This window comes from Cnephaeus nilssonii (assembly GCF_951640355.1).
Source record: "Cnephaeus nilssonii genome assembly, chromosome: 9".
Taxonomy (NCBI): Eukaryota; Metazoa; Chordata; class Mammalia; order Chiroptera; family Vespertilionidae; genus Cnephaeus; species Cnephaeus nilssonii.
Genome location: NC_137080.1, coordinates 4,264,278 through 4,335,049, shown reverse-complemented (window position 1 = coordinate 4,335,049; position 70,772 = coordinate 4,264,278). Strand labels below are relative to the sequence as shown.

Sequence of the window (70,772 nt, the reverse complement as noted above, 5' to 3'; positions counted from 1 at the left end):
TGAAACATTATTGGTTGCCTCCTGCATGCCCCCTACCGGGGATCGAGCCAGCAACCTGGGCATGTGCCCTGACTGGGAATCGAACCGCCAACCTTTCAGTGCACAGGATGATACCCAACCGAGCCACGCCGGCCAGGGCCTAACAGGCTTTCCATGTAGCTGGTGAAGCTGCCCCATCTGTCATGTATGCATGCATTTCTGTATGTATATACCTAGCTCTCTGTCTCCCTTTAGCCAAGAGCCCCACGACAACACCACAATATGTCAGCCACTGACCTGTCCTTTGAAGTGAGCCTTGGAACCAAAAACTATGTTTGTCCACAATAATTGCTGATTTTAGCCACAGAAGAGGTTATCTTGCATTTCCCGCATTTTTAGGATTCCTGCTAAAGATTCTACTATCATGAACCATCCTGCCCAGATCCACCCAATGTGATGTAATTCCTTAGCTTTACCGTCAAGGAAATAACTAAGATTCCATAATGCAAGGCACAGCTAATGGCAGGGAACATCTCCGTATTCCAATCCTATGGATTTGGAGTTGCGGTCTTTGGATGCAGCCATTCTTGAAGAATCAGTATCCAGGGCTTCCCTAGCTCAGACGCACCTCTGAAATGACTGTCGGGTGTTCATTCCACGGTGTGCATTTCTTTTGGCACAAACACCCAGCCTTTGTCTTGCCAAGGGTGTTTATGATAGAACTGGTGACGGATTCGTGCACATTGAAAGGAAATTAATTAGAAGGTGGTCAGTGGGGTGGGACTGGGCGAGACGGGCCGGACATGTCCTGGAGCCAACCTCCTGAGATCCCTCCCTGGCCGGCTGCACCTGGGATGGCGCCGTGGCTCAAAAGGCGTCTGTGGAGTGAGCGGGGTCCCTCTGGCAGGTGGAGTCTCTCGACCTGGCCTGTGGGGCTCGGGCCAAAACCGGCTCTCTGACATCCCCGAGGGGTCCCGGAGTGCGAGAGGGCACTCTGCAAAGTTGCTGTCCTACAGGGTGTGGAACACAAACGCACGTGTGCAGTAAACCAGATTCGGGGCAGACAGTGCCCCAGAAACAACATAACCCACGGCCGAACGTGGAATCGTGCTGCTCCCTCCTATCTGGTTTTGGGGTGCGTCACCCGAGAACCGCCACTGCCAAGTCACTGCAGCTCAGCAGCTCCTGCGTTGAGCATCTGCCCCCTGGTGGTCTGTGCGTGCCATAGCAACCTTTCGGAAGGGCAGAGGGACACTTAGCATATCAGCCTTTTATATATATAGATGCATCCCCTTAGTGACTGTGGCATTCTGAATGGCAGACTCACTGGCTAGGGCCTTGAACCAGCCATTATAAACTCCCAAGCAGTTGCCAGCAGAGAGCCTCATCTATTTACTACTTCACTTTTGGATTAGGAAAAAATAGCTCCACTTAAATGGTAACCATTTAGGTAAACTTAATATTTTGCAAGTTTCTGGAAACTCATTTTACTTAAAATATGTCTGGATGTATAGTGACTTGCAAAGTTTTCATTTTTTCTCTTTTCTCCCGGGGAGGAGCTGGGGAAGGTTTTATGGAGGAACTGGCATTCGAATTGAACCTTTGAGAGTGGAGCAAGTGCAAAGGGAAAAAGTGAGTCCCTCCCTGGCAGAGCCCAGCAGGAGTCACAGGGCACGTGGGGTGTTTGGGGGGATGGCAGTTCCCTGTGTCCAAAGCAAGGCAGACAGGACTGCAGAGGTGGTTCAAGGCCAGAGTAGCAGGACCTCTGTTTTGGTCAGAACTCTTGAGTTGCAAGAAACAAAAGATACAATCCCAAGAGGCTTAAATGGACAGGAAATCTACTGACTTAAAAAACTGAAAAATTCAGCTTATCGGCTTCAGGTAAAGCTGGATCTAGGGGCTCAATTATGCCACTCGGTCTCCCATCTCTCTGCTTCTCCCTGTTTTGGCCTCACTCTGGAACACACCCTTCTCAAATGGAGGCAGCTCCAGGCTGATACCTTCCTAATTCCGAGGCCAGTGGAAGGAAAGATTCATTTCTCGCAGTTTTCATTTTTGTAATAATATTCACTGTATAGCTGCTACACTGTGCAAGACATACACATGGCACATTTTATAACTTTATACTGGAAAAGAGGACTTAAAAGTCTCCCTTTGATTGACTAGCAGTGATGAACACAAACTGTTGATTATGCAAGATTAATAAAATTAGAGACTTTTAAAGGGAAAAATATATCCTAAATTATATTTTAAAAGAAACATGTTTAATTTTTGCTGTTACTTCCATTCTTGGTATTTTGTGTTTGTTTTCCTTATTTGTGAATGTGTGTCTTGCTAGACTAAATTATTTTCATTAAGAATTATGGCCAGCCCAGCCGGTGTGGCTCAATGGCTGAGCGTTTACCTATGAACCAGGAGGTCACAATTTGATTTCCTGACAGGGCACATGCCCGGATTTTGGGCTTGATCCCCAGTGAGGGTTGTACAGGAGGCAGCTGATCAATGATTCTCATCATTGATGTTTCTATCTCTCTCTCCCTTCCTCTCTCTGAAGTCAATAAAAACATATATTTTTTAAAAATTATGGCCAGAGTTAGAGCTTGGGACCAGTGAGAAAAAACAGGTTATTATTACCTTAAAAGTACAGTTTATTTCTCTAATGCCTGCTTGTGAACTGGGCTATTTTGCTGAAATGTCTTCAGAAAGTTCTATTAAAGAATAGCCTATGTACTATACCTAATATATTTTCAGTAACTATTTGTTAAATGCATGACAGACACAACTAAAGCTGAAGCTGGTATTTGGAAATGATGTTGCTGAAGTGTCAATGAGGACATTTAAAGTTATAAATGGTAATAAACGATCTTAATGTAAATTACTATCTTACTGAAATTCAGTACAGTATGTGGCTCTATAAAAGGAACAATAAAGGTACAGTCATCACAGCTACATGCTTTCCTTAAACATTCAGGAGAAGGGGCAAAAAAAGAGAACTAACATTTTTAAATATTTATATACACCACAAACTAATCCAGGAACTTCATGAATCTCACGTAATCCTTACAGCAAAGTAGGTTACATATAAAGAAAATGAGGTTCAGCAGAGTTTGGAAACTCACACAGCATTCAATGCAGACTGCACCCAGGCCTGCCTGGCTCCGGCCATCCCCGCTGCAGTGTCTACTGTACATGGATTTGGAACCGTCATCAAATAGTTCTGGTAGCTCTGTGCGGGAAAGGGTAAAAAATGTTGGAAAGTCATTCTTATGACCAGTTTGCTTCCTGGTTCCTAACCAACCTAGGGGATGATGTGAGGCCACTTTGTATACAGTCCCGTCTCCATATCAACGAGCACAGCAGCATCAAAAACCTTTCCAAAGGCTTTGTCCTGCAGGCTTAATATGGCCTGTTGTTCAGGGCAAGCGGAGACTGTGAAGACCCTGGCACCATTATTTTCCCTTAGTAGCAATCCTTATTTTTAAAGCCAGCTGCTGGAGATATATAACACTTATTGACTGATCTCACCTCCTTTTGTTCCAGTCTAAGGCTGAATTTCCAATTACGTAAGACAGGAGAAAAGAAACTCTACAAAGCTTAGTAGTTAAGGGCACAAATGTCAGAGTCAGACAACCTTGGATTATAAATCCTGGCACTGCCTCGTACAAACATAAAGTTATTCCATCTCTCTGAGCCTTAATTTCCTTTTCTGTAAAATGGGTATAATAATAGTATCACAGAGATTTTGTAAGGATTAAATGAAACACCTCTTAAGCATTTACAATGCTTGGCACATTAAAAATACTTAATAAATGGCAATCCATACTGATGTTGTTCATGTTCAATAGTGACTAAGTAATGTTCTTTCTCCATGCAACTGCCAATGATCTTCCAGGCTGTGAGCTCAGAAAACCTAGGCGGCCTTCAGGGAGGGTTCTGCTACCAAAGGTGCTATCTGTGATGCTAAGGAGGAAACACAACTCATTAACAGACTTCCTTTCAAGCTAAGCTCCCATTCCACAGGGAGTGATGGCTTTAAGGGTCCTTGTTGCTTATCTGTTTAAGTACGACCAAGATTCTCGGTATTTCGAAATCACACTTGGTATTTAATCAGTAACTTTCACCAAAGAAGCTCAAAACCAGTTTGCCACCAGAAGACACTGAAGAACCCTGAGACTCAGAAGTCATGCCGCCCGCCTGTGATGGACAGCCAGAATCCAGGGAAGGCCCGGCCTGGCACCGAGCTCCGCGTGGGACTGCGGTGGAAATGGGATCCTTCTGTGATGTCTACGGAGCGTTTTGTTCCTCCGGCTTCAGAGAAGGTGGAGAGCCGCACTGCAGGCAGAGAGGGAGGCCTGGCAACTGTCTGCACCAGAAATAAGGCGGCTACAGAGTTCCCGTAGGGGCGAGGTCAGGGGGGCAGAAAGACAGGTCTGCAGCCGGAAGTGACCGCGCCCCCGGACAGGAAATGCAGCTTTGGGCTGGCATCTGGCGAGGCCGCGTTTCCGCCCCGTGGCTCGTGAGAGGTGTCACACCACCAGCAACCGCCTCCCAGAATTACGAGTGTTTGGTTCTTAGCAACATGGTTCTCAGCAACCCTTCCCAACCCACACAGGCCCTTCCGGTAAAACACAACCCAACGACAGACCGAAGAACGGGCACGGAGGGCCCACGGCACCCCTAGGGCCGGCGGCGGCCTCGGGTCCACGGCCTCCAAAGGGCCGCAGTCCCACTCACCCGCGCGGCCGCCGGAAGCGTTCCTCCCCCCGGATGTCGCCCCGCCCCGCGGCGCGCGAGCGTGTCGTCACTTGCGGTCGGCCAATCAGGGCGGGCGACCAAAATAACCCCCTATAAATCCCTGCGCGCCCTCGCTGCCGGCGCCGCGCGGCGCACTGGGTGGGGCTGCGCGCGCAGGTGGGCGGGCAGGTGGGCGGGCGGGGCCGGCGCCACGTGTGGGGCGGGGCGGGGCCGGGCGTGGTCGGAAGGGGCGGGGCCCGCACCTGTTTCCGCCGGACGTGGGTGGGGAAGGCTGTCAGCGGCTTCTCCCCCAGCCTCGCAGGACCCGGGGTTTCTGTGTGAACAACGCTGAGGCGGCCGGGCTCTCGTCCGGCGGAGCCGTCGCCGCGCTCCTCACGTTCCCTCCTCGGGAGCAGCGCCGCCCGCAGCCCGCGGCCCGCGTGATCGGAGGGCACGTCCGAAGGCCGGCCGTGACCGAGCTTCCGGCGGGGACTCCTCGCCCCGCTGGGGCACGTGTTAGTGCGGCCGGCGCGCGGCCCCGGGGGAAAGTCCGAAATGAACGGGCGAACCCCCACCCTCTCCGGCCGGCTCACAGCTGTGGGAGGGACACAGGGCCCACGCCCCCTGAGGTCGTGGTGAGGAGATGGGCACCTTCCCCGCAGGGAGAATCGGTGCAGGGCGGAAGGCGAGTCTCGGTCACCTTTCTAGGAGGTGACTTTTGAGCTAATCGGTGGAAAAACAAAGGCTGTGGCGTCGATCACACGTGGGTTCCCGCCTCTGCTCGGGCCACACTCCGCTCTGTGACACTGAACACCGGCCGGCCTCGGAGTGTCCCAGAGAACAGCACGTGCCCAGTCATTTTTTGAGGCGCCCCCGCCCCCCATCATGTTCATTTCTCTTTTATTTCCCTCCCTCTCTTCTTTCCTTATTTCCTCTCTTCTCGCCTTCATTTCCTCTCTTCATTCCTTCATCTTCCTGGCTTTTTTCCTAATTGAGGTATAACTTACACATAATTAAACTGCACCGATTTTAAGAGGGTAGCTGGGTGGCCCTCGGCCAGTTTGGCTCAGTGGCTAGAGCGTCGCCTGTGGACTGAAGGGTCCCAGATTCAATTCTGGTCAAGGGCACTGTCCCAAGTAGATCCTGGGAGAGGATCTGGTGTTTATCTAAGGCGTCCCTTGAGATAAACTTGAACTGTGCAGGTGTTGGGACATTCGAGTAGTTGCCAGGGAAGCGGCTACTCTACGCAAGCAGGACCAAGGGCAGGCCTAGGACGGAAAAGACCAGAAGCTTTAATTTCAGTTTTAATCGTACGCAAAATGATTCAATTAACTGCCGGAGGAATTATACCACATGAAACAGGCAGTTGCAAATCACATGCTGGGGTTGTGGGCTCCATACCCAGTAGGGGGCGTGCAGGAGGCAGCTGATCAATGATTCTCTCATCATTGATGTTTCCATCTCTTCCTCTCCCTTCCTCTCTGAAATCAATAAAAAATATATATATTTTTAAAAGAGGGTAGCTGGGTGAACTTTTATGTATATATGCACATGTAATCAGCTCCCAGATCAAGATATAAGACATTTCTATAGCCCTAGGCTTCCACCTGCTCCTTCCCACTTAAAACTTGTCCCCCAGAGGTAACCACTGTTCTGACTCCTACTATAGATCAGTTTTGCCTGTTCGCTATCAAGCAGTTGCTATTTTCTGTGGTTTCTTTCACCCAACATGTCTGTAAGCTTCACCCATGGCATTGCATGTATCAGTAGTTTGTTTATTGACGGGCAGTATTCTATCGTATGAATATACTACAATTAATTTGTCCATTCTACCATTGATGGGCATTTTGGTTGTTTTTTAGTCTTTAGCTATGAATATTAATATAGTCTTTTGGTGAATAAATGTACTCAATTCTGTTGGACCTATACCTACGAGCAGAATTGCTGTGTCAAAGAATAGATGTATGTTTTATTTTAATAGATACTGTATATCAACTCCCCCAAAAGGTTGAATCAATTTATGAAAGTTAGTTTCTTCACATCCTTGCCAATAGTTGGCATTAACAGTCTTTAATGCTTGGTAAGTGTAGCAGTATTTCCATGTGCTTTTCATTTGTTTTCCCCTAATGAATAATAATGTTGACTCCTTTAATAACTAATTAGCCATTTGGTTAACTTTTTGTGAAATGATTATTCAAGTAATCTGGTTTTTAATGGACTCATCTATCTATTCCCTATGATTTCTAGGAATGCTTTATATTTTCTGGATATGAATCTTTGTTGGGCATCATGAATATATCCTCCTAGTCTGTGCCTTGCCTATTCAGTTTCTTATGTCTTTATTTCATTTTGTTTTAAAAATAAACATACAAGAACATTGAGTTTTTTAAAATTACAGTCTATGAGATTTGACACCTGTATAAATAATGTAACCACCACCACAATCAGGATCCAGAACAGTTCTGTCCCTTCCCCAAATTGCCTTGTGCTGACCTTTGTAGTCATAGCCTTCCCCCATCTGTAACCTCTGGAGAATCACTAATCTGTTCTTTGTTGCTATAGTTTTGCCTTTACCAGAATGTTTATAAATGGAATCATATAGTGTGTAGTCTTTTGAGTGTGAGAGTCATCCATGTTGTTGCATGTATCAATAGCCATTCCTTTTTACCACTCAGTGGTTGTCTGTCATGTGGATGTACCACTGTTGATTCACTTGTCGAAGGAAATTTGGGTTGTTGACACTTTTTGACAACCATAACTTGCACTGCTATGAACATTTGTGTACAGGTTTTTGTGTAAACATATGTTTTCATTTCTCCAGATTAAGTACCCAGGAGAGGGTTACTAGATGGTTTGTGTAATTATGTTTAACTTTATACAAATATGCCAAACTGTGTTCCCATCAGCAATGTGTGTGAGTTCCAGGTGCTCTGTACCCTCACCAGCCCTGTTATTAGCACTGTTTTTATTTTGGGGTTCTAATAGGTGATGGCGGTATTTCATCATAGTTGTACTGTGCATTCCCCAAAGGCTAAATTGTTGAGCATTCATCCTATGGGCTTATCTGTCATACATTTATTCTCATTGGTAAGATCTGTTCAAGCATTTTGCTCCCCGTTTTTAAAAATCAGGTTGTTTTCTTACTGTTGGATTTTGAGAAGTCATGTATTCTGGATGTAAGTCCTTTGTTAAAAAGACTATCTTCCATTAAATCGACTTTGCATCTTTGTGAAAAATCAGTTTGCCATATTGTGTGGTTATTACCCATCTTGATGTCTACTTTTTCATTAACGTATCATAGTTATTTTAAATTCCCTATCTGATCATTCCAAACTCTGTATCATACCTGTCAGGTTCTGATGCTTGCTTTGTCTCTTCAGACTGTATTTTTTTTCTTGCCTTTAAACATGCATCGTATTTTTTGTTGAACGCCAGACATGATGGGCCAGGCAGTAGGAACTGGGGTGATTAGCTTTTAGTGTGAAGTTTTATGGTAATATGACCAGGAGTTGGTCTGTGATTATTCTTCGCTATAGCTAGAGGCTTCTTCTAGCTTTCTTTCTTTCTTAAATATATCTTTATTAATTTCTGAAAGGAAGGGAGAGGGAAAAAGAGAAACATCAATGATAAGAGAGAATCATTGATTGGCTGCCTCCTGCACATCCCCCACTGGGGATAAAGCCCACAACCCAGGCATGTGCCCTTGGCTGGAATCGAACCTGGGACCCTTCAGTCCAAAGGCGGATGCTCTATCCAATGAGACAAACCAGCTAGGGTATAGTTTTCATGTTTTTTGATGCTTCCCTATTGTCTTTGGGTTTTCCTAAGGACTCCATAAATAGAGTCTGTTTTGCAGCTGGCTCTCTCAGTTGGAATCCCTGATGTTATGTACTGGAGCCCTGTTGATGTGGTGATGAGGTGTAGAGAAAGGGAGGTGTCCTCTGATCACATAATTAAATCACTTTTTTTTAGTAGGCCTGAGTCCTTGTGCTGCGACCTTCAGAAGCAGTTCTGAGCCTTTTCTTCCTTTTTTTAATCCCCTTACAGGAGACGAGAAGGTTCCTGGGGCTGGAGTGGACTAAATGCTGTTCCTCCTAATCAGATAAGACTCTGGTAGTTGCCCTCCCGGAGTGAGCCTTTGTTATGGCAACCGCACTGGATGTTTTTAGAAATGGTTAATTTTCCCCTTCCCTGCCTGAAACCACCGTGGGGCTCCTGGAGATAAAACCCGTAGAAGTGGGCGGGGCCCCCAGAGGCACTGAAACCATAAGGTCTGATGATTAATTTTTAAGTGTGAAGATTTTCCAGTTACCTTTTTCTTATTGATTTCTGGTTTCCATTGTGGTCATAGAACATGTTTTGAATAATTTCAATTTTAAAAAAATTTATCAACGTTTGTTTTATGATCCTGGATACGTTCTATTTTGGTGAATGTTCCTCAGGAAGAAGGTAGTAGAAAATCAATCAAGTTGGTTGGTTGGTGGTATTTTTTAGTTCTGTCTCCTTGCTGATTTTCTGTTTGTTCTGTTGATTACTGAGAAAGGCGTGCTGAACTTTCTGCCTGTAATTGTGGATTTATCCATGTCTCCTTTATGTTTAATTAAATTTTGCTACAGGTATCTTGAAGCTCTGTGTGCCAGGGCCTTAGTAACTTGTTATCAAGAAAAGTAACTCCCAACAAAATCATGTTTCTTGCTCAATCCTAACGGTGACCAATGTCCTGGCATAAGGTGTCTGTCATCAAAATTGAGGCGCACACTATAAGGACTGATGCCGAGTATCAGATTGTGGCATGTGGACAAAGTCCATTCTGCAAAAAATGGCCCCTCATTGCCATACTTTGGTTTGTGCTTGTAACACGGCAGCAGTCCGCTCTTAAATCAGATATTAAATGGGTGAACAATGGCTGTAATTTGAATGAACAGTTGGGGTGTAGGAAACCCAAGATGGCCGGTTGGTTCTTTAAGGCTCTCTGGCAAATCCCACGTTTTAGTTTTTGTATGCCTTCACCCACCAGAGTGCATGTAAGCTGGACTGCATTCAGCTGGCACTTGGTGTGAGTTATCAATACGTTCTTGTAGTAGTATGTTTGCGTTCCAGATAGATTAAAGCCTTCCCCTACCATCAGGCCGATCCCCTCCCATGGCAAAGAAACTGTTAGCAAATGTGTTTTCCCTCCATATGAGATCACAAGATTGTCACTGGGAGACCAATGTCTATTGTTCATTCCTTGTTGTCTCATCCTGTTAATGGTAGGGAACATTCGGGTCCCCACCTGTTGCTGGTAGAAGCGGGCTTCTTGGGGTGCCACGAGGAAAAGGATTTCCTGAGGCTCCCGTGGGAGAATGAGGCATTATGGAAAGCTTTCTAGCTGTGGAATTAAACCCTGCGTTTCCAAGGTCCCGTCTCCCTCCGTTCTGCCAAGGCAAAAGTCCCATTTTTCTGTCAGCAGAACTAGGGTTCGCGTTACTGCCCAGAGGCTCCATCCCATACTGAAACACAGACCAGTCCAGCATCTGGCTAGCTGAGCTGCGTTCCCAGCTGCAGTCCATTGTGTGTGGGGCCTGTGTGGCGCCTGTGTGGCATGGGCCACGTGGCTTCTAGGGCCCGCATGGCTACAGAGGGAGCACAGGTAAGTGCAAGGAAGCAGGAGTGAAGCAAAAGGAAAAAGAGAGAGAGAGACAGAGGGGGGGGGGGGGGGGATTTTTGGAGGCTTGCGTTGGCTCCACCCCTCTAGCCAATGATCTTTGTCCCCAGGCTAGACTGACAAGTAAGCACCTCTTTGTTGGCCCCTTTCCCCCAGTGACTCGCAGGGAAAGGGCCGGTGGCTCCCTGGGGAGTGTAAAGTCGCAGCTTCCTGGTGAAGCTGCCCAGACGATCTTGCTTATGATCTTGCTGTCCTCCCTTTGGCTCCTTTCCTAGTATTAGTGTTAACTAGCTCGTTAACCACAGTAACAGTTCCGGGTCCATAACCCTTCAATTGGCCATTCTCTTCGTTCCGGGGACTCTGCTTCCTTGCACTCGCCCATGTTCCCCCCACAGCCATGTGGCCCTAGAAGCCACGCACAATGGACTGCTCCTGCTGTTGCAGAAGACCACAGAAAACCAGACGCTTCAAAGAACAGGAGGGACACTGTTTAACACGCCGGCGGACGCAGGGAACAGCCGTCCAAATCTGAGTGAAGGAACACGCATGGGGCTTTCCTTTATATCTACCTCCCTGTGGTCTTTGGCCCGCAAGTATGGATTATGCTTCCGGTCCTTTTCACGGGCCTTGCAAGAAGGCCCCAGGTGTTGGGGGTCTCCAGGCCATATCTGATGGTCTGGCTGGGTGCCAGCATTAATAACCCTCCCTCCGGGGCAGTGCACTGTTCTCAGTAACAGGTTCTGCAAGACCAGTATCTGGGAAGGAGGTAGTGACTTAATTATAGGTTATCAGGAATGTACACTGAGCTTGCTGGCATGGATTCAGATCACTATCCCCCAAATGTCAGGGTTACATTGGAATTAGCCCTTTTTAGCCTTCTCACCGAGAACACAAGCTCAGCAGCCTGATGTTGGACTGGGCTGTGCGAATGTAGAGCGGAATCTCTGGGCAATGGCTGGACACCTGGCTCCGCTGAAGACACAGCTGGACCTTCTCCTTGGCGGGACGGAGGGAGATGGAACCTTGGAAACTTAGGGGTTTAATTCCACGCAAATAAATACCACTCATTCTCCCATGCATGTCTCAGAACATTCCTTTCCTCGTGACACTGCAAGACGCCCACTTCCCCCAGCAACCGGCAACTGGTGGGGACACGGTCCGCTCCCCGCTGATGAGAGAACTGTGACCCATAAATGTCACAGACCAATAAATGTCACAGACCAATAAATGTCACAGACTGAGGAAAACTGTCCTGCCACACCGAGGATCCACGGAGCTGCAGAGCCCGATGGAGGGGGGCACTGACGCCCTGATTTCTCATCACATCTCTCAGTTAAACTGGGAACATATGATCAAAAGGCAGGAATTATGGGAAAAAACACACAAACATCACCACAGGCCCCAAATGGCGGTCATTCCTGCGAAAAGCCCATGATAACAAGCCTAGATGGAATACCTGGTCGGTTTGCAGTTTCAACCTCTCCCAGAAACACAATCGACCCCTCTGGAACTTTCTGGTCTAGCACCAGTAAGGTAATCCGTCACACAGGCCCTCTCCACCCCCTGGAAACAAGAGGCAATCTGCATTATAAAAGCCTGTCCCCCAGCTTCCCCCAAAGAAAGGACGTCTGGCCCAGGAGTAATCCTTTCTTTTCTTTTGCTAATCGCTCCCTTGCCCCGCCCTGCTTCCTATAAACCCTCCCGGTTCGTACACCCCCTCGGAGGGCCCTTTAGTTGCTGGGAAGGTTGCTACCCTTTCCTCGAGCCTCTTAATAAAGCTGATGAGATCTTCAAATGTTCTCGGTTGAATTTTGTTTTCTAACAACATTCATATAAAGCTTCGAAATGTAGAAAACAATACCTAAATAGTGTTTCGAAATATACACACAGTTAGTAAAAGAAGTCTATGGAAATGAGGGCACAATTCCAGATAGGAGTGGCTTAGAGTTAGGGTTACACTGGGAACTATTTTTGTATTGTTTTAGTTCTTAAACTGGGAGGTGTTGATTGTATTACTTCTTATGCCTTTGTAGTGTTTTTTTGTTTGTTTGTTTTGTTTTTAAGCCCTAGCCGGTTTGGCTCATGGATAGAGTTTCAGCCTTCGGATTGAAAGGTCCCAGGTTTGATTCTGGTTAGGGGCACAAGCCTGGGTTTCAGGCTCGATCCCCAGTAGGGGGCATGCAGGAGGCCTGATCAATGATTCTCTCTCATCATTGATGTTTCTATCTCTCCCTTCCTGAAATCAATAAAAATATATTAAAAATAAATAAAAGAAAAAAAGAGAAGCTACTTGAGTCCCTTTCAGCCTTTGTGGGCTGGCCAGCTTCAGCAGGGGGGTGGGGGTGGGGGGGACACACTGTTGCCGAGATGGAGTTCACACCCTAACCTTTCCCTCTCCCCTGCACTCCCCCTCTCTGCACTTTCCCTCCATCTCAGCGGTTTAGAGATTCCTGTGGGACTCCTCTGTGCTTCTGTGAGTCCCTTCACCAAGCAAACACAGAAATCTCTCGAATGGAAAGAAAATTCCACAGAAAAGTTAAGTGTAAGAGTCATCCAAAACTCTGAGGCTGGGACAAGACTGGTTAAAAATAGTTCTGCGTTGAAACTCAATCTTGTAAATCCCATCGTAGGAAACTTTTACTGCTTTGATGTGAATCTCAAATGTTGGAACGCAGGAGTTTTCATGTGGTGATTCTTTCCAGTCGCCTGTGACACTGATCCGTGGGCAGGGGAGCAATCTCGGGAGACAAATGACCCTCCCTGGGAGCCGGGCCCCTCGCTAAGTCCCCCCTGGAAGGGACGCCTTCCTAAATCACAAACACTTTCTCCGCCGAGGTTTCAGTTCCAGGCCAAACCAGTTCCACAGCATGCTTTTGTACCTTTCCAGAGACTGATCCGAATCGGCTGGCCAGGGCTTTAAAACCATTTAATTCTTTCATTTCTTAAAAGCCTCTTTCTTTTGAAAGCCTGTGGGTGAATCATAAAATTACCATCTAAAAAGACTTAGCAGCCATTGAACCCAGGGACCCCGGGGGAGTTTGACCCACCCGCATGGCAGCTGACCTTCCAGAGCGACCTTGGACTTGGCAGGGGCCTTTGCAGGTGGGAAAGGGGTGGCTGCTGAGACGAGGGGGTCCCCAGGCGGGGGTGGTGGGAGGGGAAGGACAGTCCCCTCTCCACCACCCCCTTCCCAGTTCTCACCGACGCTTTTCTGAGCAGCCCCTCCCTCCTCCTTGGTGTTTAATCCCTTCTCTGGCTCAGCTCGAAGCAGACAAAAGTTTTAAAAAAAGGATGAGGAAAGCCCATCGGAGTTACTGTCACGTCTCTGGATTTCTGATGACTTCAGTTAGGTAAAATATTTTTGAAGCTGCATTTTCCATTCTATTCATACCTGTTCAACAAAACGTCTGACTGTAGACGTTTGCTTTTGAATGAAAAAGAGAAGGTTGGCTTCAGGATCGCGTTCAAAGTGTTGGAGTCAGGAAGGGGCCTCGTTTGCATGCAGGAGCTCCGCTGTGGGGTTCCCCGCTTCTTGTGGCCCCAGATTTTTCTTCACCCCGTTGTCTCCTCTCTCTCTCCAGCTCTGTGGGTTCCTTGAGGAGACGAGGCCGGTGAGGGTTGAAGAAAGACAGCCGCTTCAGTAATTCATCATTATCGTGGCTCTGATGACTGAGCTTCGTGCATTGGAACCCCTCGGGAAAACCTGAGCCTGTCTCCACCCTCAGCCAGGCAGGTGGGTGCCCGCTCCTCCGCGCAGCTGAGCGACGGATGGCAGGACGCTGTCCGTCCGTGGAGAGCTGCCACCCGCTGAGCAGATCACACAGGAAAGGGACTTGGACCGCGGATCAGGCAGGTGTTTGTGCAGCCGCAGGTGCTGCCCAGGGCACTGGGGCAAGGTGGGGCCTGGTGCGGCCGCAGGAAGCCGGTGCACGTGGTGGCGGCTGGCCTTGGCACGAGGCTCCCAGGCCTTCCACTCTCTCCTGACTTTGGCCGACCAGCGCCACTGCATGCGGCAGGGGCTGTGAACGGTGATCTTCACTGCCCGGCACAGCTCCTTGGAAAAGGTGTTTGCTGCCCGTCACCCCTCACCACCTGTTCGGCTCCCTGCAGCGACTTCTGCCCGGCGCTCGCCCTCCTGGCTGATCTGAGGCCGCTCCAGCCAGGGCTCCCAGCGGCTCCGCTGCTGTGCTCCGTTCACGCCCTTCTTTATATATATATATATTTGATTTTTTACAGAGAGGAAAGGAGAGGAATAGAGAATTAGAAACACCCATGAGAGAGAAACATCAATCAGCTGCCTCCTGCACGCCCCCCACTGGGGATGTGCCCACAACCAAGGTACATGCCCTTGACTGGAATCGAACCTGGGACCCTTCAGTCCGCAGGCCGACGCTCTATCCACTGAGCCAAACCGGTTAGGGCTCACTCCCTTCTTTAAACTCTGCTCTGCGTCTGGACTTTTCCTTGCATCTCTCTGGCTTCCAGTTTCCCCGTCTCTGTCCTTCACTTGTGGGTTGGCATTCCCTGGCTTCGAAGTCACGTGACATGGGCTCAGATCCCAGCGCCCCCGCCAAGGAGTCAGAGCTGGCTTCCCCCGCGGGTGCCTTCCTGTGAAATGGGCTAATCTCGCACCTACCTCCTTTGGGAGAAGATTAGATACTTGTAAGTGCCTCACACAGAGGCTTTCACGAAGTTTCTCATAAATGCTCGCTAACGTCATTGTGAGTTTTTTCTCCCTTTATCTGCTCCTCCATCCACAACAGGTGCCTTAGCCTCCCACTCGGGCCTCAGCACCAGGAATGTTCCAGAGATGGCACACTGTTCAGAAAGGAAGGGAGAGGGAGAGAGAGAAACATCGACCAGCCGCCTCCGGCACGCTCCCTACGGGGAACCCAGCCCGCAACCCAGGCATGGGCCCGACTGGGAATCAAGCCGTGACCTGGATCAGAGGTTGATGCTCAGCCGCTGAGCCACGCCTGCCGCGCGGAGCACCTGCTTCTTAAATAGAAGACAGAAAGTGAGGGTTTCGTGAGAAAACTGTAGATGTTTTAAAGTGTTGGCAAGTAGTGAAAGCAAACAGACCGCGTGGGGTCCAAACAACTTAGAACTCAGCTTTCAGGCTTCCGTTTGTAACACCCGAGCTAGTCTTGTACCCTGCTCCTGGGGAGGGCGGTTCTGAGGCTGAAGTGGCCCCACGGCGTCCACCACGTGGGAAGGAGGCTGCGCTGAGACAGGACTGGGGGGGCTTCCGCTGCTGAGTGGGGGCACCTGGGCAGAGCTGTCCCGGGGCCCCTGCAGGGTGTGGACGGCCCTGAGGGGTGCACCCTCACGGAACAGCCACCAGGTGGGGGACCTTGGCTGGATCTTCACCCTGAGGCTCAGCCAGGAGCAGCCGCCCCCACTTCTCAGGACCACGTGGGCCGACCCACAGGCCCTTCCTCAGCCCCTGCACCTGCCCGGCGGGCCCACGAGGGAAACCCCACCGCAGGGCTCAGGCCCGACCTCCCGCAGGGCCATCTGGACTACAAGCAAGAGGGACAGACTCCCGGATGGAGCCTGACCGTGTGGGGAGGGGGGGGACTGAGCAAAAAAGAAAGAAAAGCTAGCTCCTGGGCACAGGCAGCACGGGGAGTCCTGCCCCGAACTACCTGTGGCTGGAAGTTCTAGGATCTGAGTTCCAGTCACCCTCTCCACGCGAGCACAGCCTGGGGACCCGGCCGAGGCTCATTCCCCGCACACACTGGCGCCGACGCACCCCGGTCTCATGGCTCCGCCATGGATTTTAACGCTTCCTCTCCCCTTGCCCCCGTGCCTCCTCTGGGCTCCGGGCTGAGCATGGAATGCTGAAACGGAGAAGGTCGGGTGCTGAGGCTGTGCTGCTCTGAGGCCGTGGTCGGCAAACTGCGGCTCGCGAGCCACATGCGGCTCTTTGGCCCCTTGAGTGTGGCTCTTCCACAAAATACCACGGCCTGGGCGAGTCTATGTTGAAGAAGTGGCGTTAGAAGAAGTTTAAGTTTAAAAAATTTGGCTGTCAAAGGAAATTTCCATCATTGTGCTGTGGATATTTGGCTCTGTTGGCTAATGAGTTTGCCGACCACTGGGCTAAGGCTTTCCTCCTTAAGCGCCTCTGCGCTCCTGGAGATGAACTTGCTGGAAGCGGCGTCGCTGGAACATGCTACACGCGGTTCTCCAAACCGGCTGTCTGCACGGCGCACGCAGGGCCCGGCACATGGCCCTGCGCGGACGGACGCTCACCTTTCCCCGGAGGCACCTCTCATTCCCAGGGCTCAGCGATGGTTCTGGAAGGCTCCTCCCAGCTGTGTGACCTTGGGCCGGGACAGGGTCACTGAGGGCATTCGTGGGCGGGCTTCTCCGCTGTGGGCGTCCCCACGGGGAGGGGCCCTTTCCAGCATCCCCATACGGAGGGGTCCCTCCGGGCGTCCCCATTTGCCTCTGGGAGCAGCTGGCCTGCGCCTCTCCACGGAGTGTGGCCCAAGTGAGTCACTCCCTTCTCCATGTTCATCTTTCCCAGAGGCCCGATGCACTCAACTTGTGTAAAGGGCGCAGCCCTCGCAGCCCGGCTTGGTCTGGAAGGTCGTCCGGAAGGTCGTCCGGAAGGTCGTGGGGCTGTCGGTCTAATTAGCATATTAGGCTTTTATTATCATAGAAGGTAGGGCGTCACCTCCTCACAGCCCAGGCGGCAGGCTGGCTGCTGCACGCAGAGGGACGGGCTAATGTCCCAGCCCCTGGGGACCACAGGGCTGCCGGGCTCCAGGCTGGGACAGGGCAGCGAGTGTCTCCCCAAGGTGCCCGGGGGCTGGCTGACCTGTGAGTGAGGGAGGGAGGGTGACACATGCGGAGGCCTCTGAGGAGACGCAGGGCCTCTGAGGAAAGAGGTTCTGTTTGAAACTTCTCTATGGGGAGCGATGCCTTTGGTTGAGCTTCCTCCCTTTGGCCGTTGTGTGTGTGTGTGTGTGTGTAACAAATTTTTTTCTTTAAAAGTGTTATATATTCATTGCAAAAAATAAATAAAAACTCATAGGGGCGACAAACCACTAAAATAATTGATAAAGTACTACACACATAGAATTAATGTTTATATATTTATACCTGAGGTCTCTCTATTTCTACAGGGGTGGGCAAAAGCAGGTTTACAGTTTTGAGTCTGTGAAGCAGAGTCTGTTCTAGTATTATTATTATTTTATTCATTATTGTATTATTTATTTGCATTACAACTGTAAACCTGCTTTTGCCAACCCTGTATGTGTGTGTGTGTGTGTATATATATATATATATATATATATATATATATATATAAATTCTTTTATTCATTTTTTAAATAATGGTATCATACAATACACACACATGTCCACGACTCTCACTTTTCCTTTTCAATAAATATTAATTTATATAATCATTACACGGTCTGTCAAAATGCATTTAAATAAGGAAGTTGCCCAGTGTGGCTCAGTGGTTGAGTGTTGACCTATGAACCATGAGGTCACAGTTCCATTCCAGGTCAGGGCACATGCCTGGGTTGTGGGCTTGATCCCCACTGGGGGGTGTGCCGGAGGCAGCCGATCAATGATTCTCTCTCATCATTGATGTTTCTATCTTTCTATCTCCCTTCCTCTCTGAAATCAATAAAAATCTATTAAAAAAAATAAAGAGGTTGCTTAGAGAGTTTCCAGCTTTATGTTTAGGGGAACATCTTTTCATATGGCCTCATCAGTGTTGTCAGGTGTATACACAAGAATCTCTTCCACCTAGTTTTTCCTGTAGAAGCTGCTGAGTGTCCTGGGAGAGGTGGGCACCAAAACACATACTCGAAGATCTGGTGAGCACCGATGGCCACCGGGGCTAAAACCAGCCCCCACCCCCATGGGATTAGTGCCTGTCCCCCACCCTCCACCCCAAGTGGCTGCACCTGTTGGGCTTTTGCGTCTGTCTCTCCCTTTCCCTTTGACGGCAGCCCTGGGTTCGAGGCGTGTCCGTGAGTAGGAATGCCGGCCTGGGTGGGACAGGCGCCATGCAGGGACTGCACAGGGCAAAGGAGGGCAGGTGGTTCTGGAGGGCGCAGGCCTGCCTCCTGGGATCATTACCTGAGACGCGGCCACAGAATAAAAACGGAATTTAACCAAATACACAAAACCTGGGTTCCTCCTACAGGGTCCCAACCCAGGCCTATGGGAGCCGCCTGGGCCTGAGGGCCCGGAAGGAGCCGGAGAAATAGCTTACCTCCCGGAGAGACCCCGCTCGCCCCTTCAGGGAGGGTTCCTTGGGGAACCTCGGCCACATCTCCGCCTTCGGCATTGGGACACAGTGTGACGGTGACTCCACCTCCCGGCGCTGGGCTCCGCGGAGCAGCAACGGCAGGCAGGCGTTTGTGCAAGTGGTGAGCGCGGCCCGGCCACCTGGGCCTGCGGGGAGAGGCCTTTCGGAGGCTGGGGGTGTCGGGGGGCCTGCTGGGCCCTGCTGTGAGAAGTCAACCCTCTTCTGTCACCGAATCATCGCACACGATTTCAGCAAATCCAAGGGACTCAGAAAAACGCCGATACCGACACAGCACACGGCATACAGACCTTAGGAGCCAGGCTCTTTCCTACAGCTTTTTGCTGATTCACTTACTTCCTCCTCACAAAAGCCCCGAGAGGAAGGTGCTGTCATTAAGGCCACGCGCTGTGGGGGGCGGAGGCACCCAGAGGCCCGTGAGCCCGAGGCCCCCAGGGGTAGAGCTGGCCGGGGCCCGGGCAGCTGCTCTCGGCGCTCCACTGTGTGTCTTTGCAGAGCTGTTTGCAGTCATTGGTTCACGTGTCACACTAGAGCCTCGTATTTTCAAAATGTGCAACCGCCCTGCCCAGAGAAAGCACCGGCTGGGTCAGAAAGTAATGCTCTCAGCTCAGACTCAGAGTGAACGTTCTCATCCTGAATTCATTTATTTATTCAGAAATACACACTGGTGTCAATTATGTGCCAGACACTGTTCTAGGCACTTGACCTACATTGGCTTTTATAATAGACTAGAGGCCTGGTGCACGGATTCGTGCACTGGTAGGGTCCCTTGGCGTGGCCTGCGGGGATTGGGCCGAAACTGGCAGTCCCATGCCGCCTGCCGCTCCCGCTCATCCCAGCCCCGCTGCGCCTGCCGCCTCCGCTCAGTAGGCTCGCTGCTGCTCCGCTGCGGTCTCCAGGCTGCGGTGGCCAGCCATGAGCTCTGCATCTGGCGCCCGTCGGTCAGCTGAGCGGCGCTCCCACCGTGGGAGCGCACTGACCACCAGGGGCAGCTCCTGTGTTGAGCATCTGCCCCCTGGTGGTCAGTGTGCGTCCTAGCGACCGGTCGACTGGTGGTTCGGTCATTGGGTCGCTTAGGATTTTACTAGTATATATACAAAGATTCTCAATACAAAGATGCCTACCCTGCTGGAGCTTACCTCCTGCAGGCCAGTTCCCCTGGGAGCTGAAAGAGGGGAGATCACTTAAAGTAACAGACACAAGGCCACCGTATAAGAAACCAGAGCTTCAGAGGGCCCTACCCAGGGCAGACCTCCGCCAGGAGAAGTTGCACTTCAGTCCCTCTGCCAAACTCTCTTTGATTAAAAAATACATATTTTTTATTGACTTCAGAGAAGACGGGAGAAGGAGAGAGCTAGAAACATCAATGATGAGAATCATTGATTAGCTGCCTCCTACATGCCTCACACTGGGGATCAAGCCCGCAACCCAGGCATATGGCCTGACTGGGGATCGAACCGTGACCTCCTGCCCCGTAGGTCGACGCTCAATCACTGAGCCATGCCGGCCAGGCCTGAGTTTTCGTTAGATCCGAGCAGTCTTCTTTTCCTGCCGCCCACTGTGTTGTTCGTCTCAGCTGGGAAAGCTAAAGCAAGGAAGCCTCTCTCCTAATTTTGCTTTTCCCCTTGGAAGCACGTGGGCGTGTGCCGGGGGTGCCGGGGGTGCCGAGGGTGCCGGGGGTGTGGAGGGTGCGGAGCTGCTGGGACTGCCGGGGGAGGATCAGGGCCAGAAATAGCTTTCGAGCTGTTAGGATGACTCGTTTATTGTGGTGGAGTCTACCAGGTAGACCATTAAACAGCTGCAGCCAATGACCCAGGTGGATGATGAATGGATCCCGGGCTCATTGCGTGGGGCCCACTGGTTATTGCCTGAGAGGTCATGCAGAATCAGGTAAGGGTATTTCCATGTGAACTTTGCCAGTCATTTCGTGATAAGAAGCAAGATCTTGCATTTTTGTCTCTCAATCTCTCTCTCTCTCTCTCTCTCTCTCTCACACACACACACACACACACACACACACACACCCCTTTCAGGATATAAAGATGTTTTAGAAGAAGTAACAGCTCAGCTTCACAGAGGACCTGAGGAATTCACACCTGAGCTTGGGGATCAGTAACAAACACAAAAAATGGCTCCTCTCTTCCCAGGAAATGTTCTTCTACGCGGAACCTCCGGGCTGCTTGGTGCTGTTCGTGCTGCAGTGGAGTCTGTAGAAAGTTGATGCCCCACTTGACATCAGCCCTAAGTATGGGCCGCGCTCCCATGCTGCAGGTGGGCATTCCCCCGCCCCTTAGGAAAAATAAGCTACCCTCCCATCTTCACTGGCTCACACAACAGGAGCAAGGAGCTCAGGTCTCAGACAACAACTGGCCCAGGAGGCCACCGTCCACCCGCTGGAGATCAGGTAAACAAGCTGAGGGGTAGCCGTGTGATAGAACCGTACTCGCCTGTAAGAGAATGAACTATTTACGGTACATGCAAAGCAGGCCGTACCCAAAATAATTACACCGAGCGAAAGAAGCCAGATGAGAAAAGACTCTGCAGTCGGCTCTCTGTATCTGTGGGTTTCACATCCGTGGATCCAACCAACTGGGGACCGAAAATATTTAGGGGAAAAAAAACACACAGAAAGTTCCAAAAAACAAAACTTGAATTTGCCGGTGCCCAGCACTACGGTGAATCCATTTGAATGGAGTGATGTGTAGGCATACCTGGCTGTAGCTTAAAACAAATGTCGGGTGTATACAAAACCGATGCCATTTTATATGAGGGACTTGAGCATCCTCAGATTTTAGTATCCACAGGGAATCCCGAACCAATCCCCCGCAGATACTCAGGGACAACGCACACACATCTGCAGGGACAGAAGGCAGATCTTGGTTGCCTGGGGGGTGTCATCATCTTGATTGTGGTGATGATTACACAGGCAGGTACAAGTCCAAAACCCATCCCATTGTATCCCTTAATTATGTGCTGTTTACTATTTGTTGATTATACCTCAATAAAGATACAAGAGCAAAAATATCGAAACAGGGGTAAACTGCAATGATTTTTAATGAGATAGGAAAGGACTATGAAAATCTTTTATAGCACAAAATGTTCCCTAGTTCTCAGAGAAAAGCCTTTAAAGAGTTACTGAACTTAAAGATGAGTTACTTAATTTTCTTATGTAAAAAGACAGCATTCCAAATTTGCTAATGTGTTTTGCCATTGTGAAGATACTCTCATTTTTCCAATACTTCCCCCACCCCCTCCTCACATCAGAGATTGACTTCTTGGTGGGTTTAAAAAAACACACAAATATATATTATACACACACACATAATATGCATCTGATCCTTTATGGTCAAAGGAGATATTTTAACATTGAGTAGGTCAGTAATCCTATATAATAAAACCCTAATATGAAAATCAACCAAACGTTGGGATGACTGGTCGCTATGACACGCACTGACCACCAGGGGGCCGACACTCAATGCAGGAGATGCCCCCTGGTGGTCAGTGCATTCCCACAGGGGGAGCACTGCTCAGCCAGAAGCTGGGCTCATGGCTGGCGAGCGCAGCGGCGGTGGTGGGAGCCTCTCCTGCTTTCGTGGCAGCGCTAAGGACCCCTTGGGGGATGTCCGATTGCCAGCTTAGGCCCACTCTCCCTAGGCTGGCAGTTGGACATCCCCCGAGGGGTCCCGGAATGCCAGAGGGCACAGGCTGGGCTGAGGGAACCCCCCCACCTGGTGCACAAATGTTGTGCATCAGGCCTCTAGTTGCTTTATAAAAGAAACTTTAGGTAGAGCATTTTGAAACAGATGTTTGGAACTATTTCTATCATGTGATTTTGTTACTGAAAATGATGTGTATCAATTTAAAAGTTTCGTATTTTCCCACTTCAAAAATTGGATACAGAATTTTCTAACCTGCTTAAAATGTTCTAAAATAAAATTTTGGACTCTTAAACCACTTATTAATATTATAAAAATGAAACAGTCTGATTAGTTTGCAAGAACAATTAGCAGGTGATTGTCACAGGGCATTTAAATTTCCTAGCTAATTTTCAATAAAAGACTTTGTATAATTGGTGAATGAGATTAATAAATGAATATTGTAATTTAATAAACACAGTTAAGGATCTTCCTTCTCTTTGGCTCTTCTCATCTTTTCAGAGGTACCTTTTTGGCTAAAAGAACCCATCAAAACCAATAATGAAGTAAAAGAAACTTAACCCCTGGCCTTCAACTTGCTGTATCATCAAGTATTAAACCAATTATTATTATTTTTAAATATGCATTTAAATCAGATTGCTCTCTAAAATATTATTACATAATAATATATATTATAATATTAATTCTAATATATAATTCTTAATGAAAACAGAACATCTTTGGTACATTAACAAAAATAAAATTTCATTTTAGGAAGCCCACTAATAGGGACACAAGATTAACAAAGGGGAAACCTCTACTCCAGGGATGCTTCTGAAGATGCTCGCTGCCAGACACTTTCCCCGCCCGCTGGGTGCTGCCCTCCTCACAGCTAGTGACCTGGGTGGTGGGGATGGGCTGGCTTATTGCTTGAAGAGAGTCTTGTTGTGCAGGTGGTTACGGGCTTCCTGATGGACTAACTCAGCGAGCTGTCTTGCGCTTCGGGAGCAGGCAGGTCTGGAGAGCCTAGAGCACTCAGCACTCATGCTGACGCCGTGTGGGAGCACGTGATGATGGTATAGTTTAACCAAATGGCCTGTGTGGGAGCACGTGATTATGGTATAGTTTAACCAAATGGCCTGTGTGGGAGCACGTGATTATGGTATAGTTTAACCAAATGGCCTGTGTGGGAGCACGTGATTATGGTATAGTTTAACCAAATGGCCTGTGTGGGAGCACGTGATTATGGTATAGTTTAACCAAATGGCCTGTGTGGGAGCACGTGATTATGGTATAGTTTAACCAAATGGCCTCTAGAAGCAGTGTCACCCTCGTGACGACTGTAAATGATTAAACAAGTCTGTGAGGGCTGGGAGGCATGGGTTCCAGAAGCAGCTGACCAAGCTGCTCAATTAAAACATAACTTTTAAAAATAAGTTTTTATTGATTTTATTTTTTTTAGAGAGAGAAGAAGGGAAAGGGAGAGAGAAAAACATCAATGAGAGAGAAACATCAACATCGATCGGCTGCCTCCTGGTGCCCCCTGACCAGGAATCAATGGGTGCATGGGTCAATGTTCAACCACTGAGCCACACCAGCCAGGCAAAACATCACTTTTGTTAACTTGACGTTTTAATATTGCATTAATTTTTATTATATGATAATAAAATTTAACTACTTTAACATTGCAATATTTGCTTTGGCCCATATTATCTAAAATAAATCCATTCCTACATTAAAATCTACATTTCTTCCAAATTTCTGAACAAACAGGGATTGTTGTTTTCATATTCATTTATGAACTTGTTCTTCCATTCACCGGTGTAAACGAGATATGATTTGGTTACAGTCATTGTGATGATAGATGAGACACGTTGGGGACATTCTTCCCCAATGGGCATGGACTGTCACCACGCTTCCGACTGGACACTGTGTGCACTTGGCTGGGGAAGGCGGACCGTTAGCCACGACCCTCTCCCCGAGGACCGTGCACATGGCCCATTGTCCCTCCAGCCTCTGTTCTGTGGGGCCTGAGAGACTGGCAGGAATTCCTAGGGTCTGGGAAGCAGCTACTAATTCTCTGGGTCCAATGCCAACACTGAGAAGCATATTCTGGGTCAAATGACGATAAAGAAACCTCCATCTAGGAGAGAACCCGGAGAGGAAGCAAGGCTGAGCTTTTCAACTTGCCAACTGTGTGAGTGCAGCTGCACATCCCACCGCCGAGGGCAGCTTTACAGCCCTGGTCCCGGCCCGGCCCGGCCCAGCCCGCTGACTCAGCAGGTGTGAAAGGAAGTGTTTAAAAGCCCCATGAGGTGTGTCTCACAGTGACCACAGGGCTGAGGACCGCGCAGGGAGGTGGGCAGGCTGGTACGTGGTCATTCCCAGGAGGCAGGGCAGTCACGGTATCTGTTGTTCACCGTCGTGTCCTCGTCACAAGCACAGCAGACACACAGTAGGCGCTCACAAATGTTTGTTGAGTAAATCAGTGACAAACGACAAAGACAAGCTGTGTTTTCTCCCGAAGGCACAGGCGTGCTCTCTGGCCTCTTCCTTCCAATGTGCCCAGACCTCTCTCCCTGACCACGCCACCAACGGTCATGTCTGACCGGCCATGTCTTCAGCCTTTTCTCTTAAATGCTATCTTTTTATGTTGGTTTCTCTTTATTCTGGGAGGAGTAGAGAGTGCTTTATGATTTTTCTGACTCAAATGAAAATGCCAGTGTTAAAAAAAAAAGCGTTTATGAGTAATCTATAAATTGAATAGGTAAATCAGCCACAAAATAGAAATCTTCACAGTTTCATTTATCCCTTCTTTCCTCATCCAAACAATGCACAGGTGATTCAAAACGTTGTGGTCAAATCTTCTTGATGCAAAAGGCCAAGCATGGTCTTAGATAAATAAAGGAGGTCCCCCGTGAAGATACATCTATGCAATATATAAAAACCGCATTTAATGTCAGGCAGTATCTCATTGAAAAAATCTGGAATTCCATGGACCCACTTTCAGGATCAGGCAGGGTGACCCGTGAGGGAGTCCCTGGAAGTCTGCAGGCTGACACCCCTGACAGGAATGCACGCCTTTCTTCAAGAGCTCACAGGAACATTACTCAGATAATGACTAATACTTTATACATGAACGACACTGAAGCCATTAAAACACTGTAATCTCTAGAGCTAGTAAATTATTTTATAATTTTATTATAGGTGTGCCATTATAAACATTTCCCCCTGTATGCCTAGCTGGTTTGGCTCAGTGGATAGAGCGTTGGCCTGTGGACTGAAGGGTCCCGGGTTCGATTATGGTCAAGGCACATGCCCGGGTTGCGGGCTCAATCCCCAGTAGGGCTGTGCAGGAGACAGCCAGTCAATGATTTTCTCTCATCATTGATGTTTCTCTCTCTCTCTCTCTTCCTTCCTCTCTGAAATCAATAAAAATATATTTTAAAAAATTTGTCAAAATTGTAGTGTCTCCGATGTTCCACCAGAACATTCCACCACTGCAGGGAGGTTGCTCACAGGCACTGGGCCATGTACGGTCACAGGGATCACCGGCCACTGGCCGCTCTCCGGAGCGTCGGCAGCATCGCTCCCCGCATCCTCTGATGGCACCCCGGCAGCGGAGTGTGGCCTGCGGCTCCAGGCCTCGGGTCATTGCTGGCGCTAGTCTGACCTTAGTTTTAGCCCGTCACCTGGGTCACCAGCCAGTGTCTATCCTGTGAGCTCCTTGAGGACCCAGATGTGCTTTGCACTTGAATTGCCAGCATCCCCATGGCAGGGATCAGCCGTGGCCACTGTGTGAATACGCTCGCGGGACCGGCCAGGGAATGCCCCAGCAGACTGGCTTGAACTCGAACAGAGCTATCGTGTGAAGCTCACCTGCTTTCATTGCTCCCGGTATTCTCTGACCCTCGGCACGCGGGCACACGGACACGTTATGAGCAATGGCTGCCCAACGACCAGCACCCGCTCACTTCCCAGAGCAACCTCGTTTTCATGCCTTGCCCAGGACTTGCGTTTTTCCTCACTTTCTGGTATTGTCATTGGTTTTTCTAAGACGCACATTTCGGATGTTACTAAAAACATTCCTTTCGAAAGCACTTTTATCAGTGAAGGTAACCAGTACCTTGCCTTTGTTCATGACCTTTTTGGGTAAAGCTAAGTTCCTCAGTGCTTTACAGGTACATTTATAAACTGCTACTTGGTTAATTTCTTTGTTCTCAGCAACGCAGTCACGCGGCATGATGGTGAGTGAGCCCCGTTCGTGAAGTGCAGACACGTAAGCCGAGTATTTGAGGAGAAACAGGAGTTTGTTAAGTAGGCAAATGGTGTGTCCGTGGCGGGGGTGGTTACAGGCAAGCAGGACAACAGGTGCCAAAGCAGGGAAGTCAAAAGAGGAAGTAAAGACCAGGACACTGTCAGTGATTGATTTGGTGAGATCAAAGGGTGTGTGAGTCCTGGGCAACGAGCCGGGACAGACAGGAAGGGACCCGGGCACGGAGGGCCCTCTGTCCTGAGAAGGCGCTTGGACTTCCTGCTTCATGCACAATGGTAGGACGGCGTTTCCGGGGGCTCTCCGGGGTGAGTGGCACGGCCAGATCTAAGCTCGGATGGGCTGCTGTGGCAGAAGCGAGGCAGACAGCTGCAGCGATCAAGAGCAAAAGGATGAGGGGACCCTGTTGAGCTGATGACTGCACGTGGGAATCTGCCAGAGAGACCCCGAAGCCACAGGATGGGGAGCCACAGACAGAGGAGCCTGGGTCCCTGACTTAGTATCTGGGAGGAAGCTGCTCGGGAGTCACCCTCAGGAGCATCTGAACTGCGTTTTGCATAGAGTAATACAGAGTTCTCCTGTGTTTAAACCACTGAGACCTTCTGCTTTGTTTTTAAGTATTTCCCCGTGTTTAGCCTATACTGTGGTACAGGGGTAAAGAGATCGATGGTGGTACTATGTGTCCAATATATCGGGGACAGAAAGGAATCGATGCAGCAGGTGATGATGCATTTGGTTCAACCACACGCTGAACTTAAGAGGCCAGTGGGATAGCAAAACCAACTTATCGAGAAACAGTTCTCTTGAGTTTCTGCACGTCTTGAGAGCAAGCACTGACTGCCCTTCCTCTCAGACGGTCTTGCAGGGATGTCTGTGTAGCCAGCCACCTTCGAAGGAAATCCAAACAACGTTCGAAGAAAAAAGACAGCGCCTCCCTCTGGAGAAAGGACAGGCTTCTGCGCGCTGAGATTCGAGTTCGCTAAGCTCGGGGTCCCTCTTCCATGGGGCATCCCACCGCACAGGCATGTTTCACCTGACTTTCGTTTGACCTTGTGGGAACTAGGGTTCAGGGAACCAGCATAAAACTGCTAATACTCTGGTGCTGTTATTGCTGTGAGTAATCCACTGCCTTTTATCTCTGACTTAGAAGGCTTGTCTTTTACCAGGATCCTTGAAGCTCTGGCAGGGTAACTTGCTAACTTGGAGGCAGAGAAAATCTCATATTCTTTACAGTCTGGCCAGAGCTGTCCAGAGATGGTCAGAGATACAGATTTGGGGCCCAGGATGGAGGTCTCATCAGAGTACAGGTGGGTTGAAGTCATAGGGTAGGTGAAGTAGTCATGCTAGGTGAGAGATGAGAAAGTAGAGAACCTTGAAGAACACAGAGAGAGGGAGGGAGGGAGGAGGGCGGAAAGGAGAGAGAGAGAGAGACAGAGAGAGACAGAGAGAGACAGAGAGAGAGAGAGAGAAGAGCATATGGAGCCGACCAAGACAGAGAGATCTGAGAAATAAGAATCTGAGCTTCAAACAGGAGTGGTTAGGAATGTTAATTACTTGGAAGTCAACAAGATAAGCATGCTGAATTTGAAACTTGAAAAATCCCTGGAGACGTCAGTATGACTAGCTTCCAGGGAATGAAGACAAAGTTCAGAGTGCCATGGACTAAAAACCCCGTAGGAGGTGAGAATGGGAGGACAGTGCAATCCATGTTTCAAGAAGTGGGTGGAAAGGAGAGAGGATTATAACTAGGGAGGGGTCTAGGGTTCTGGAAAGTGGTTCTAGAATCACGCACACACAGCTATATCTCATCCTTGTCTACAAGCTTTCCCAATCGGACAACGATTTACTTTTCTAAACCAATTTCACGCCAGTTTCCATCATGAAGTACTAGTATACGTCTAATAGATTTACCAACTCCATGCTTCTTCTCCAAAACATTTTGCTTATTCCTACTTAATGCCCAGACGAACCCCCACCACCAGGCAAGGCCCTATGAAAACCGCCCTTGCTTCATTCAGGGTTTCCCTGCGGTCCACAGGCATCTCTCCTCCCGCTCACAATGTAGGCTCCTGTTGTCCCTCTCTCTCCTGGCACTTTTTAAGGTTTCCCAGCTGTGCTTTAGCTCTTACAGCCCAAACACACTGGCTTTGCCAGAGGCAGTGTAGTATGAGTGGCTGAGAGCCTGGGCTTGAGGAGCAGACAGGACTGGAACCAGGCACCGGCTCTGCTATGAATGACCAGAGCAGACACAGGCAAGTCCCCTAAGTCCGCAGTCTCAACTTCCTCGATGCAGACGGAGAGTCTCACCTTACAGGACTAGTGGGATGTTTACATCGGTGCATACAAAAGGCTTGATATGGTGCCTGGCTCGAGTAGGTATGCAACTTTGTCCTCAAACATTTGCTGGGTAAATAAAACATTTAACTTTTGATTATCAAGAACAAGTTTTATAATTTTTTTGCTTTAAACAGCTTTATGACTTGGAAGAATTTAAAAGGAGAAAAAGCAGAGAGAAGAAAGCCATCTTTTGCATGTCTCCAGACATTTATCCTTTCTCATTCTCTTTATTAGTTTTTGGGGATCCGACTTTCTAGCTGGTGTCATTTCCCTTCAGCCCAAAGAACTTTCTTTAGCATTTCTTGTAATGTGGGTTTCTTGATGGTAAATTCTTGTTTTTTCTTTTCTCAAAATGTCTTTGTTTCACCTTCATTCTTGATGGACAGAATTCCAGGTCCATTGTTTCTTTCATACTTCCAAGATGTTGGTCTGTTCTCTTTTGGCAGGAATAGTTTCTGATCTCAACTCATCTGTAGGTCAAATCATTGTTTCCCGCCGAAACCGGTTTGGCTCAGTGGATAGAGCGTCGGTCTGTGGACTGCAAGGTCCCAGGTTCGATTCCGGTCAAGGGCATGTACATTGGTTGCGGGCACATCCCCCAGTGGGGGGTGTGCAGGAGGCAGCTGGTCGATGTCTCTCTCTCATCGATGTTTCTAGCTCTCTATCCCTCTCCCTTCCTCTCTGTGAAAAATCTATAAAATATATTAAAACAAACAAACAAAAAAAGAAATCATTGTTTCCCAGTGTGTAATCTGTCCTTTTTCTCTTACTGCCTTCAAGATTTGCTATAGATATTGGGCTTTCCACAGATTGACTATGGCATGTCCTGCTGAGAGATTTTTTCTGTTTACTCTGCTTCCTGTCCATTGATGATCTTACAGTTTTCACTTTTTCCTGTACTTCACACTGGATAATTGTTACTGATTGCTCTTCAAGTATACTTACTTATTACTCTCATTTCCATTCCCCTGATACGTCTATCCAATAATTTAAAATTTTCAGATATATTTTTCAGTTCTGGATTTTTTTTTCTTCGATCATTTCTATTTCTCTCCTGAGATTTCTTAATTTTTACTTATTGAAAGCACATTTTATTTAACTTCATTGAGTGTTGTAATAGCTGTTTAATATCCTCCTCCGCTAAGCGCAGTATCTGGAACACCGGGGCAATGGACTTAGTGGATTTTCTTTTCTTTTGAGAATGTGTTCCATTTCCTTGGTTTGTTATGCGCTGGGTAGTTTATTATTATATCCTGGATATTATGAATGTTAAATTGTGGACATTATGGATTCTGTTATTTTTCTCTCATGATTACTATTCCTTTTGTTAAAGCAGGTAATTACCTTGTCTGTGCTTGAATTGCAAACTCTGTTTCTGGGTGACAGTCCACGCTCAGTTCAGATATCCTCTCTCTCTTTGCTCTCCTTATGGGACTCCCATTATGTTTCTGTTAGTCTGTTTGTGATACCCCACTTGTCTCTGAGGCTCTGTTCATTTATCTTCATTTTTCTTTCTGTTCCTCTGAGTGGATAATTTCCATTGACAACTTCAATATCATAAATTCTTTCTTCTACCAGTTCAAATCTTGTTACTGAGGCCCTGAAGTAAAATTTTCATTTGTTATTATACTTTTATTTCTCTTTAGTTCTTTTTTATGATTTCTATCCCTTGATATTCACAATTTGGTGAGACATCATTCTCATACTTTAATTCTTTAGACTTTTTTTTTTTAGTTCTTTGGACAGCTGATTTATAATAGCTGATTAATGTCTTTAGTAAGGTCAGAATCTGGGTTTCCTCAGGAACAGTTTCTATTGACAGCTTTTTTTCTTTTGCATGGCCCATTCTTCCCGATTTTCACACGTGTTCCAGTGTTTTGGTTTAAATTTTAATACTTTAATGAGTTAAAATGTAGTAACTTTGACATAAGATTCTTGCTCCACTCCTCCAATCTGGGTGGTTGTTGCTGTTTTTCTGTGTAATGGCCTTCCTGACCAAATTCTGTGAATTCTGTATTCTTTGTTGTGTGCTGCCAGATTAAGTCTCCGCTCAGTTAGCTTAGTCACCAGCTAACGATTAGACAGATTTCCTTAAGTGCCCAGAACCGGTAAGCCTCTCCCCTTGGCTGATGGGCTCTAGATGTGTTGGGACATGCCTTCAGGATTTCAGCAGTTTACAACTCTGACTTAGCTTTCAATTCTTGCTCACGCAGAACCTCAAGGTGAGCCAGAGGTGAGTCTTCTCGGGGCTTTCTGGGCATGCACACAGCCCGACAAGGCACCCTACACATGTACACATCCCCAGGAACGCAGTGAAGCCCTTCAAAGCGCTTAATGAACATCTCAGTTCCCAGATTTCCCAAGGTTTGTGGCCAGCCCCTTGTCTGCCTCAGGCAGCTGTGCTATTAAACAAGTGCTGCTCTTTTCTTTTTCTTTAAATTTTATAAATGCTCTAGTGTTAAAACTTTCCTCACTGAGCAAGCTCTGAGTCAGTCAAATAAAGATAAGCCCTGTGAATGCACTTTTCCAGGGAGCTGCCAGACAGGTCAAATAGTGACAAATTTCTAGGAATGTGGCTTTTGGGGCAATCTAAGCCTGTTCTGCTTCCTCCAGGCTGCTGGTTTTCTCGGTTCTGAGTCTGTTGGTCTTCAAAGCTAACATAGAGCTGGGAAGAACGAGGGCAAGTTAAAATGCCACAAAACTTACTGTTCCTACCGATTTTTAGCCATTTTTCTTGAATAAGTGCTCTTCATTGATGCAAATCTTTGATTAATTTCCTAAGTTCTGAAGATGTTGATTTTCTTTAAATGAGAGGGAGAGATAGAAACATCAATGATGAGAGAGAATCATCAATCGGCTGCCTCCTACACACCCCGCACTAACATCCCTACAGAGCTGCAGATGACTTTAGGGCAAGATAAGGCATTCAGTGCTGCTTCTGAAAAAATTAAAAAATGAGCAATAAAATGGCAATAAATACATATGTATCAACAATTGAACCTAACAACAAAATAAATGAACAAGCGGAACAGAAACAGACTCATTGATACAGAAAACATTTTGAAGGCTGCCAGATGGTAGGGGGGTTGAGGGGGTAGGCAAAAAAAAAGTGAACGGATTAAGAAGTACAAATTGGTTGTTACAGAATAATCATGGGGATGTAAAGTACAACATAAGAAATATCATCAATAATATTCCAATAACGATATATGGTGTCAGATGGGTGCAAGATTGACTGGGATGACCACTTATAAGTTGTGCAATGTCTAATCACTGGGGTGTACATCTGAAACAATTATATAATGATGCATGTCAACTGTAATTGAAAATAAAAAATGATATTTAACAAAAGATATTCCATGTGAATCTAGAGACTCCAAGGACTACAATCTATTTTTGAACTCTGTCCACTAAGGTCTCTTGATGGTCATTAAATTATGTATGAAGTTGAAGGCAAGTTAATTTTATTTTAGGATTTTACTGACACCTAGTGGTAAGTATGGATGTCAATTTTATATATATAAAAGACCAGTAGGTATGATGCACACTGACCACCAAGGGGCAGACGCTCAATTCAGGAGCTGCCGAGCAACAGCAACTTTGCAGAGTGCCCTCTCACATCGGGACCCCTCGGGGGATGTAGGACTGCCAGTTCGGCCCGATCCCCGCAGGCCAGGCCGAGGGACTCCACCTGCAGGAGGGACCCCGCTCACTCCGCAGATGCCCTTCGAGCCCCGGCACCGCCCCAGGTGGGGCAGACCGGGGAGGGACCGTGGGAGGTTGGCTCTAGGATGTGTCCGGCCTGTCTCACCCAGTCCCACCCTGCTGGCCACCTTCTAATTAATTTCCTTTCAATGTGCACGAATCCGTGCACCAGGCCTCTAGGATAATATAAAATCTTAGATGATAATATACACAACTATTATAAAAATAAAAATATTCAGTATTTATAAAAATTATAAGTGTACATAGTGATAAAAATATATATTATGTTTTTAAGAAAGGTTTTTAAATGATTTTTTTAGAGAGTGAGAAAGGGATAGGGAGAAAGAGAAACATCAATGTGAGAGTAGAACATGCCCCCTGCTAGGGATTGAACTGCAATCCGGGCATGTGCCCTGACCAGGAATCAAACCTGTAACCTTTCAGTGCATGGAATAACACCCATCCAACTGAGCCACACCGTGTTTTACACTCTATTTCTGAATGGATTGAAAATTGCTTAAATGTTATCTTTAAGGTATTTTTATCCTAAAATTTCAAACTTGTATCTTGATTGATTTTATTTATAAGTAACTTACAATACCATTACTGTATCTTTTAACTTATATATTCAGTTAAAGTATTTTCATAATTATGAAAAATAAAAAATATCATCTAAACTATCAATTTATTAAATTTTAATTTGTAAGTTAACTGCAATCATTAAAACACAAAGGTAAATATGCCCTAATTCAAAGTGAGAATTATAGATACCAATCTAATACCATTAAGAATACTTTTTAGTGATAGTGACATGCTATTTGTAACATTCTTGTTTGTATTCCTGACTGCGAACAAGCTTGTAAAGGTTGGTTCTGATCAGACCTAGGAACTATGACTAAGAAACAATAGGTGCTAATTGGTCTATGGGGCAATTCAACCCATGTGGAGCCTTTCAGAATGCCTTCATCCTAAATAAACTGAGTTTGTAAATGGCTTTGACTGCTGAGCTAGGGAATACAGACACAAGTCACGATGCCTACCTACACTAGAGAAAATTACTTCTACCTGACTGATCTATTTTAGTGATCTGAGAATTTATGTCAGGGAAACAATCTCTATTTATTACATACCATCCATTTTATTACTATTTAGCTTCTGTTAGCTTAGTGTTAGTTGAAAGAACAGAAAGGAAGAGAACTCATAAGAAGAGTATTAGCAAATGTGGGCAAAGCCAATGCCAATTTGAAGATTTTTATGCATTGAATCCATTTGCAGAGTTGCTTACAGTTACAAAAACCTAGACATATGGAACCTAAGCATATTGCCTTATGATTTACCATTAAATATTGCATGTGTTCGAAGAATTTCTTCAAAAACTTTGAGAAAATTTAAAGTTTCCATTCAGTATTTTTTTCTCCAGATAATATATAACATATTTCTCTGGTTTTTTTCCACAGGGACAATTCCCTAACATCTCAATTACTTTTGTTTCTCTCTAGGATCGAACAGGATGGCAGTTAGGGTTAACCAATTTCAGAGTGGGGTCTACAGATCTCTCTCTCTCTCTCTCTCTCTCTCTCTCTCTCTCTATATATATATATATATAATATATATATATGTTTTTGCTGTTTTTTTTTTAAATCCTCACCTGAGGATATTTTTCCCATTGATCTCTTCAGAGTGTGTGGAGCAGAGGGAGGAGGGGAGAGAAAGAAACATTGATATGAGAGAGACCCATTGACTGACTGCCCCCTGCACGCGCCCCAACAAGGGTCGGGGATCGATCCTGCAACCCAAGTACATGTCCTTGACTGGGAATCAAACCCGAGACCCTTTGGTCTGCAGGCCAATGCTCTAACCACTGACTAAAACTGGCTAGGGCAGATTTCTGTATATTTTAAATAAACTGAGTTAACTTATGGAATTATATAGCACAAGTCTGAATGGTTTAGCAAAGCGCCTGAGAAGTGCTTAGTGGACTGGATTATTGTAAAAAAAGGAATGGAATTTGTAAAAGATCATCTCAGCTCCATTTTGAAAGCATTCTTAAGATTGTAGGTATTTTAAAGTCAATAATAATAATAATGATCAGCAACAACCCTAATTAAAAAATGTTTTGGTCTTCTTGCCAAAATCAATCTTATACATTTTAGCGTGATTATGAAGACTGTTCAACAACATGGAACTAACCCAGCAATGGATAACAGGTGCAACTCCGATTTTAAAAATGCTGTTAATACAATAATTCACTTAAAGTTATTCTTTGTAACCCACAGGACTCACGGCTGTTTAGAAGAAAGCCCACTAGATGAGAAGAAAGAAGATCTGGGTCCCAGCTTTCATCCCATCACCTAGTAGGCTTGCCACTTAAATCCCCGCGCTGGGTTTCCTTACTCGCAGCCCTAATTCCACGTATCTCCACCGCTAGGCGGTGCGCAGGCCCGCATGGAGCCTGGCACACAGCAGGCACGCAGTGAGTGTTCGCTGGCTAACCGCACTCATGACGAGGCTGAAAATTACATGCTGTCACTAGTACTTTCAGAAGGGGCGCTATGAGGTGTAAGTGATACAGCGATGGGTGGGAAAATGGTTGGAGAACCTTATACAGCTACATAGTCATACAGTACAAGTCCTTTTTATAACTGGAGAAAGATATTCTTCCCCATTGTTAAAATATGGGCACATTTTTGGTACCTAATTTAAGAAGAAATTGAGGTAAATGTGTCAATAACTGCAAGTTATTTCAAACCACTACAGCTTATATATCTATAAATATTCTGAGAGAAATAGGCTATATCTACCCAAAAGCTCAGAAGACTTCAGTGACTGCTGAAGAGTAACATGAGCCCTAGCCAGTTTGGCTCAGTGGATAGAGTGTTGGCCCAAAGACTGAAGGGTTCTGGGTTCGATTCTGGTCAAAGGCACATACCTTGGTTGCAGGTTTCTCGGCCTGGTCAGGGTGCATGCAGGCGGCAACCAATCGATGTATCTCTCTCACATCGATGTTTCTCTCTGTCTCTCCTTGTCCTTTCCACTCTCTCTAAAAATCAATGGAAACATATCCTTGAGTGAGGATTAACCCCCCCCCCCCCCAAAAAAAAAGAGTAACTTGACTTTAGGGATAAAATATCTGATTTTCAATAGTGCCACTAAATCTCCAAACAAGTTCAGATTAAAAAGTTAATCTATACTGTAGCAGTCATAATTCATAATGTCTTACCATATTTTAATAGGAGTTGAAAGGTCTGCCCTGGCCGGGTGGCTCAGTTGGTTGGAGCATCGTCCCGCACTCCAAAAAAGGCTGCAGGTTTGATTCCTGGTCAGGGCACATACCTAGGTTTTAGGTTCAGTTCTCGGTCCCGGTACATACAAGAGGCAACCGATTGACTGTCCTCCTTCACATGGATGATTCTCCCTCTCCCCTGCCCCTCTCTCTAAAATGAATTAAAAAGAAATCTTGCAGCACACTGGTGTGCCTTGGCGTACCAGATGAAAATAGCTGCTACAGAGAAGGAAAGCTCGATGGCCGACATCACTGACGTCTAACATTACAGATCATATTTACTAAAAAGACCCCAAACCCACAAATTAGAAAGATTAAGGAAAAATATGTTAGTTATATATAGTGATAATGGGAAGCTTGTAAATAAGCATAATTCTCATTAGTTATCACGTCCTGATATTCTACTATTAAATAAATGAAGTATTTAAATTTTACTTATTATTAGTTTTATTTCAACATATTCTATTTGCGCAGTCCATTAGAGAAAAAGTCACGTTGACTAAATTCAACATAATTTGCATAGCCTGAGGGCCTCCCGTCATTACCTGGTTGCTTGCAATGCTGGTGGGCTGTAGGTTGGTTTCACCCCTCCCAGGATTCCCTGCCTTGTAACTGTTCTTCCCTCCCCAAGGACCTCCTCAGTCCTATCGGATCTTCTTCCTCCTCTTCTTCCTCCATTAGCTTATCATATGGGGCATCTGTGCTTGGGAGCGGCCTCTGCTCCTGGAATTCATAACCCATCGTGGGGTCTCTCATGGATCCAAGACCACCAGGCCCCTCCTCGGGTTTCAGAAACGGATGCTTGTCCTCCTTTCGCTCATACGTGGTCAGCCTCCTCTCAACCACCTCACGAATCAACACTGAAAAATCGCATGGACAGAAGTGACTGTGATTTTTGTATTTTAGTGGTGATAATGCTGACTGTGGATGCACATAGAACATTTACCAGACCTCATCCCTTCCCCATGTCAACGTCTTTTATAGTCAGTGCTTGTCCTTTCTGAGCCACTTAATGAATCAAATATGAGTTATATTCAATGCCCTCTTAATAAGATATCACTTATAAAGTAACGACAAAAGAGATTAATTCTGATCAAAGTATAGAACAGTGGTCGGCAAACTGCGGCTCTCGAGCCACATGTGGCTCTTTGGCCCCTTGAGTTTTTAGCAAAGGCCAGCATAGGAGTACCCTAATTAAGTTAATAACAATGTACCTACCTATATAGTTTAAGTTTAAGTTTAAAAAATTTGGCTCTCAAAAGAAATTTCAATCGTTGTACTGTTGATATTTGGCTCTATTGACTAATGAGTTTGCCAACCACTGGTATAGAGGAATAAACAATAATATTGAGGGTAAAAATTTGCATGTTGGTTAATTAATATAACTAATGTACTGAAAAATTAAGAACTAAAACTGTAAAGTTAACATCTTTCTTCTATTTATTCTTTCTACTGAAAAATTTGAGAGATGACTTCTAAATAAAATAACTTACTGTCAAGCACTGTCCTTCCCACCATGCTGTGCTCCATGGTTTTGTCAACTTCGTTCATTAGCCATGGAAGGAATCCGAGCTCAATATCTATGATAAAAAAATTAATTATAATCATTAAGTAATTTTTATGAATCATTATAGATAGGAAGAATCTGCTTTCCCCCCAAGGTTACAACGTCAATATTGTCAACATTGTTTTCTTAATACAAAATGTCAAATAGGCTCACACCGCATTAGTTTTGCCATATTCTCGCTGTATATGCTGGCCCACTTCCTGTCCATTGCAGTAGAAATAGTATTTTCAAAACTATGAGGCCTTCCTTCAGAGTTGACTTTACAGGTGCATTGAGATGGAGTAAGGAGGTGGGGGTGGGTGGGGGTGTGGACTTGGGAGAAGAGCAATCTACATGCAGTGCCAACCTGGGATTGAGCAACGCCTGGAAAGTCACGCCCCCACCTTAGCCTGGGGCCAACGGCAGCTGATCAAGGCTCGGAGGGTATAGGTCAGAGGGCATCTGAGACAAAGGCCTCTAGACACTGGGGGTTTCCATAGTGATAAAGCTGTTCAAACTGAAATGGAAATCCACTACGGTGTGAGCCTTTTATTCATTTTTATTGTTTTAAATATATTTTTATTGATTTCAGATGGGAAGGGAGAGGGAGAGAGAGATAGAAACATTAATAATGAGAATCATTGATCAGTTGCCTCCTGCATGCCCCCCACTGGGGATGGAGCCCACAACCTGGGCGTGTGCCCCTGACCAGAATCGAACCCGGGACCCTTCAGTCTGCAGGCTGATGCTCTATCCACTGAGCAAAACCAGCTAGGGCTGTGTAAGCCTTTTTAAAATATGGCCCAGCTCTAACCGGTTTGGCTCAGTGGATAGAGTGTTGGCCTGGGGACTGAAGGGTCTCAGGTTCAATTCCAGTCAAGGTCATGTACCTTGGTTGTGGGCACATCCCCAATAGGGGGTGTGCAGGAGGCAGCTGATCGATGTTTCTCTCTCATTGATGTTTCTAACTCTCTATCCCTCTCCCTTCCTCTCTGTAAAAAATCAATAAAATATATTTTAAAAAATTGGTCCATTCTAATATACATTTTAATGTTCAAAAACAGTTTTTTTTAGGGTAGGAATCTAATTTTTATTTTTCAATTGGATGACAACAGTGTGATAGAATATTATATTCACTACTATAAATAATTTCAAGCTAGGCATGAATCTCTGTACAAGCCTCTAAAGGACCCACATGGGCTTTTTCAGAACCTCATGCTAACCCAGCAAGCTGGAGGCAGGCAGCGCGGAGAGCTCTGGGCCTGCACTGGAGGGTCTGGCCGGTCTGAGCCTCCCGCCTCCCGGGGGAGTGGTCAGGAGCAAGGCCATGGGAATTAATGGGAATTAACCTGCCCTATCCACCCCACAGGGTTACTGGGAGGGTCACGTGGTATCATGTATGAAAAACATGATATAAATTAGAAAGCACAATATAAATATAAACTAATAATATTTGTGTGCAATCTGACCTCTGCGTATTGAATTGAATATGGAATCAGTGAGAATGCACATTACTAACATCTGCCCCCAAATACCACTGGCCATTTGAAACAGGACCTGTACACCCAGCGTTGTGGATTTAAGCACTTCTGAGCCCCAGGAAGGAGGGTGGCAGTGAGAAATGGCAGCCCTGACACGCCATTGGCCAGATGAGCTGAGGGGAGGGGCTCCGGGGATGCTGACAGTCTGGGTCTTCAAGGCAGAGATGGATCAGTCGCCTTTTCATCTCTAACACCCAATACAGTGGCTGGGACGGTGCTGGCACCTAACTCAATAAACAAGTGACCTTACTCGCTGCCCTGAAAAGTTTTTTTTTAAAATTGATTTCAGAGACAGGAAGGGAGAGGGATAGAAACATCAATGATGAGAGAGAATCATTGATCGGCTGTCTCTTGCATGCCTCCTACTGGGGATGCAGCCCGCAACCCGGGCATGTGCACTTGACCAGAATCAAACTGGCTCCTGGGTTGACATTCAACCACTGAGCACACAGCTGGGCCAGGGGTTTTTGATTAGAATAGTAAGTCAGCTGAGAAAAAGTTAATAACAACAACTTACATACACAGTGCTTGATAGCTTACAAAATTCTGTATGGATTATGACATTTAACTCCTAAGTAATCCTCATTTCACAGTAAGGAAACTGAAGGTCATAAAGCTATTTAAGGATGAGGCTGGGTCCCAAACCCAAACTTTTTCACATCAAGTCCATATTTCTTCCTACTATCCAATGCTGCTTCTGAATAAAGGCAAACTGGCACCCTAAAATCAAGAGCTTTATAATACACTCATTAGTAACACCTTTTACCTACAACAACTACAATTGACTTTTACATCTGCATCAGAGATAGGAAGATTCCATCTGCACTAATAAAAGAGAAACATGCAAATTAACCATCACTCTGCTACGCCCACCAGCCAATCAGAGTGAGTATGCAAATTAACCCAACAAATATGGCGGTTAATTTGCATACGCAGACGGGGAGTGAAGACTAAAAACAGCATAGAAGGAAGAGGGAGGGAGAGCGGAAAGCGAGGCAGCAGTGGCGGAGGGAGGGAAAGCGCGGAGGGGGGAGTGTGGGGCGGTGGCGGCGGGAGGGAAAGCACGAGGCAGTGGCAGCGGGAGGGAAGGGAAAGCACTGGGCGGCAGTGGGAGGGAAAGCGCGGGGGGCGGGAGGGGTGGTGGTGGTGGGAGGGAAGCCCGCCGGAAGCCCTGTTCTTGCAGGAATCTTCCTGCAAAGGGCTTCTAGTTTGGAAATAAAAGCGGGCAGGAGATAAATCTGAACTGTTAAGAAGACGCTTATTGTGACAGGGTTAAGCTAACAGAAACCCCCACAAACCTCTTTCAATGGGATCAAAGAAGTAGCCCCCGTCCTTGAGGCTGTCGAACACGGAGGGGAGCAGGTCGGACAGGTAGCGCTGCGAGAAGGCGCGGGCGGCGATCTTCTGCGACGTCTCCTTGTGCTTGTGCATCACCTCCCACTGCTGCTGCTTCCGGCGCTCCTGCGGGACACACCCAGCCTCATGGCGACTCAGCGGCCACGGCCTCCCCGAAGCGAGTTCGAGGAAGAATTGGACTTACATTTGTATCAAAAGAGTGGACAGCAAGATGTCTATTAAAGGTTTCTAGTTTCCATCAAGATGGTAATGAATTTCAACAGCTAGTAGGTACGGAACTCAGAGATGGAGCTTACGGTAAAATTCATCTCCTGGTCCATTTTCAAGTAAAATAACTTCAAGATATATACGTTTGTATGGATATCAAAGGGTTATAATAGTTATATGTATTTTTACATAGCAGTATAAGTATTGTATTATAGTTGCTTTAACTATAAGTATAAGTATTATAGTTGCTTAGATGTCTTCAGTAAAGAACTTGGGCCAATGAATTGTCTCAGTTGTAATGATTTTTTGAAGTCATAAAGTTCCCAAAATGATAAAACCTCTTTTTTGTTGCTGCTGCTTCTTGTAGACCATACGATCCCTATAAAGGTAATGGGCCATATGCTCTACTCCCATGCACAAGTGGGTACATGATATATTTTCTAATTACGTCTGTTTCAAGGTTTAAGCAAATGCAAATATAGATGATTTGTATTTTTCATTTTTCATAATATATTTCCTAAATGTAAATAAACTAAAAAATAAGTACTCTGATAAACCTCACTGATTATTTCAACAAAGCTCATTTTGTCAGTGTTCATTGTATATTTGTAAACAAATAGCGTTGCATTTGCACAATCTTAACCATAAGCCGTATGCTCCTCCCACTGGGGAGGGAACTGAAAGTCCACTTGATCAGGCACCGAGTAGACTATCCCAACAACTCAGGCTTTCCGCGCAGCACGGGGGGGGGGGGGGGGGGGGGGGGGGGGGGCTCTTTGGGGAGCTGTCTGAGCTGTGCTAGGTCCCGGCGCTCCTTCATCACTCCTCCCGCCGATGTGAGCCAGGGCGACGGGAACTGCCAGACACACCGAGCCCAGTGTCTCCTAGCTGGAGGTTAGTGGCATATTTTAAAAATTGGATTCTACAAGTTTCCTTATGAAAGGTTGTAAAAACCTGTAATTTTAAAGATGTTCTCTAAGGACCCAAGTGGTTCTGGTGTATCCCTAAGGATATGAGAGGGTCTAGCCGCTGAGAGAGACCAGAACTCTACACAGACGCTCTGTGTCTTATCGCCCACCCATTCAGATACACTTACCTTTGCCGTCCACCTTTCCTGCCGCTAACTTTCGGCAAATGGATCTGTTCTTTCACTGGGGCTCTTGCTAGTTAAGAGTGCCTTGCAGTTGGGACACATGTAACTTAAAAAACTTAGGAGTTGTTGGTACTCCATTTAGGTACAGTTACATATGCTGGGATTTAAAAACATGACTCAGCTCACAAAGGATCTATGATCCGAGAACAGGAGAGACCTAAACAAATACTATTCGTCTTTTCTAGCACATTTCCGGAGACCTTTCGCTCTGTAACAGACCACGTGTCATTGTGAACACACTTTGCTGCACAGCCAAGGGCTGTCTCAGAAGGAAACGGAACCCTACTTTTTCCTCTCGGTGTCGCCGCTCTTGCTCTTCCAGCCTCTGGACCTCAGCCAGCTCCACGTTGCGCAGCTCTTCATACGCGTACTGAGTGGCCCGCAGGTCGGCCAGCTCCTCCTCTTCCATCACCTCCAGCAGAGCCTGCTCAATGGTCTTTCCCACCAGGACTTCCAGCATCGGTTTCACTTCCAGATCAAAGTCAAAGAGCTTAAATGCACAGAACAAAGCAAACGTCACATTTTAATCATGAACCAAATGCTCAATGACAAAACACCCAGAACGGCAGCAGTAACACCATCCTATGTCTGAGGGTCTCTGTGTGCCAGACCTGTGCCGGGGCTTTGTCTATGGTTCCGTCCTCACAGCCCTGCAGGCACACAGAGGAGCATTCTGTTTACAGGCAAAATTAAGTCAGAGTTACAGGAAGATCCACGCAGTCTTCAAAATGAACCCCGATACTCAACAACTTTAAGGTCAGACCCTAAAACCCAAGAGAAATATCCTTTTCTTTCTTATTCCCTGCCTTTTCTACTAAGTTTTTACTGGTTGTTTTGATAACAGTTGAAAAACCAAGGAACAAGAATAATGGGCATTATGGTGATTCATCTCTAGGATTTAAAGGCAAAATATACTCTTCTATGCAGATTATGAAGACTTATTTGATTTCTCCATTTCAATGATGGTTCTTTCAAGTTCCTTCAAGTCTTAACCTCATTTAAGTCGTTACGCATAGAAGCATTGCCTTCTCTTCTTATATTTCAGAACATATTTCACATTGATATGAAAATGTAATTGTTTTAGAACTTTTTGACATAGATTATCTTCATAAAAGTTATGTAATTTATAAGCAACCAATAGAATTTTTTATCTCAGAGATTATTTTTCCTTATTTGGTACAAGTCTACTTATACTCGTACATTAAGCAAGAATGCAGACACATAAAAGCAAAAAACATAGCTAACAATTTTTATCTCTGATCAGCAAAGAGGGGAAATCAGAACATGGCATTTAAAAATATTTCTGGGTACTTCAGAATAAAACTATTAGAGATAAATTTGGAAAGAAATCCAGTGAGTAGAATCTTTCTGATTGTGCAGTGGTTTGTACTCCTATTAAGATTTTAACTAAACCTAACTTTACCTATTTATAATGAAGACAGAAGGAAGTCCGAATAATGTACTATACCTCTCCTTCTTCGATTTGGGTGGCCACATCTTGGCCAGTTTTGGCAGGAATAAACAGTGGTGTTGGTGGTTTGTCCAAAAATGCATCTGTCTGGCATTCCATATCAGCTTCTATTATGCGGTCAGCAATTTCTTCAAGGTATAATTCTAAGAGAATACCATATACATTGAGTTTGACATTCTGGTCTATTTCAAGCATATATCTGTATCTGAAACTTCAGCTCCTTCAAAATAGAATTAAATGGATAAGAAAATAAGTCTTAGAAAGTGCTCAAATGGGGTATTCAATTGACATGTTGTACTAAGCATTTTTATATATTTGGAAGACCAGAGAGTCACTAAGGCTAGAATATACTGAACGTCAAGAAAGCACTGAGCTTTATATTTGAAAATGAAACTAACACCCTAGACATATATAAGATGCAAAGCATAGTATGACATGGAAAGTTAATAATCCTATAAAATTGAGTCCTAAGATAGTACACATATAAAGATTTGAAAATTCCTGTATATTTAAAAGTGTTATGCCCCATGTATAGTCTCTGAGATATAGAAAATACTCAACAAAAGGTAGCTACTGTTGTATCACCTAATATTTTGATGATATATAAACGTTAAAATGAATCTGTCACAGAATGACAACTATATTGGCTAATCACACTTACTCATTCTAGACTTGGCCTCAAGGTAGGGAAAAAGCGTAATGGTTCTCCTCCTTTGCCCTTACCACCCGGAAACAGCTCTGACGAACACGCTCACCATCGTGGCCGGGTGCAAGGTGCCCCTTGAGTGGTTCCGTGGCCGTCCATGGAAGCACCAAGTACTGGCTGACTGTCAAGATTCTGTCAACCACACGGCTAGACCCACAGGCCCGGGAAGCCCTCCAGCTGGGAACAGTCAGACCGGCAGGAAAGACTCGGCACCAGCCGGCGGAGGCCACGTGGCCCGGAGCACGCGAGTGAAAGGAGAGCAGCGGGAGGACAGACCAGGCCGTGTGAGAGGCGGAGGGCTCAGCGCCGGAAGGGCTTACCCCTCTCAGGGGGCAAATAAAATGCCCAAACTAAACTACAACGTTCTCCTCTCCTGTGAGTCCAACAGTGATTCATGTTGGACTATAAAAAAAAGTGAGAAATAATCCCAGTTTGAAAATATATACGTAAAAAGGGCTAAGAGAGAATTAATCTGGTCATAAAATTCTTTAAAAAAAATCTCACATTGCCATGTGTAGCCAACATAATAATAATATGTAATCGAGGAATTTTTTAAACGAATTGCCTTCTACTAAGTGGCTGGGGAAGTACTGGGGAGCATAACAGATACCTAAATAACAGGAAGGCCAAATAACAAGAACTGGCAGGAAACTGAGCACGCAAGGAGCCAGTGGCCACGGCCCCGCCACCCACCTGTCTGCACGTCCACGTGCTTCCTGCCCTCCACGGGCTCCGGCGTGCGCGGGCGGAGCTGCTCCTGGGCGCGTTTTTTGGCAGCCGCCCTCTTCTTCGTCTCCTGGAGCTTCTGAGCATGCTCGTCAATGGCCTGCCCGCGCTGAGAGTGACGGAAAAGGGCCTACAGTTTAGAAACCATTTCTCAAAGCAAACAGAAGCGCATTGCAAAAGTGACTCCTGGGGAGAAGCAAAGCGCCCGGCATCGCGGCTCCTGAGCGGCAGGGACCTGGGGACGGAAATGTCATTTGCACTTGGCCAGGTGACTACCAAGGTGTCTGACAAAGCACAAAAGCAGCTTGAAAGTACGACTGTTAAGTGGAATAAATCGTGCAGAACCTTATCTAAGAAATCGTTTTCCTCATTCAAGTATTTGTAGCAGGATTTCCTCTCGTGCCTAGTAACCGAGCACCCTATCTAATGAAAGAGTAATATGCAAATTGACTGTACCCCCGCTACACCCACCAGCCAATCAGGAGCAAATATGCAAATAAACCCAACCAAGATGGCTGTGGCCACAGAGAACAGGAGGGAGGCTTGGGTTTCACCGGCAATGGAGGAAGCCAAGCTTTCCACCTGCCCTTACCGGCCTAGGCCTCCACTCAAGGCTACAAAGTTTCAATTATAGAAGGTAAACAAATCCAAACAGAAATGGCGGCAGCCACAGAGCTGGAAGAGTAGGAGGCTAGTGTTGCCCCCGGCGATGGAGGAAGCCAAGCTTCTGCAGCCCTGGCTGGCCTAGGCCTCCACTCCAGGCTACAAAGTTTCAATTATAGAAGATACATCAATCCCAGATACCAGGGCCTCCGCTTGGGTCGCCAGGGGGCATGGTCAGCCTGCAAACCACCACAGGCCCCTCACCCAGGCCACCCCACGCCCCAAGGGAACCCCCACCCTGATCCGGGACACCCTTCAGGACAAACCAGCTGGCCCCCACCCATATACCAGGCCTCTATTCTATCTAAAAAAGAGTAATATGCAGATTGACCATCACTCCAACACACAAGATGGCTGTCCCCATGTGGTCAAAGATCCTGACCCCATATGGACACAAGATGGCCACCACAAGATGGTGGGATCAGGCCTGCAAGGGAGGGCAGTTGGGGGTGATCAAGCCCGCAGGGGAGGGCAGTTAGGGGTGAGCAGGCTGGCAGAGGAGGGAAGTTGGGGGTGACCGGGCCTGCAGGGAAGGGCAGTTGGGTGGGACCCAGGCCTGCAGGGGAGGGAGAGCAGTTGGGAGGGACCAGGCCTGCAGGGGAGGGCAGTTAGGGGTGACCAGGCCTGAAGGGGAGTGCAGTTAGGGGCAATGAGACTGGCAGGGGAGCAGTTAGGCATCAATCAGGCTGACAGGGGAGTGGTTAGGGGGTGATCGGGCTGGCAGGCAGAAGCAGTTAGGGGCAATCAGGAAGGCAGGCAGGCGAGCAGTTGGGAGCCAGCAGTCCTGGATTGTGAGAGGGCAGTTGGACATCCCTCGAGGGGTCCCAGATTGGAGAGGGTGCAGGCTGGGCTGAGGGACATCCTCCCCACCCTGTGCACGAATTTCGTGCACTGGGCCTCTAGTACCGATATAACCATCCAGGCATAATAAATTTTAATATACAGTTAAGAAATTGAAAAGCACTACGATTATTTTTATTTTTCAATTACAGTTGACAATAATGTTTTATATTAGTTCCAGGTGTACATCATAGTGGTTAGCTAGTCATATCTTTGATTTGGGTATCAGGGCAACATTGGCCTCATAGAATAAGTTGGGAAGAACTCCCTCCTCTTTTATTTTCCAGAAGAGACTGTGTAGAATTGATGAAAAATCTTTTTCACATGTTTGGTATAATTCTCCAGTGAAACCATCTGGGCCTGGAGATTTCTTTTGGGAAACTTTTAAATTAGAAATTCAATTTCCTTAATAGTTAATAGGACTATTCATTTTTCCAGTAATCCATTTTTATTTTATTTTATACATGTTTTAGTCTGCAACAGATTAGAAATGAAAACAAACAAACAAACTGGCCCTTCACTTTACTCGAATCTGCTCACCTGCAGTTCTGGATGTAGAGCGTAAGTGTTGCCGCGGACCACCCTTCTGTCATACATGATGTTTCCGAATGGCAGAGGCTCGTCAGGCCTGTGAGAGAGCAAATTCTGAATAACTGCTGGTACCTATGAGGCCAACTCGTCTTTTATAAGACTTAGACTAAGATGGAAATATTTCGAGGAAACAGGTTTTTGTTTGAGCACAGTCCAAAAAATAACGGACAAATGGCTGCCACTTAGGGAATGCTGATGATATGCCCTTCACAAGTATTATTTTATTTATTGCGCAAGATAAGCTTAAAGTTGGGAAATGTAATCCTCATTGGAAAAAAGAGGAAGTAAACTCAGAAAGAAGTCTGCTGGTGAGTGGCAGAGCTGGATTTGGGCTGTGAAACTTTAAACTACTTACCACTAAAAACTGAAAAGGGGCCTGGCCGGTGTGGCTCAGTGGTTGAGCGTCATCCTACGAGCCAGGAGGTCACAGTTCGATTCCCAGTCTGGGTGCATGCCCGGGTTGCAGGCTCCATCCCCAGTATGGGGTATGATCAATGATTCTCTCTCATTATTGATGTTTCTCTCTCTTTCTCTCTCTCCTTCTCCCTTCCTCTCTCTGAAATCAATAAACAAATATTTAAAAAAAAACAAAACTGAAAAGGGGTCTGCCCTAAAGAACTGACAAAAGTTTGATTCAAGGACTAAAAAATTACATTAATAGAAACAGGCTTAATGAAATAAAACAAGTTAAACTTCTCATTGTTCTTTAACTTCAAAGATCTTTTAAAATTATATTGTTTTAATTTGGAGTATAATGATCAACAGTGAAAAATACAGTTGATATTTTCATCCAAGGTTCTTTAAATGATATTCATTGTATGGCTATAAAACCAAGTATCTAACTATACCAATAACGTCTCTATCAGAAATGATGTTGAGGGGGTACTCTGCTGCTTATGTACCACAGATGGGAACCCCATTGGACAACCTGACTTCATACTACTGGAACCCGGCCAGGCTGGACTGCTCGTCCTCCGGCACGTTCAGCTCCGCCGGCCGCCCCTCCCTGAACCCTCCCTCCACGCCTCTGTGACACACCGCGTCCCCCATGGCCTTCCTGCTCCTTCTCCCACGCTCTTTCTCACCCTGTGCTGACAGCGCCTCCGTCCTGGAGGATTTCCTTAGGGCTCAGCCTTCCCGCGTCCTTGGTTAAGTTCATCCATTCTCAAGGCTTCACTTAGGACCCGTATGCTTAAAGCTCCCCGTTTTATGTTTAGCTCAGAACTCGCCTCTGAGCTCTAACCATGTGCAGCCAACTGATCTGTTCGATGACATCTCACTAAGATGTCTCAAAGGCAACCTTACAGTTGAACTAACGAGGATTCCCCCACTCCACCTCGCTACTCCTTTAGTGTTCCCTCTTTCATTTGGCTTAATCTAGAAGCCTGGGAGTCGTCACAATTCTTTCCTATTCCCCAAACCTACATCCAGCAAGTCCTATTGATTCTAACCAGCAATCTTTCTCACATCGTTCTACCCATGCTCCACACCCCACTATCTTTTACCTGGGCTATTGCAAAAGTCTCCTAACTGTCCGGAACAAAATTTCTCCCTCAATCTGGCCTATAAATTGTAGCCAGGCAGCTGTTAGAATGGAAAAATCCAAACATAACTCTTACTTGATCCAAGCCTCCCAGTGCTAATTAATGTAATAATGAGGGCAAACTTTAGTTGAGTTTTATGCTATCAAAAGCCAAAAAGAGCCCTAGCTGGTTTGGCTCAGTGGATAGAGAGTCCTGGGTTTGATTCCAAGCAAGGGCACATGCCCGGGTTGCGGGCTTGATCCCCAGTGGGGGATGTGCAAGAGGCAGCCAATCAATGAGTCTCTCTCATCATCGATGTTCCAATCTTTCTATCTCCCTTGTTAAGTTTGTTTACAACATGGAAGTGGGAGCAGAGGTGAGCAAGAGATAATTAACATTGCCTTTATTCATCCTTATTTTGCATTTTTCCTTTGTTTCAAAAAGCATATATTACTTTTGTAAATTGAAAGTTGCCAATGAGGATAATTGTAAACTGAAAAATAAAATAAAATGCACATACATATACCACACTCCTCCCAATGACTTGAATCAACAGATTAGTTCAGTATAAGCAACGTCCTGCAACTTATCAACTAATTCTATATAAAAAAATCATTCCGAATGAATCACCGATGATTCCTATTTCACCTGTTGGTCAGATTTAATAGTAATGACTTATAAGCAACCACTGGAAGGTACCAGGAAGTGTTTTTGTTGTTCGTTTTTCAAAGGAAATGCAGGGTCCCTACCCTTTATTTTCATTTTTTAATTTAAAAATATTTTAAAATTGATTTCAGAGAGGCAGCAAGAGGGAGAGAGAGATAGAAACATCAATGATGAGAGAGACTCATTGATTGGCTGCCTCTTGCGCGCCCCCACTGGGGATCGAACAGGCAACCGGGCCTGTGCCCTTGACCAGAATGGAACCTGGGCCCTTCAGTCCACAGGCCCATGCTATCCACTGAGCCACACCTGCTAGGGCCAGAAAGTGTTTTTTTTTTTGTTTTGTTTTGTTTTATAATTTTAATTTTATTTTTATTATGGTATCACAGAACGTGTTTTTGAAAGAAATGCCTTTTGAAACTGAATCCTTTTACAATATAAATAATCTCTCTCCAAGTTTAAAGTTTCTATTTTGGTTTTCTTAAAAGTGATAAGTATTTATTAAAAATGCCTTTGTCAGAATAAGATAATTATGAATTTGGACTCAGTTTTTTAAATAAGCATCAAGAGTTACATTGCTGCCCTAGCTGACGTGGCTCAGTGGATAGAGTGTGGGCCTTCGAACTGAAGGGTCTGGGTTGCTGGCTCAATCCCCAGTAGGGGGCATGCAGGAGGCAGCTAAAATCAATGATTCTCTCTCATCTCTCCTTTCCTCTCTGAAATCAGTAAAGATATATAGATATATATATATATATATATATATATATATATATATATATATATATATATATATATAAAGGTTCCATTGCTGGTGCCCGACCATTAATTCTGCTGTTTGTATTGGGTGCTTATTGTGCCTCAGGCAGGGTCCTGGTGAGACCACAGACGGAAAGGTTCCTGCTTCCATGGAATCTGCATTCTTGGGAAGTTCTGATGATTCCAAAAGTGGATGCTTATGGAAGGAACTTCAAGAGAACCATAATGATTACGGTCCTTTTAAAATATAGATATTTGGCCCTGACTGGTTTGGCTCAGTGGATAGAGCGTCCACCTGCAGACTGAAGGGTCCCGGGTTCGATTCCAGTCAAGGGCACATGCCTGGGTTGTGGGCTCGATCCCCAGTAGGGGGCGTGCAGAAGGCAGCCAATCCATGATTCTCTCTCATCATTGATGTTTCTATCTCACTCTCCTCCTCTCTTAAGTCAATAAAAATACATATTTAAAAGATATATAGATATTTGAATATTAGCAAATGCTCATCAGTGTAAGAATACCACTTGGGGTCCAACATGAAAGGATCACCTGATTTTTGACCACAGACTGGCGTGGCTCCCGTTTTGGAGGTGCGGTTACTGTGTGACACCTTTGTACCTGTTTTCCGATTTGCACCATGGAGTCACAAAACCACCTCCACAGCCCTGCGGACTCGGTAAGAAACTACGTGAAGGACTGGAGGAAGGTGCCTGGCCCACAGCTGGCCCACAGACACGTCAGCGGGGTCAAACTTGGTGAAATGGGTCAGCAACGCACGATCCCTAGCAGTGACTACGGGGGGACCCCAGGCCCTCCGGCCCTCGCCCCCCGCGCGCCTGAGAACGGCCAGGGCCGAGCTTCGTCTGGGCGGCGCCGAGGGACCGGAGAGCGCGGGGCGGGTGTCCCGCGGGCGGCGGCCCGGATGGGAGACGGGGGCACCCGGGGCTGCGGTGCACTCACTGCTGCGCCAGGCTGTCCCGGTAGCGCAGGCGGCAGGGGGGCGCCCGGGGCCGGCTGGTGTAGGTGTAGGTGCTCATGGCCCCGGGGGTGGCCACGCCGGGCATCGGAGCGCTCGGCTTTCCGTGGAACCTGGCTTCGGGGCGGGCGGCGCCAAGGCGTCGTGGGGCCGGGAGGTTCACGCGGTGCCAGGCCGGGGTGCCCGGCGCCGGGAGAGGAGGAGGAGAGGCCGCGGCAGGGAGGGACGTTGCCGGGGCGAGAGGCGGGAGCCGCACTCGGCAGGCGAGCGGGAGCTCAGAGCCGCCGGCGGCGCCCCACCGGTTGCCCAGCAACCCCGAGTTCCGCCGGGGGGCGGGACCTCCAGGCCGATTCGCGGGGCGGCTTTCGTGGGAAGGTCCCCAGGGCTGCGCGCTTCCGGCTCTTGACTCCGCCCACCGTGCCTCCCGGGCAGGTGCGCCTGCGCGTTAGCAGCTCTTTGGCCAGGAAGAGGGGCGTGGCGCCCTCGGCTGTGTCCTCGGGGAAGGCGCGGCGGTCCCGGCCCCACTTCCGGGGTGGCTTTGGGGCGGGTGTTGGCGCCGTTCCCCCAGGCCCTCGTGCTGCCCCGGGCTGCCCACGGGGGCGCCATCGCACACAAGGAGCACCCAGGCTGCCCTGGGGTCTCCCAGCACCGCCACCTCTCCCACCTCGCCTCGCAGCCTTGCCTGCATTCCTGCCTTCCTTTCTTTCTTTTTAAAATATGTTTTTTAAAAAAATATATTTTTATTGATTTTTTACAGAGAGGAAGGGAGAGGGATAGAGAGTTAGAAACATCCATCAGCTGCCTCCTGCACACCCCCCACTGGGGATGTGCCCGCAACCAAGGTACATGCCCTTGACCGGAATCGAACCTGGGACCTTTCAGTCTGCAGGCCGAGGCTCTATCCACTGAGCCAAACCGGTTTCGGCTTAAAATATGTTTTTATTGACTTCAGAGAGGAAGGGAGAGGGGGAGAGGAACATCAGTGATGGGAGAGAATCCTTGGTTAGCTGCCCTGGCAGGATCGGGCCTTGAGCCTGCCCCCGGGCCTATGCCCTGGCCGGAATCGGCACGCTGGCCTCCTGGTTCTTGGGTCCGCCTCCATCACGGAGTCCCCACGCCTGCCCTGTTGCCGGCACCTCAGGACGCTCCGTCCACCCAGCCACAGGGGCCGCTCCGCAGGCATCACTTTGGGAACGGGGGTGGCGCTTTGCTGGGCCTTTCCGTGAGGCCCCGGTGCCGGCCCAGGCTCTGCAGAATCACACGCCATGGGCTGGGCCTGCGCTTACATGCGCAGAAGCGTTGGGTCCGTGTTCCAGTGTCAGCAATGCTGTCTGTGTGTAAGGGAGTGTGTGTTTCCCTGAGAGACCTAATCCGAGGCGTGGACTCCGTCACCACAGATTATCCTTCGGAAGTGTGGCTGCTGTCTTCACTCCTGAGGCCCGTGGACCAGCCTTTTAATGGAAAGGGTGGTAGCAGTAGCACATGCATTTACACGTTTTTTGCCACAAGGTGTCACTAATACTTTGTTAGCTTTTAGCCGATAAAATAATTGCTGCACAAGTACACCTTGCATTAAGGAATTACTATTTAAAAAAACCCCACATTTACAAAGTATGCCAACTAGAAGGCAGTCATTGACATGGCGGGAGGGTCGGGAATGGTTGGTGTGTGCACATGGCCAGGGGGAGGGAGCCTGGGCCCCAGGCAGGAGTCCGCAGAGCTGGGTGTGGGCCGAGAGCACTGAATTTGGAGTTGGGGACTGGAGTTGAACCGCAGGTTTGCACTTGCTAGCTGTGTGACCTCAGGCAAAATTTAAATGATTCTTTGTCTCCTTGACAAAGACAACATATTTGTTGTTATTTTAAAATAACAGATAATACACACTGCTTTCCTTGTGTTACACCATTATTTTTGCATATCAAAAGAGATAATGTGTATAAGAGTGTTTGGAAAATGGTGAAGTATTATGTAAACGAGATTTAAAACAATTTTTGTAAAATGTAGGCCTACCTTCATAGCTGTGTAGGTATTACATTAGACAGTTATGCCGGTGAAGATTCTTTTCTTTTTTTTTTTTTTAAGTATATTTTTATTGATTTTTCACAGAGAGGAAGAGAGAGGGATAGAGAGTTAGAAACATCGATCAGCTGCCTCTTGCACACCTCCCACTGGGGATGTGCCCGAAACCAAGGTACATGCCCCTGACCGGAATCGAACCTGGGACCCCTCAGTCCGCAGACCGACGCTCTATCCACTGAGCCAAACCGGTTCCGACCCAGTGAAGATTCTTGACTGCACATGGGAGAAACCCATCTGAACTTGCTTGGCAGGAAGAGAATTTTGAAGTTTACCAGGGTAGTTCCTGTGACTTCAGGAATGGCAGTGTTGTGGGGATGGGCTTCGGTCACCACTGGAGTCAGGATTTGAATGACACCCATGTGGGCACCCCCATCCGGCCCCCCATTAAAATACTTGAAGATTTCTGCTACCCAAGGCAGCAGTTAAAAACAAAAAATTCAGTCTGGCTGGCGTGGCTCAGCGTTGAGCGACGATTTATGAACCAGGAGGTCACGGTTTGATTCCCGGTCAGGGCACATGCCCAGGTTGTGGGCTCGATCCCCAGTAGGGGGCGTGCAGGAGGCAGCTGATCAATGATTCTCTCTCATCATTGATGTTTCTATCTCTCCCTCTCCCTTCCTCTCTGAAACCAAAACAAATATATTTAAAAAAATGAAAATCTCAGTGATGAGGACTTTACGGTCCACTAGGATTTATAAGACCAACCTATTCATGTCGGACCAAAGTGCAGGCGTTCGATTGGCCTCCGGACACTGCTGCCATTCCACAGAAAACGCATTTCTCACATCACGTGCTCTACTCCATGTTTCAGAAGAAATGTCATGTTTGATGACCTTTTAAAACTGATTTGGTCCCAGTATCTGTTCATATTGGCTTAACTCTTTACCTGGTGGAGATACGATGCTCAGAAGGAACCCCCTCCTGCCCCCACCCTTTCTCCAAGTGAGAGCTGAAGGGGTCCGTGTATTGATCCTTTTCCTGGGCAGGGAGTCACATGTTTTTCTGCATCTTTTCTGACTTTTGCCTGACTTGTGGTACTTTTAGCTGGGCAAGACTAGTGAACGGCGTTTCACTTCTCAAGCTTCTCTTTATCTTCCTTCCCCCGGGACTTGTGACTGTCCCAGCATTGTCTATGGGGGGAGGGGGCAGTATTTCGTTATGTACATAGGATAATAATGTCTAGAAATGTTGCTGACCTGTTGTTTTTCTGTTCCTTAAAGGAAATCTCAGAATCTCAGACACACTATCATTTCCTCTTGATCTAAGAAGTTAGTGACTCACTTCAGTAAGAAATATATCCTTAAAGGCACAGAAAAAAAAATACTAAGAATCATAACATTTCTAGTTTCTATTTCTGGGTAACTAGTTGCCCCAGAAATGAGTGGTTCAATAATAATCGTTTTCTTATGCTCCCAGGTTCTGTGGGCCAGGAGTGTGGGGACAGGAAGCAGGGGCAGGCTGGGTATCTGCTCCAGGAGGCTTGGGAGTGACTCAACTATTAATGTTGAAGAGAACCTCAATTTTTAATCAAGCAAGCTAAAAAAAAAATTAACTTTTATTCTCTTGACAGAAAATATTACCAAATCAGTTAAAAAAATTTTAATTGATTTTTAGAGAGAGGGGGTGGTGGGGGGGGGGGAGAATGGTTGATTTGTTGTTCCACTTATTGATGCATTCACTGGTTGCTTCTCGTGTGTGCCCAGATCAGGGATCGATCCCCAAATCTTGGCGTATTGGGACTACACTCGAAGCAACTGAGCTAGCTGGCCGGGCTACAAAGTCTTTATTTCTAGGCAGAAGTGACCAAAAGGGGCGTGCACCCTAAAACTGTACAAAAGGGAGCGTTACGGAACTGTCTCGGAGTCTGTAATGTCATTCCTGGGGGCAATGTTGATGAGAACATTATGTGATTTTGAGGGGGATTTTGTTTGTTATAAAAATACAGCTTCGTTAAATTTACACTTTATTTAATGTCAGCTTCATTAAACTGACGGCGTGTGATTTTGTTTCTCGCTCTGTGTAAACATTAGTGTTCACTCTTGAATCTGTGCTGGTGACTTTACATTCTTTTTTCTTACAGGAGGTCCGGCTTGAAGGAGGGGAGCCGAGACCCCCGTTCTCTGCGAAGCTGTTGTGTGGATCTGAGGGGCATATTCAGGGTGGGAGCTGCTGTGTTTCCTCGAGAGAGAGAGAGAGAGAGAGAGAGAGAGAGAGAGAGAGAGAGAGAGAGAGGGAGGGAGAGAGGGAGAGAGAGAGAGCGCACTCAGAATGGGGTGTTTACGATCATTTCCTTCCATTTACGATCATTTCCTTCTGAAGGAAGAGCTTCCGGGCTCTCAGGTCGGAGGGAGAGGATGCTCCCACCTCACAGGGCACACCGTGACTCAGAGCGTGAGAAAAGGGCGCTCAGGTCCTGGGACGTTTCCAACACAAAGCCATGCTGGGCTTTTGAATGAAAAGTAAAATGTGAAGCCAGCGGATGGAAACTTCTTGTAAGGAGACATAAAAACCCCCGCCCTCTTCCTATTTTTAAAAATGAGAGTTGCTTTTGTGAAAGGCTCTGAGCCTCCCTCCAGTGGACTTTTTCTTCTTCTTCTTTTTTTTTTAAACAAATCTTTATTGTTCAGATTATTACAGTTGTTCCTCTTTTTACCCCCCATAGCTCCCCTCCACCCAGTTCCCACCCCACCCCATGCCCTTACCCCCCCCCATTGTCCTCGTCCATAGGTGTTCGATTTTTGTCCAGTCTCTTCCCGCACCTCCCACTCCCCTTCCCCCCTGAGAATTGTCAGTCCACTCCCCCTTTCTATGCCCCTGATTCTATTATATTCACCAGTTTATTCTGTTCATCAGATTTTTTATTCACTTGATTTTTAGATTTACTTGTTGATAGATATGTATTTGTTGTTCATAATTTTTATCTTTACCTTTTTCTTCTTCTTCCTCTTCTTAAAGAATACCTTTCAGCATTTCATATAATACTGGTTTGGTGGTGATGAACTCCTTTAGCTTTTTCTTATCTGTGAAGCTCTTTATCTGCCCTTCAATTCTGAATGATAGCTTTGCTGGGTAGAGTAATCTTGGTTGTAGGTTCTTGCTATTCATCACTTTGAATATTGCTTGCCACTCCCGTCTGGCCTGCATAGTTTCTGTTGAGAAATCAGCTGACAGTCCTATGGGCACTCCCTTGTAGGTAACTAACTGTTTTTCTCTTCTGCTTTTAATATTCTCTCTTTGTCTTTTGCTATTGGCATTTTAATTATGATATGTCTTGTTTGGATTCCTCTTGTTTGGGGTTCTGTGTGCTTCCTGGACTTGTAAGTCTATTTCTTTTACCAGGTGGGGGAAGTTTTTGGTCATTATTTCTTCAAATAGGTTTTCAGTATCTTGCTCTCTCTTTTCTTCTGGCACCCCCATAATTCAGATGTTGGTATGCTTGAAGTTGTCCCAGAGGCTCCTTACACTATCTTCATATTTTTGGATTCTTTTTTCTTTTCCGGTTGGGTGTTTTTTGCTTCTTTGTATTTCAGACCTTTGACTTGATTCTTGCGATCCTCTAGTCTGCTGTTGGATCTCTGTATATTATTCTTTATTTCAGGCAGTGTATGCTTAATTTCTAGTTGGTCCTTTTTCATATCCTTGAGGGTCTCACTAAATTTATCGGTGGTTTCTAGAAGATTCTTGAAAAACCTTATAACCGTGGTTTTGAACTCTATATCCAGTAGTTTGCTTTCCTCCATTTCTTTCATTTGTGACCTGTTTATTTGTCTCTGCATTTTGGCTGCTTCTCTGAGTTGATAGAGTGGCTTTGTGTGCTAGGTGTCCTATAGGGCCCAGTGGCTCAGCCTCCCCAGTTACCTGAGGTGGACGCTCTTGGTGCGCATCCCTTTGTGGGCTGTGTGCACAGTCTTGTTGTAGTTAAGCCTTGATTGTTGTTGGTATCCCTGGGAGGAATTGACCTCCATGCCAATTGGCTGTGAGGATCAGCTGTGTCTACGATGGGAGAACTTATGTGCTGGAGACACCCTTATGGGGCAGGGCTTGCTTCAGTGGGGCTTTGGTGCTCACTGAGTCTGCCCCCTGAGTGTGTCCCTTATGGGTCTGAGGAGTTGTAATCTGGATGGTCCCACTCTGACCACTGGGTACACTGGCTCTTGGATCTCCAAGGAGGTGCTAATTTAGCCTCTGCCTGAGGCCACCCAGCAGGAGCTACGGAAAGATCTGCAAATTCCTCTTCTTTTTGGGGGTTTGGAGGTGCCCAGATGAGGCCCAGCTGTGAAGCAATGCAAGCTGCTGTGGGGTCTTGGGCCTTCTTTTGGATGTTCTGGGTCTCTCTGACCCAGCTGTAGTTTGTTAGGTAATTTTAGATTGCAAAAGGCCAGGCCATTCATATGCAAAAGCCTCTGCGCACAGCTTGGGTGGGGCGGGGTCACAGGGATCAACAGGGCAGAGCAAACAGCAATGGCTTCCCGTCAGCCCTGCCCTAAGAGGCCCCCGGGTCTCAGTGTCCTGCAGTAATCGCTGCAAGCACCTCTGAGAGAAAGCCGCCCTCGAGTTCTGCCCGATGCCAGACAGTCCAGTTTCTCCCCGTATGAGTCTGGGTCCCCAGAGTCTCGCCCGGAACTGGAGTTCAGAGCAGTTGGGAGCTTGTGTCTCCCTCTGGCTTGAAAAAGCCAGCCGCGTACTCAGTTGCCAGCCCTCTCTGCGCGCACCTCTGTACCTCTGCACTTTACTTCCGCAGCTCCTGTGAGTCTCAGTGTGCTTTTCTCTTCCCTTCTAGTTGTAGAATTTCCACTCAGCCAGCCTTCCTGTGGTTCTGGATGGTGTCCGTTTTTGTCTTTTAGTTGTAGTTTTGAAGTGGTTGTGCGAGGCAGCAGTTTAGGTGTTTACCTATTCCGCCATCTTGGTTTCTCTCTCGAGTGGACTTCTTTGAGATTAATGTGGCAGAAGCGATCAGACCGGGGGTCAATGATGTCATTCCAGCTCCTCAGCTCCCTCCTCGGCATGCGCTGCCCCGGGTTCAGTTTCACCAGAAAAACGGACGCAGGGAACCAAATGGGGTTAGAACCCACGTGGTTTTAGATTTAGAGCCCGCCGTTTCTTTGCCTTTATCTCTGATCAAAAGTAAACTTCACCCATTTTGATGGAACTTCTCTGCGGATTTAAAAGTTTCTCAGGTCTGTGGAATGGAAGATTCATTACAGAGAAAAGCCCTACGACCAGTCTCAAATACATGCCCCTCATCCCACAGGCTGGGATGGAGAAAAAGAGCCGTGGTCAGCATGTGGCCATCAAATGCCCACTTCCTCTTGCATCAGCGTGTGGCCAGGGGCAAGTTCCATCCTTTTCTCACGTAGAAAAACATGGATATGAGCATCACCTCATGACGTCGTGACAATTAAATGAAATGGCAGTGAACTTAAAACAAAATAAAGAACTCCCCATCTAGTTTCAGCCCCTGGCACCCACTTGGAAACTCAGAAAATGCTTCAAGTGAAAAAGGAAAGAAAGGAGAAGGCCTGAAATCTCTTCCCGGAGTCTGAATCTAGACCAGAGCAGGAGAGAGGACCCAGGGGAAGGGGGAGAGCCAGGGCCTTCGGGGTGGGCGCTGAAGGAAGGGCAGGCAGCAGCAGCCTGGAGAAATCCGAACTCAGAGTTTTCTACGAGGCCGAGATGGGAGCAGGTGAATGGCTATAACTGTCATATATATTTTTTTAAATATATTTTATTGATTTTTTACAGAGAGAAAGGGAGAGGGATAGAGAGTTAGAAACATCGACGAGAGAGAAGCATCGATCAGCTGCTTCGTGCACACTCCCTACTGGGTATGTGCCCGCAACCAAGGTACATGCCCTTGACCGGAATCGAACCCGGGACCCTTCAGTCCGCAGGCCGACGCTCTATCCACCGAGCCAAACCGGTTAGGGCTCACTGTCATATTTTTGGGGTTGAATTCTTCAATTCCAAAACTGATGTGGGGCTAGGATTTCCCCCATTTCATGGGTGAAGAAACCGGGGCTCAGACTGCTGGGCGCCCGGCTCCCGGTGGCATATGTAGGGTGTGGGCTCAGGGGCTGTGAATTCGGGTCTCGTCTCCTCCAGAGATGCTGTCGCTCCAAGTTTCCTCTCTGCTTTCTGCGGCCATGGCTCGCCGGGCCCCCTCTCTGCCGCCTGTAATAGGAGGGGGGCCGCCCTCACCCCCGGGTCTTTCCTCCCTGACGTGGAATTTGTACCCGGGAGTGGACACACGCAGGGTCTGAGTCTGCAGATAAAATAGTGCCAGAAAGTGATTTGTTTCTACCTCTAGCAAAATGTTTGTACGCTGATTCCTCAGCAATTTGGCCTCTGCGGATCTTGAGTTAAGATCTTACATAATTCAATTAAAAATCTCCAAGTATGTGAGACCCAGCTCATGTGGGTTTCTGTCTACTTGACCTTTAGGGGGAGGGCGGTACTGGCGCTGCCTCAGGGAGATCGCAATCAGGAAAATCCAGCAGGATTTATGTTTCTCACGGTGCGTGAGCACGACAGCGTGGGCCGTGTGGGGGCCGTTCTTGCCTCTGGCCGTGGAAGCACGAGGCCTTCACGGTGGTTTGCTTTATTAGCACGACGAGCCGTGGCTGCCACACCGACTGCCCAGGGACCCCGTGTCGCCTCTGTGTTGTTTGCTGAGTTTTGCTCAGCTCTGGCACGAACAGCCCTCCTTGGTTACATCTGCAAGTCTCCGTTTCTGGACCAGGTTGTGGGTGGTGCTGGGGGCGGGGGGGCGCTCAGTGTGTCATTGCAGGCGGTCACAGTGCATCCCGTGTAGCCTGTGGGATGCTGGCCATGGCATGCTCTGTATAGGAGGAGAGAAAATTCCCTACCTTCCCCAGGGGAAGAAATTCCAGTCTGTTCTGCCAGATTCCAGGGCACTGAGTGCTGAAGTTTTCCCGTCTCTCGTCTCTCGCTTGGTAAGAGGGCCGGGTCCTCCTGAGCCAGGCAGGCCCAGCCGGTGATGCAGGGGTGCTGGGGCGGCCCAGAGGCTCAGACACTGGCGGCCAGATGTGGATTTAGGTTGAAGCCCCTGCGTAGGCCTCGACTTCCAACCCGGTTTTACCAGACCCCCGGCCCTGGGAGTCAGGTCCCTTTGTGATGGTCCCATTTGGGACTATGGGGCCCCAAGGAGGTCCGTGGAGGACAGAATGCTGGTTTCCTGGGTCCTTGCCTGAAGTACATGCTGGTATCACCCACATCTCACTGTAAGCGTGAGCCCTCTGTCTCTGTGTTAAAAGCTGTCCGTGTCATCGAGGTATCGGTAAGTATTATCTGTGAAACTTGGTGTAGAGGGTTGAATGGTGTTGCCCCCCACAAATTTATTTGTTAAAGTCCTAACTCCTAGTATCTCAGAATGTGACTTTAAAGAGGAAAATGAGGTCATTCGAGTGGGCCCTAATCCAGTATGACTGGTGTCCTCACAAGAAAGGGAAATTTGGGGACAGATACACAGAGGGAAGACAGTGTGGGGGACACAGACAGACAACCATCTACGGCCAGGGAGAGAGGCCTGGGACAGCTCCTTCCCTCACGGTCCTTCAGGCACCAGCCCTGCCCACACCTCCATCTCCGTTCCAGCCTCTAACACGGGAGACGACACATTTCTGTTGTCTGAGCCACTTGTTTGTGGCGGCCGTGGCAGACTCCTGGGCGTGGCAGCCAGGCCGGGCCACCCTCTTGTAAAGGAGAAGTGCGCACAGCACCCTGCGGTGTTGGGAACCACCCGGCCTTGTCGCCACCGCTCAAAGACTGTCCTGGGGATGCCATTTGTTTGACTGCAAGAAACTCCTCAATGTCTGTCAGCAAACTGTCCTACCGGCCATAGGGAGAAGGCCTCAGTCTACTCCTGCCTTTTTACAGGGAGGAAATTGGGGTAGGGTTTTCGTGGTCTGAGTTGGGTCACGGGAGGTCAGGTCATTGGTAGAGTGGAGTAGGTTGGAGGTTGCCTACCTTACAGTCTTATCCATCGATTGCTGAGAATTCTCTGATTCTTAGTAAGAAGTGGCTAAAAACATGATGGGAAAAACTTTTTCAGTCCTGAAATACGTAGCACAGCGCTGGCCACGCGGTAGAAGCTAAAAATTGTAACTATTTCTAGTAGTGTCCAATTCTGGAAAAGGATTGCTTGTCTTAGGTTAGCAGTCGGGGCGCGGGGTGTCTGTCCTTAAAATCTATACATTATCGGTGGTGCTTAATAAAAGTATTTTTAATGATATTGTTGGGCCTCAATGTGCTGCCTTTAGCAATCCAAGTTATAGCAGTTTTAACTTTGTGTTACATTACTAAGAAACCACCTCTGAAAAAATAGGTCTTCACCATCTGGTCGTTAGTCTATACAGAAATATTTCTTTAACCAATATAACTTTCAGTATTTTATGAGAGAAGGTGATAAGGAAAATTTCCAAGTATCTCTAATAAACTATCATATTTGCTAATCAATAAAAATAAGGTTTAATTCACTAAAAAGACGGGAAATATGGTTTTTTCTATCGTCCTCTGTTTTGCAGACTAAATTTTCTGGCCTGTGAGTGACCATCTGCTGAAAAATGGCTCAAAGTAGGTACATTTTTATGGTTTTGCAAACATCAGAAGAACAGGGATTCTCTTTTCCCAAACACAAGATCCCCAGCGTTGCTATTAGTCTAGAATAATAAATATATATTATTCAGTAGGTGCTTGTTGAGTGAATCAATGTGTGAATGAGTTTCTTGGTGGGGTTCTGTGAACAGAGGGAAAGGAAGTAACATGTCAGTGAAGAATGAACACTTTTAGCCCTGGCCGGTTTGGTTCAGCGGATAGAGTGTCGGCCCTCGGACTGAAGGGTCCCGGGTTCGATTCTGGTCAAGGGCATGTTCTCTGGCTTTGGTCGGGGTACGTGCAGAAGACAACCAATTGATGTGTTTCTCTCACATCGATGTTTCTGTCTTTCCCTCTCCCTTCCTCTCTCTAAAAATCAATGGGAAAACATCCTCAGGTGAGGATGAACAAAAACAAACAAAAAAAGAATGAACATTTTTACTTTGAAAAAGGCAGGCAATTTATTGTAGTGAGATTATACTGGAGTTTATATACGACCTGACGCATATAAAGTAACAGCCTCCGCGCGCCTGGGAAGACATCCCTGAACCGCAGGTAACTCAAAGTGCTATCGATGTAATGCGTTTTCACCCATCGATCCCAGTTAGAAGGCAGGTGATTAGAAGGACACATGGAAGTATTTTCACACATTTTCACGACGGCCTTCTCTGTCCCTGGCGTTCGTGGTGCCCTGACACCCCACAGGGGCCCCTGCAGGTCAGTCTGCCGCCCCCCTGCTGCTTAGAGAGCTGCTGACGGAATTAGACATCCCCTTAAACGGAGCTCGTGGAAACTATGAAACTGGCATGACATTAGAAGCAACATAAAAAAAAGAAAACACTAGTTTTAAACACCAGCCGGTAGAAAGTGCCCAGAAGGTGGAGAAGAGCAGTGGATTGTACCACAAGTTCACAAACAAACAGACACGTGTTTACGTGGACATCTTTGCACCCGATGCCTTGTCTGAAACACTATACGTGAGCTGTATGTGCACGGATTGGTGCACGCAGCCAGCACCGAGGGCCGTGCAGCTGTCCTCGCTGAGGGCTACACGACTCTCGAAGGAGCTTATTCTGACTTCTAGAAAACAGTCTGGAAGCAGTTCACGCGGCCACCGCATCTGCCACGCCTGGCGCCTCCTAGATGTAGGACTCCTTGGCGTAGAGGAGCTGCTCAGCCTCGAAGGCCGGCTGGCTGCAGCGCCCCGCCAGGCAGTCCCACGGGCTCCGCTGCGTGGACTCAGACACAGCTCTGAGCCGGTGCAGCTCGGGCCTCCCCATGACGGCCACTTGTCCGACCGTCTCCACAGAAGCACAGCCAGTCCTGCTCTGGCTCCAGCTCGCAGTCCTGGGCGAGAGTCTGTGCCCGTCGAGTGGCTCTTGGCTGCATGTGTTCCCCGAGTCCCCTCCGTGGTGCACGGGCAGGCGAGGCGCCAGCCCCGAGTCCAGGCTGAGCATCCTGGCCCGCAGGCTGCCAACCGTCTGGCTCCCACGGGCAGCGAGCGCCGGGGCCTGGCCCCGCACGGCCTCTTCGTAGGAGGGGGGGCTGCCGGGCCTCGTCCTGTCCACCAGCCGGAACACGTCCTCCCCCGACAGGGCACAGGATCTTGGGCTGAAGTCCAGAGCTGCTTGACTGTGGGGTTCAGACAAGTTCTCCTGGACGATTCGCCCGGCGAGCTGGCTCTCCCTTCTGAAGTCCTTCCTGCCGGGGTCTCTGGCCAGGCCTTTGGCTCTCACCGACAGGCTGGGGGGCTTGGGCAGCGTCCTTTTGTGCGAGGCGAAGGAGAAGGACATGGAGTGTTTTTTTATTTCTCTGCTGGGCTTACTTTTATCTGTCTTCGTAAAAGACTGATGTCTGCTGAAGAAGTTTCTCCTGGGGCTGGCGGGGGAAGCCGGGGGCGAGCTGTCAGAGGAGGCGTCCAGGGAGCCGCTGGAGCAGGCCGTGGGCGCCCGCCCCTGCGGGGACACTGCGCCCTGCGTGGAGCTCTGCCCCCACAGGTCCTGCGGCCTCTGGCTCCCACCTTCCACCGCGGGAAACACCTCCTCTGGGAAGGGGTCCTCGGCCTCCTCACTTCCCGAGCCGGAGGCCGGCCGAGCCGCGGGGGCGTCCTCGCTGCGTGTCAGTTTTGGGTTAGCTTGCCGGCTCCCCAGGCGCTCCGGTGAGGGCGACACGCTGGGCTCCGAGTGCCTCCTGTCCGGGTCGCCGAGGGAGCGTTTCAGCCTGGCCACAGTGCTGGCCACGGGCTCCACGCGGGCAGCTGTGTCCCAGGGCCCCGGGGGCAGCCTGGCCGGGGAGCCGAGGGCGCTGCCGCAGTCCCCGTCAGGGTCGTTGCTGTCGTAGGCCGAGTCATTCTGCAGGGTCGACGCGTCTGCAGACATGAAAGGGAGGTTGAGCTTTTGCTCAGATTCCTTAAAAGGAGCTTTCGTGCAGCTCACTCACCCTATCGAGTGTGGCAGTGGGTAATTTGGTGAAGCTACTTTGGGGTTTGAAAGGAAAGGTATTTGCCACATTAAATATTTGTTTCTTTCAAAATTGACTCTGTCAATGGGGACAGGGAGGGAGGTAGGGAGGAAACAGCATTTCACTGAATATGGATTGATCTTTACTTTAAAAACGATCCTTTGAATGGCCTTCTTCTGTCCATTTCCATTTTAAAGGACCGTATTCCAATAGTGGAAATAGAAGGTTATGACCCGCCCACTGGCTCAGGTTCATCAGCAAGACTAGCAGTTTCTGATTGGGAACAGGCAGGGCCCAGGCGCAGCCCGTGAGTGCCTGCAGCCTGCGGAGACGCTGCAGGGAGAGCCCTGTGCGCAGTTAACCTCCTCCCCACGGTGAGTCCACACTCAGCCCGGGCCCTGTCACAGCGGCTCCTGCTTCCTAACCAGGGACACTGGACACTGCGATGCAATGCGAGGCCGACAGCGCGCCCTACCTGAGCCGTCCGTGTGCTCCAGGGAGTCATCGGAGATGGAACTGGAATGCACCGGAATGTTCTCCCCGAAGATTTCCAAGCAGTTGTCGATGAGGAATTCCACCAAAGTCTTCACCTGGGAGGACACGTGAGCAGATGGTCAGCTTAAAGGCATCTTTATTTCTTAAAGGGAGGGGGACAGGGCAGGGTCAGCTGTCAGGGCGGTGCCACAAGGAGCCGAAGAGAGGTTCTTTGTCTGGAAAGAGCAGACAGAAAACCTGGTTCCCATCATCTGTATTAAAGTTATTTTTGAGACATGCACGTTTTTATTTGAGAATCTGAGTGTTTCCTTTAAGTAAGGAGTGTCTCAAACCCGTAGTTGGACCGAGTGTGATGCACAGAGGACAGAAGGGAAGGCGTTCTGCCCTGGGAGACGGGTGTGAACATCGGAAGCACTAAACTCTGTCTCTGGGAGGTCGAAGGCCGCGACCTAGGCTTAGTCAGGTTCATGAAACGCATGCGGCTAAGAGTGGAGCTGTGACCAAGACACCGTGCGTTTCCCATCTTCGCTGTGATGGCGGACAGTCAGAGAGACGCAGAGGCATTGCATCACTTCGATGTGCGGGCGGGCGGGCAGTGAGAACAGAAACTGAGTTTCCCAGAATAGGCTGGAACAAACCTGATTGTTCAAGTCTTTCTGGGCTTCCAATGAGAGGTTCTGGTCATTCTCCCGGGTCAGCATGTTGGGCCCCACGCAGATGGCGAGGTTGCTGGCGTCCATCTTGCTGACCTCGGCGTTCTTGCTGACCAGGTAGAGCACGGAGAGCAGGTGCTTGAGCAGCAGCAGGTTGGGCCGCGGCAGCTTCTCTGCGACCCTGCAATGAGGTTCCGGGGAGGGGGGGGGGGCGGTTCAGAGGCGCCAATGGCTTTGCTGGCTGCAGTGTAGCAGCCGAAACCCCCTCACCCAGACTTCCTTTAAAATGAGGAAGGTGCTGCTTTCACAAGGAACATTGTGAAATGCTCATTCAGACTCCTCCCAGGGCAACTGACACGGGATGAAACTGGCTAACCAGGCATCGTGACAGCCTAAGACACCGACCCCAATGACACATCCTGTGTTATTTACATAGATCCTAGGTTTGGAAGCATTAACTCCTGCAATAAACACCAGAGCTTAATATTTTGAAAACTATTTTTTTTTGAAAACTATTTTTGTAGAAGAATCATTTAGCCATGTATAATGCCTTTTTGTTCCTAACACTGCAAGACTGTGTGTTGTGTGTGTGTTTTTAACACAGTCATTTGCCTTTTTCTGACCTGTGACCATGGAACAAAGATGAGACATTTTTGCACCATTCTGAGAAATCTTTACGGAGAAGAAATCAGTGTATTAGGCATCTTAATAACTATGGTCAAGGCAGCATTTCAACGGCAACATTATTACTAACAAATAATAAATTAGGTTTTTAAAGCCTCTCTTTTTCAAAAAAATGAAATGGTGACTCTAATATATGGATCGTTTTCATTTTTCATAAGATGTTTTGTTCTGAAAGAGCTTTATGTCTTTAAGTAGAAAGTAATTTTCATTTTGGGGCAAACACTCTAATGTATTCAATTCTATAAATATATTTCATTGAAAATATTTAGCCATGTGGGCGATCATAATATATAGGCACACTCTCATAGGATTTGGCAAAAGTGTTGATATTTTAAAGTTAGGCATTTAAGATTCTCTAGTCACCAAGAGGTCATATTTCACTCACATATGTAATTACTTTCGCTGTCACTGGAGTTTGTTTTTATATAGTTCTCATGTTGGTTAATTAGAAGAAGATGAAGTATATTATGGTATTTAATGAACAAAATAATCCCTTCTAGATTGTTCTCTGTGCTTTCAGGGATGCTTTCTGGGAGAATGGTTGTCTTGCAGGACACTAGCCAACGTAGGTTAAGGAAAACCCCGAATTCCTACACCTGGCTGGCTAGCCCGTTTTGAAGCTTTCATCTATGATTCTGCCTCATACCTTCTCAAACGACTTATCTTTTTAGACTCCCCCACCTCTCGTGATTTGTACTGAAGTTCATGTTCTACTTTTTGAAAAAGTATCTACTTTCCTTTGGCCGAAACGGTGTTTGTAAATGTCCAGGGTGATTCCTGATTTTTATTCTGGGAATAGATGAGCAGTTCCACTCGGATCCCCTAATCATTACAATGCGCGTGAAGCACTCTGCTACGCGATGAATGAAGAGATGGAGTCCATGTGGGAGGACCTGACGACTTACTGTTTCAGGGCCTCGATCCTGTCCTCCTCATTCTGTCTCTCCAGGGCACCCATCCAGTCCTCAAACAGGTCACAGGAGAGCAGCTTCCGGGGGATACTCCGGAGGAAGTCCTGGAGGATGAAGAAAGGGTACCATTCGGCCTGTTTGTGCTGTGGAACGTGCTGGTGTCTTTGTCTCAACTTTGTTCCATCTCAGGGAACCTATGCTCATCTTGCCACAGGCTGTGCCCCCTCCTTCCTACATTTGATTAGTTTGAAGATCTCTCTCTTGAGTTGTCTCTCAGCATCTTCCTACAACAGGCATAGTAAGGGCACCATCCAAGGGGCCACAAGATTTAGGGGTATGGACTTGGCCATGGGACAACCCAAGTGCCTTTCTCCTCAAAATGCTGGGGAACTTTAAAGCCTCACTTTCTGTTGGAATCTGGGATCACAGAAACACAGATGTTTATATAATAAACAAAAGGCTCAACTTAAGCAAACTGCAAGATCAGTGTACTTTGATTTGTAGAGAGAAGAACCCATTTCTTTTATCTGAGCATTAACGTATCAGAGCCCATTGGCAGGTTCTTTGGCGCCAATGCTGTGAACTCACCTTAAAGACCACTGCCAGGAGGTGCACGGGGAGACTTTTCAGATCCACCATGACTCCCGAGTTGAGCTCCTCCTTGAGCTCTTTGCGGGCTTTCTCGTTGGCTGCTTTCCTGAATATCCCTTCAGTGGACGGGCCTTTCAGGCACAGAATAGTGAGAATATCCTAGAGGAAAGAGGCATAGGAACAGGAAATGGTTACCCTTGGTTTGAAGACATACTTTGCTACTAATACACTAGAAACCTATATTTAGGTAGGAGAAAGAGAATTAAAATAGTGCATATGCACAGTAGCTAACTTTATCTGTCATAAAGTAGCCTCTCCATTAAAGTTAGTTCCCCATGATCCTAAGTTAGTCTTAACAAGTGACCACTGATGCCAGTTGTTCCTTTCAGTCCAGTTGCTATCAACTCTTCCTCCACCCTCTATTTTTCTGAGAGGAGGTGCATTGTGAAAGCTCTCATTTGCACATACTAAAACTGCTTCAGGCCTCCTTCCTGTGACCCATTCCACACACACTTTGGATTTCTGGTCAGATATGCTACACCACATCTCTGTCTATTGATTTTTCAGAAGCCACACATTTTCAACATTCTTAACTCTATGAAGTCAAGGACAGAGCGACCGTCAATCTGAGCTCATTAGCAAATACAAGAAATTTCTAGAATGTAAGCAGCCAGGGACTGGCCTGACTGCACTCCTGGCGGAAACCATTTCTAAGGGGGGAACACACGAAAGATCGGCCTCAACAAGGTTAGATGAGGATGACATTTTGGCTGCCCAAGGACTTTTCACATCTGGCAGAAAGCTGAAGTAGGGTGACAAGTAAACGCGCTCCTACCTGGATGGGTCTGGGGAGGGTGTCATCGTCACCACAGATAATCGACAAGGGCTGATCAAACAAGGACGCTTTCAATTCTGGCTCTGAAGCCCCAGAAAAATCTGATGGAGGAGAAAGCCTTCTCATGGGAAAGGGCCAGGACAGCACCTTCTTTCTCTTCTTAATTTCTACCGCCAAGAAAACAAGGCAAGGTGAAATTTTAGATTAAAATATTAACAAACAGAGATCCATGTCAGACAGTGGGTATCGTCAGCCACATAATGTCACCTCTGGTATGCCATATGGGGGAAAAACTTTTGCAAAAACTGAGAAAGCAAAAGGCATGAATCTTAATCTCTAAACATAAACCCAGAAAACCACCACAATGTTACCAGGGCAACCAGCCCCTAAACATCAACACCAGGGTTCTTCAAAGTCTCCACCTTTCCTGTTTTTACCCTTCACCCACTGTTGGCTGCAGAAAACTGGCAACACCTAACTGTGCGGGTCAGAAACCACCATCTTAACCTATTGACCTTAGTAACATAGTGGACATCTTTCATGTGAAATACATTATTTTAATTTGCTCCTTTGAAGAAAATAAAACTTACAAAGAGAGGAACTGACTTGCTCAAGAGGGCGGGCTGCAGCCTTGCTCGCACCACCGGCCACTAGAGGGAGCTACATCACTCAGCCTGTCTGCAGTTCCCCTTCCCTCCAGGGTTGCCGCGGGGCGGCTGCCTTAGGACCGGGAGAGCACAAACTGCTGCAGAAAGGCCCGAGCTTAGGCACGGCAATTGGGAATTATCAGAGAACATCGCCAAGATATCCTATCTTTGCAAAGTCCTGAAGACGTGTGTGCAATGGTCACTGCCTTTCACAAGTTTCCTTCCTTTTCCCCTTTCTCTCTGCTCCCTTCTTTTTTTCCTAATTAGGAAAGCTGTGTTTTCTAAATGCACTGGCGTATGTTTCTATACAATTTATACTGGCATGTGGAAGAGGCTGGGTGGAGAAGCGACCTTTTCCCATGGTTCAAGAGAACTGGGTCTGGGTTATGTTATAAGGTAATGCACTGTGAAAAGAGTGAAAAGTGAACCGTGTGCCCTAGCCTGTTTGGCTCAGTGGCTAGAGCGTCGGCCTGCGGACTGAAGGATCCTTGGTTAATTCCGGTCAAGGGCACATGCCTGGGTTGCAGGCTCTATCCCCAGTGGGGAAATGCAGGAGGCAGCCAATCAATGATTCTCTCTCATCATTGATGTTTCTATCTCTTTCCCTTCCTTTCTGAAATCAATAAAAATATATTTAAAAAAATAGTGAACCATGGGTTCTTTGGAATTTGATGTCAGCAAAGATTGGGCTCTTAGATTCACTTTCCATCACTGGGGAGGAAAAGGCACTTTGTGTTTTTCATGTGTCCGTATGCTTTCATTGTCAAAACAGGGTGGCCAGGAGATCTGTCGCCCACTAGGAGCCCCTTGGAGAGCAGGGGTGGTTCTGAGGGGTCTTTTCTGTCTGATGCTCAGGGGGCTGGGGCCTCCACTTGAGTGTGGATGTTCTGCGGTCTTTAAGAGCACATCATACAAATAATTCCTAGTAGAGAAACGTCCTGTGGTTTTGCAAACCAAGAACATTTGCTGTTAGCACTTACATAAAAGAGCAGTATATTTTCAAAACTCACCAATTAGCTGGCAAATGCTATCTTCACTCTCACATGATGCCAACAGAGGATGTTGCTTGATATCACCCTAAAAGCATGTTTACTTTAGTTAAACACAATGACTGAAGAAACCTACCCAGGCTTCCCCCACAAAATGCTCATATAACATTTTATTCATATTAAAAATTAGCCATAGAGTCCACTGATTTCTTTCTAGCTTTTAGAATCAACAGTAAAGCAGTGATTGTTTCATATAAGAGTTTAACACACTGCACTTAGGATACTAATTTTCTACTCTAATAATTAAATAAGCCAAACAATATTCAATTAAAGCAGAAAGTTTTCCCTCTTCTCACAGTGCAGATAAAAACTTTAAAAAATTGCTTTCTTACCTCTGATTGACATTCAATTAATGTCTCCATATTATTGACATTTAGTGTTTTCGACTAAAAGAGAAAAAAATTAGGTTAGGTAAACATTTGGCTCAAGCCTTTGGAAATTATGAAGGAGTAAAGACGAGAGGGGCACATACAGCATTGCAGCTGCTTGTCAGCTTCATCAGAAGTTTGGCCGACTGTCCTGATGAAGTCGCCTCCCGTGCGGCCTCGCTCTGCCTACAGAGAAATCAAATGGGAGAGGGTTAGGGGGGACACACAGGGTCAGCTGGCCAATTTCGGTGCCACTTCGCCAGGACACTAAGCCTGAAACTACTGGGTAGGAAAGTTGTCATTTAAAGTACAGTCGTCTGTTACCAGATGTCTTATGCTATTTGGAACAGTGTCTGAATACACATTTCTAAATGAGTTAAGCCTGATAGCATCACCAGGCCAAATTCTGTTATGCATTTATTACATTCCCATCAAGAGAGAATGTGATGACAAGTCCAGTAACAACTAACTTTTTGGGGGAGAGCTCACTCTGTGTCAGGTATCATAGTAAGAGCTTCGCGTGAATTTGCTCATCCGACCCGAAAAGAGGAAAGCTCAGACATAAGACAAAGAGAACATTTACAGAATTCCGAAGAACAGGCTTCTCCCGAAGCAGAGCTCCCGTGCTCAGAATCTGTATAGCACTGTTGCACCCTCCACCGCGTCCTTAGGATCAGATCTGAAAGCCCAGCGACCTGCTAGCAGCCTGCTTCCCGGCGCCGGTGAACTGATGGCACTTACCCTGGGGGTGGAGGGGAATCCCAGCCAGAGCGTCCGGGGAGCTGTG

At 47.3% G+C, this 70,772-nt stretch overlaps 2 protein-coding genes across 4 annotated transcripts in view; both read right to left on the bottom strand.

Moving 5' to 3' along the window:
* Positions 1-31,572: 31,572 nt before the first annotated feature.
* On the bottom strand, positions 31,573-50,885 carry RSPH3 (radial spoke head 3). 3 transcript variants are annotated; one of them, XM_079781452.1, is made up of 9 exons: positions 50,585-50,885; positions 46,635-46,722; positions 44,559-44,700; positions 43,157-43,302; positions 41,975-42,178; positions 40,271-40,433; positions 37,379-37,465; positions 36,431-36,745; positions 31,573-31,698 (listed from the first exon to the last, which is right to left on the bottom strand). In XM_079781452.1, exons 1-8 carry the CDS (start codon positions 50,686-50,688, stop codon positions 36,468-36,470), a joined length of 1,212 nt encoding a protein of 403 aa, XP_079637578.1. In that variant the 5' UTR covers positions 50,689-50,885; the 3' UTR covers positions 31,573-31,698; positions 36,431-36,467. The 3 variants fall into 3 exon arrangements, with proteins under 3 accessions (XP_079637578.1, XP_079637577.1, XP_079637579.1); XM_079781451.1 differs by lacking the exon at positions 31,573-31,698 and having other exon boundaries at positions 36,362-36,745; XM_079781453.1 differs by lacking the exons at positions 31,573-31,698; positions 50,585-50,885 and adding an exon at positions 47,041-47,307 and having other exon boundaries at positions 36,362-36,745.
* Positions 50,886-61,767: 10,882 nt separating this feature from the next.
* The window catches only part of TAGAP (T cell activation RhoGTPase activating protein), a 9,042-nt gene continuing 37 nt past the window's right edge, over positions 61,768-70,772 (bottom strand). Inside the window, exons 1-10 of the mRNA XM_079781187.1 lie at positions 70,727-70,772; positions 70,090-70,171; positions 69,950-70,003; positions 69,579-69,645; positions 67,922-68,088; positions 67,084-67,245; positions 66,490-66,599; positions 64,886-65,081; positions 64,228-64,342; positions 61,768-63,660 (exon numbers count right to left, since the gene is read on the bottom strand). The exon at positions 70,727-70,772 is cut by the window's right edge and continues 37 nt beyond it. Coding sequence (XP_079637313.1) covers positions 62,432-63,660; positions 64,228-64,342; positions 64,886-65,081; positions 66,490-66,599; positions 67,084-67,245; positions 67,922-68,088; positions 69,579-69,645; positions 69,950-70,003; positions 70,090-70,116 — 2,127 coding nt within the window. The 5' untranslated portion in view covers positions 70,117-70,171; positions 70,727-70,772 and the 3' untranslated portion in view covers positions 61,768-62,431. The remainder of the gene's footprint in view (positions 63,661-64,227; positions 64,343-64,885; positions 65,082-66,489; positions 66,600-67,083; positions 67,246-67,921; positions 68,089-69,578; positions 69,646-69,949; positions 70,004-70,089; positions 70,172-70,726) is intronic.

Coding starts and splice junctions, on each gene's coding strand:
- RSPH3 (XM_079781452.1), bottom strand. CDS start 50,688: ATGCCCGGCGTGGCCACCCCCGGGGCCATGAGCACCTACACCTACACC. Junction 44,701..46,634: donor CTCTACATCCAGAACTGCAG/GTGAGCAGATTC, acceptor CGTCACTCTCAG/CGCGGGCAGGCCATTGACGA. Junction 42,179..43,156: donor CCCAAATCGAAGAAGGAGAG/GTATAGTACATT, acceptor TGTGCATTTAAG/CTCTTTGACTTTGATCTGGA.